At 39.4% G+C, this 72,089-nt stretch overlaps 1 protein-coding gene across 3 annotated transcripts; it reads left to right on the forward strand.

Moving 5' to 3' along the window:
- The first annotated feature begins 4,987 nt into the window (after nucleotides 1-4,987).
- RNF182 (ring finger protein 182) lies at nucleotides 4,988-60,518 on the forward strand. 3 transcript variants are annotated; one of them, XM_057700657.1, is made up of 2 exons: nucleotides 4,988-5,054; nucleotides 57,394-60,518. In XM_057700657.1, the coding sequence occupies exon 2, from the start codon at nucleotides 57,602-57,604 to the stop codon at nucleotides 58,343-58,345; it is 744 nt and encodes a 247-aa protein (XP_057556640.1). In that variant the 5' UTR covers nucleotides 4,988-5,054; nucleotides 57,394-57,601; the 3' UTR covers nucleotides 58,346-60,518. The 3 variants fall into 3 exon arrangements, with proteins under 3 accessions (XP_057556640.1, XP_057556638.1, XP_057556639.1); XM_057700655.1 differs by lacking the exon at nucleotides 4,988-5,054 and adding an exon at nucleotides 5,485-5,586; XM_057700656.1 differs by lacking the exon at nucleotides 4,988-5,054 and adding an exon at nucleotides 5,867-5,905.
- The last annotated feature ends 11,571 nt before the right edge of the window (nucleotides 60,519-72,089 follow it).

A 72,089-nucleotide genomic window follows, 5' to 3' on the forward strand; every position in this document is an offset into this window, starting at 1 on the left:
TATAGCACATGGTTTCGCTTTGATACCAATTCTCATCTCTTACTCCAAAAGTATTACAGCATTAGAGTTGCATAGAAACCTTTGATCAATGAGCTTTACTGAACGATCTAACTCAGACTTATGAAATCCTTTACTAGGAATAAGGGCAGCCTCCAATACCCTGGTTTCATAGATGAGGAAACTAGAAACAAATCATTTCCATTCTGCTAAGAGCTAATTTGCAGCTGTGTCGGGGATCAATAAGTAAATGAACTATGAATCTAAAACATAATGTTGGAACTGATTTATATTCGGACACATTTTTTTGCCACTAGAATGAAGTAGCTGTGAGTGGTCTGATGCCGGGGAGCCCTGAAAAGAGGCGTGAGCCTCTATTAATGACCCGAGAAAAGGAAGCAACATGTTTACATTGTCTCTCAATAGAACATTTTTGAATACAGCCCCAAATGAATTTATTTAAAACAAAACTTATTTAAACCAGATTAAAGCACATCAAAAGTTTAATGGGATCTGGTCGATATCAAATTATACTTTTGGCTGAGGTATCATGTCAGATCTCTCTGTAGGGAGCTCGGCAAAAAACTGTGATGTATTTGTTTAACTCCCTGTGTCCCTGCCATTTTCCCCACCAGCAAATAATATGTATATATTTTTAATTGGGCTGCACAATAAAAACCAGGGGCTAAGAAATGATAAATAGGACAGTGCTTCTCAATCTCATCTGCTTTTGCCTGTATTCTCCAGGATTCTTATAGGACACATTTCTCTAATTAGCAGCAAGTTTCTCGCACTGTTATTGATATGTCAGATAGCTTAGTGGTTAAATACATCACCACTTCCAATTACTGACAATATTTTTCGCAATACCTGGGTAAAGAGCAAGGTAATTTCAAAATTCATCTTCTCTTTGTGGAATGGATTGCAGTGAAAAGTTAGTCCTCCTTCAGCGCTTTCAGCAATTATGAGTCTGCTTTGGTGGGAAAGCTGGCTAGAGCCATTCGGAAATCCATAGTCTTTTGTCAACCAGCACATTATGCAAAGTGCTCATTTCAAGTTAGGTGATATTCTTGTCATTTGGCTGGATCTTTATTTCTCTAAGAGATTCACTCTGGTGAAGGAATTGAGAATGTGAATTGGACATCTCTTGGAGACTTTGAAACAGATGATTGACACTCTTCTGTATGGCCACAGGTTTTTTAGTCCAAGGGACCCATATACCTTCTTTGAGGAGGGATGTCCATACCACTTAGGGGCAGTGTGTAAAGGAATGTGTTTTTCTCTACTTTCAGGGATATGATAGTCAATATTTGTCTTTTAGAACAGATTTGCCTAGTGTCCTGGTTGGGAGGGGCGGTATTGGGAGGAGAGGAATTTGTGAGTTCTGAATTTTTAGCTTTTGTAGACTGCAGGGTGTGTATTTGTTGGTTTTGTTGTTTTTCCCCAAGCCTTCTGAATGGCCGAACTGGGCTTTTCCAATCAAATTTTGAAACTATCCAGGAAGAAAATTAATTTTAAAACAGACAACAGAAGTATTTTTTTCATGTGTTTCGAATGTGTTAATATTACCTCATTAAACAATGTCAGAACATGACTAGGAGGCAAGGGTCAAATGAAATATTACTTAATGAGGTCATAATTGGAGAATGCTGAAGTTCTTTTTTTTTCTCTGTTTATTCCCAAATTCATGGCTTAATGGGATAATATATATTTGAGCTCAAGCTCTCAAATAATTTAAGGAAATTTCTTAGTGTGTAGTGCTTAAGAATGTAGTAATTTGGCTACTAAATAACTGTGTGACCTTGGACAATCCAGATTAGCTATTATTATGATTTATAATTGAGAAAGAGATAAGGATTTGGGTAGACAAATTCCAAATTATAGAGCAGGAAAATTTTTATATAAATGCTTCAGTTGAGATATTTATTTTACATATTAGGGATTTGATGATAATATATAGAGTGCAAACCACTTGAGGATATTTGTTGCATTTTGTTAAACCTGGAAATTTTATCATTCATCAAAACGAAATTATTATGAATGCTGATGTAATTGAAAATTTCACTTATCTTGCTTTTTAAAAATGGATCAAAATATCTCTTTGATTTTGATGATAATTTTATAAGCAGCTCAGGGGTGAGGAGAATTAAAATTTGATGTCCGTGCCAATCAGTTTATTTAAAGGAAGATGAAAAGCTTTGTTATGACTAACCAGACAAATAACGACTAATCAGAATCGAAGGTTAATAGAATAAGTGACAGATCTGACAAAGTATAATAAAAATAGTAGTTAAAATGTACTCAGCATTGTATATGATCAGGCATCATAATTAGAGTTTTTCATACGTTTACCTCATTCTCAAAACAACTCAATGAGGTAAGTACCATTATGATGCCCATTTAACAGATGTGGAAACTGAGGGCCAGATGTATTAAACTGCTTGCCTGGTTCATGTAGCTAATAAACAGTAGAGCTGGGATTCAGGCCTAGGTAGTCTAACTTCAGTGTTTGTGGTAAAAACTTTTCTAAAATATAAGCAAATGAGCTACTATTTGTCTATGATATTTTTCTATACGTTTAACATTTTCAATAACTTGAAAACATTTGACAAATTGCTGGATTATGGCACATGTAGGAACTGGAAAGCATTAATGAAGTAATTATATTTTGTTTTAACAGAACGTTAACTTTGGGTTTCTTGATGATTTTTAGCATAAACACCAGTTCTAAAATGGAACAGTCCAATATGTCACATATGTAATCTGAAACTTTCTAGTAAGCATTGTTAAAGTCAAAAGAAACTGGAATGATTTTACTAATATATTTTATTTAACCCAATATATTAAAATATTCATTATGTGATCAATATATGGATTATTAATGAAATATTATAGTTTTGGGGGGTTACTGTTCGGAGACTTTGAAATCTGGTCTGTATTTTGCACTTACTGAACATGTCAGTTGGACTGGCTGCATTTCAAGTGCTAAACAGCCACACGGGGCTAGTGGCTACTAAACTGGATGGCGCATCTCTAGAAGATCTTTTAGGAAAGTAAATTCATTATTTTACATATTTCAAACACGGAGAGAAAAAGAAAGGCCAGTCAGGCATCAATGCAATACTTCTTTCAGCTGTACTACCTTCGTTTCCAACTTAACTCATAGGATTAATGGCTGCCACTTAACCTGTTAAAATGATACCCCTGGCAGGTAAGGTGACAAATTTTAAATGAATGGTTTCCTTACAATCTTGTAATTTTGTCTAAGAGCTAGAATGGGGCGGACCTTAAGATAAAACTTAATCTCCTTGGGAAAAGCGAATGTCTACAAGAATACCTCAGAATGAGGCAGAACTGGGCCACGAAGGAGTTCACTAAGTGTGGGCCCCATGTGGGCTTTCCCAAGCCTTCAGCATCCTGGGTCAGTGATGGCCAGCCCAACAGCCCTTCCCTGTTCTGTATTCAGTTCTCACCCAGGCGGCAATGTATAGGTCAACAAACAGTAAGGATCTTTTTGATTCTTCATCGAAAAATTACTAATACATGCTCACTGAACAAAAACTCAAATCAAGCTGAATTGCATATAATTCTTCAATTCCTAAACTACAGTTTCAGTGATAACCACTATTAACAATTAGGTGTGTATTTCCCCAGACCTTTATCTATATGTCTATGTCTGTGTTTCTATCTGTCTAGAAATTTCTTGTACCAGAAATGGGATCACTCCATTTATATTGTTCTGAAGCCCCCCTTTTTTATTTAATAAGAAATCAGTATCTTTTTATGTATTTTATATATTTTGTTCTTTTTAATGGGTGCATAGTGTTACATGGTATGCATGTGCCACATTTATTTAACCACATCACTACTGATGGACACACAAGTTCTTTCAAATTTTTGCTATCACATAATTGCTGCAAAGCACATCCATGTACATCTATCATTGTACACTTGCGTATTTCTGCATGACAAATTTCTGAGACTCGAGATAGCTAGGTGAAAGGGATGTACATTTAAAATTTTGACAGATACTATCAAACTTTGGGGGTGTAGCTTAGGGGTAGAGCATTTGACTGCAGATACTATCAAAATGCTTAACAGCCTGTGGAAAAGACCTTGTCTCTTGACTTCATCTGGAAGTACCAATGTTCCCAGTACAGGAAAATGGCCAACCGTTCTGAGGAACAAGCTGTTTCTATTCTCCACCGTAAAATGAATCTTCTATTTTCATTAATTAGTATGTGTAGTTTCAATTGGTAATCACTTTGCTCTGCTCTATGGCTTCTCAGCAAACCCACAAAACATCAGCTACCCTGTGGGGTTTTGTTATAAGTTACTGACATTCCTTCGGTGATGCACACGGGCCAGAAAACAAATGCCATGCTCCCTGGGGGTCTAAATGAAGATGCTGTAGGTTTTGGGTTCAGTGACGGATCTTTCAAGAAAACATAGTATGGGGTGATGACTCACCCCGTGGTAGCTGTCCTCCAGCTCTGTCCTTTGGAGGAAGCATTACTGTGGGTGTGCTAGTACTTTTCCCTCCCTCTCCAAGAATTTCCTTAGGAGAGGATGCCCGTCATGTGCCAAGGTGAGCCTCACCCTCGTCTTCTCCGGAGCGCCGGTGGCCTGCAGCGCATGGTCCGGGCTTGGCACAGAGAAAGCCGGCGCTCAGGGTGGACGCTTAGCTAAGTCACAGCCAGGAGCCGAGCAGTGGCAGCGGCCGAGATTCACGATGCAGCCTCAAAGTTGTGTGTTAGCGTGTGAGGTGACAAGTGTACCCTGTGTTTCCAACAAACACTAGAGCCCCCTGCCCCCTCTTTCCCACCCGAGCCTTCAACAAGACAGAGACCGATTTGGGTGGCGTGAGCTCAGGCCCGCCGAGGCGAAGCTGGGTGAGGGAGGGAGGAGGAGCCCGGCGCCCCTTGGCAGCGCCGGGGTTGCTGCGGCAGCGGCCACAGGAGCACCGGGACCAGTTGCTCCACACTTTACCAGTTTGCGCTGCTTTCTTCTCTCTGCGGTGAATGTCCATTTTGAGGGTGCAGCTCCAGAGAAGAAAGGTGTGGTGGGGGGCTTTGGCATGTCCGGTGTGGGAGGCCGCAGGGGGTGCCTACCAGGATGCAAACAGGAATTGGCTCTGGCCCCCCTTCCCCTCTGGCTGGGGCCAGACGGACGCTTTGGCGACCGAGCCTGAGAGAGGGGTGTGTGCGTGGTGGCGGCGGCGGCTCCCTGGGGGTCCTGGTCACCTCGGAGCCACCAGACTGCTGACGATAAGGGCGGGGGTCCCGGCGGCGGCGGCGGCGGCGGCCCGGCGGGTCCCGGACCCCGGCTGTCCGGGGGTCCCCACTGGGCCCGGGGTGGGGGGGGGCGGCGGTTGCCATGGTGACTCAGGGTCGGCGGCTCCGCGCAGTGGAAACAAAGCCGCCCGCCTGCCCGCCCGCCCGCTCCTCGCCCGAGCTCCTCCTCCGCCGGCGCCTCCCTCCCCTCCCAGGCGCCGCCGCCGCCGCCGCCGCCGCCGCCGGAGCGGCTCCCAGCCCCGCGCCCGCCGCCACGGCCACGGCCACGGCCACGGCCACCACCACCGCGGGCCAGGTAAGGCGAGCGCACCCGCCGCCCGGGGGGCTCGGGTCGGGCGCCGGGGGTGGGGGTCCGCCTGCGGCGGGGAGCGGGCGCCGGGGCCCGGCCGCACCCGAGCCCCCGAGGGGCGCGTCCCCCCCCCCCCCCCGAGACGGTCTCCCCGGCCGCCCCGCAACCGCGGACGGCGCCCAGGGCACGGCGGCGGCGGCGGGCGGCAAACTTCGCGGCCGGCGCGGGGCCCGAACCTCCTCCCGGCACGACGGCCCCGCAGGTCCCGGCTCCGCTCGACTGTGTGGGGGGCGCGGGGCTGCCCGGAGCCGGCCGGGTGCGCGGGGTGAGGCTCGGCGGAGAGGCGGCGTGGTACCTGCCTGCGTTATCCGTCCTTCTCTCTCTCTGTCTCTGTCTCTTCCTCTCCCTGTCTCTCTGTGTGTGTGTATGTGCGTGTGTGTGTGTGTCTAGGCGTGTTATCCAGGCTTTTAAGGGAAAAAAAAGATATGAAAATATTTACTCCTGGACTCTCAAGTTTCCTAGTTGATTCTCTTTGAGGACGGGATGATGCTAGGGGTCTCTAAGGGAACAAACGAGACTCTTTTTTTTTTTTTTTTTTTTTTACAATTTATGAAAAGTGAGCCCAGGCTTCCACGCCTGGGATGGGAGCGTTCTGAGATGCTTCTGAAGTTCTTTTTTGGATTTTGAACATAACCACCTTTATCGTTGGAAGGTGTGCTTGTACCTGCAACTGAATGGGAACGGTAGCCCCGGTTTCCCATCTAGCAATACCAGAGTTAATAGGACCAGTACTTTGTAGATTAGATACTTGGCACCGATGTCGTTGCTGTTGTTTCTGGAAGGTGTTGTGTTGGTGCTTTAAGGAACTGGAACATGCCTTGCGTTTCTATTTTGAGGAAGCAAACCGAGGCACCTCTGAGGACAGGTATCTGGGCGGTGTTGGCGTCTGTTTATGAGTGTGATGAGGGTTACGATGGCGTTGCCAGGGACATTCGGGTACTGGATGGGGAATTGCTCAAGTTACGAGTAACCTTCTCTTTTCTCAAGGGCCCCAAGCCTTGCCATCATTTCGTGGTATTTAGTTTGTTGCAGACACAAAGAATGGATTAAAAATAGGATTGTGAAGACTGTTTTGTGGCTATTTAGATTTCATCTTAGGTGTACTCATGTGAAAGACAGAAAACAGTTTCCGTTTTAGAAATATAGCTGATCAATTCAGAAAGAAATACTTTATATGTTAATATTTTTTAAATTGGGGAGAAAAGTCACTTTGATAACTGGAAAATAAATCAACTTATTAAACTGTGTATCCAACTTAGTATAATAATTTATAAGTTGGAAGAGGTCAGTTAGAGAATATTATATGGAAAGCAAGAAATTATATTTTTGCTAAAAAGTAGTTAATGAGAAGAAATCATTGGCATTGATTATTTTGGATTGCAGTTAAGTTGATTGGAATTATGGATATTAAAGCTACTTGAGGTGTCAGACATAAAGTGATTATCTAATATTCCTCTTCCTTCTTTTGGGATTTCAACACCTGTTGGCTGACTGATTACTAGATTTCTAAGTCTGTTCATATTTGCTACTGATTTTAAGTAATGTCACTTCATTGGAAGATTGTATTGGAAACTAAAGAATTGAGTTGCAGCAACAATTTGCAGATTATTTCACAATTGGGTTTGTTATTAAACTGGATTTTACCTGTAGAGTGATTCACAGATGCTCTGCTAAGTACTCTTTGATGATGGTAATGGAATGGGACATTGATTAAAATGAAGTCGATCTGTGTTCAGAAGATAACCAGGAGAGAAAAAGAAGTATTTTCTCATTTAAGCATGAAAGGCAAGCAGAACGTTGAAGCCTGGTCCTGTTATATAGACAGAATACAGTTTCATGTTTTATAATAAAAATAATCATTTTTGTGTTCTTTCTAAGGCACCGAGAGTACAGCTTGATTCAGATCTTTGTTAGCAAATATTCAAGTGCAAGGATTCTGGTCTTGCTTTTCAGCCACATGGGTCCCTCGCTATGAGTTCCAGCCTGTGGCCCTTAGTTTGTATTCTGAAGATTGGAGATAGCCAGTGTTAATGCAGCACAGTAAGGACTCATATTTTGCCTTTGCTGCTAGGTCACACAAGGCACAGGATTCAGTATAGTTTGGCATCTTTAAAGCTGTATCACTTTCTGCCAAAAAATGAAGTCAGTAAACATCAGAAATAAACAGGCATGTATTGCAGGCACTGCTTTGTTCTAGTGGTTTATTTACACAAGCTCTGAAGCAGGAAATGAAGCTTTTGTCAGTGAAGTGAGAAACAACAATTTGGCATACTTATATATGTTACTAGCAGCATGAGGTGTGTGTGTAACCAAATAATGAAACCAAAAATGCTGTGATACCTACAGTACCTCCTTAGGAAATGCACATAGGAGTGTGCTGTAGTCCATGGTTGAGATTGGCCACCTGGTGGAAGCAGGAAATGGCACAGAACATCCTCAGGTGTAAAATACCACTTATCACTCTCGTTCATTCACAGTAGCAGGAGTCTTCTGCAATTCTAGGCTTCAGAGTCTTAAAATTAGAAAAGTCTTAATTTTGTAATTTAGTAAAGCATAATTTTGTGAAGTCTTAATTTAATAATTACAAAAACCCTGGTCCTAATTTTTGGTATACGTTGTAAAATTTGGTCTGATAATTATAACCACGGCCATTGTTCTACCTGGAGAATTCTGTAACTTGACTTACCAAGCATGTCCAAAGAGATAAAAGGAGCCAGGACATGTTCTTGTTTAAGTAGGGTTAACATTGTACATGCGCCATTGAAAGTCATTTGTTTGTAACCGTATGAGCCTGCATGGACAGCGTTAGGCCATTGAAGCCTTTGTTGGTTGTTTCTGGGTCAGTGTTCTCTAGCAATGTCTAGCACTTTGATAAAGTGATGACTGGTTGGTAATTTAGCATCTCGTACAATGTGTTGTAGCATTTGTAAAGGCACATTTTGAAAAGATGATAGTTTTTTAAAGAATGATTTCTTCATTACCAGAACACTTAGGTTTGGATTTGTGACTGGGGAGAATAATGTTAGCCCCGAGACCTCGAGGAAAAAGTGCTATAAATGTAAGGTATTGTCAACTGACCTGCTGTGCGTAGTGAGTATTGATTGTAACCACTTGCTGAGAAAAGGCATGGAAAACCCATGCCGGTGGTGATAGGAAGGGATGTTTTATGTCGCGGATTATTAGTAGAGATTGATGGAGGTTGAAAAACTTTTGTGGGCACGTATTTCATTTTTTTGTGCTCTCAGTTAAAAGGAGGATAAGATCTCTTAAGCCATTTTGTAAACCACTTTACAAAATGGGAACTGCATCTACTTATACAGTCTGCACAGAACTGGAGTGTTATAAATGTAGTTGGAGGTCAGTGATTGATTTCCATGTGTGCCAGTTCTTTGTAGCAATTATATAGTGTGGTTTTGGACGTCAGTCAGCAAATGTTTATTAACTGTTTCCTTCTCTTTAATTCCATATTGTTTGATAAAGTCATCTGAGCTCTTGTGGTTGAGGGATTACTTGTTTTCCAACTATTATGATTATTCTTATTGTATGTGTACCTCATTACATACAGTACCCAAATATTCTCCGTTAGCCTAGTTTTCAGCCTTCCTTTTCTTATGGGGAAAAGTTACCAGTTAATTCTTCAATGCTTTTTCAGTAATTTTATATCCCCAGGGCTTTTATAAAATATGAGTTGGTTAATTTGGTACTCAACCAGAAGAATATTAGAAACTTGCTTATAATGATGTGTATTAAAAAAAAACCCACAACACATGTTATAATCCTTAATTTCACATTTTGGACATGTGCAGAGGTTGTATGGTGGATAGGAAAATTTGGGATCCTATTAGGTGATCAAGTGCTCATTTCCCTAAGAGCCGTGATCTAGATCTCTGCTTCTTTACCTCATAATCAGTGAAGTGAAAGCCAAAGAACCTCGAGGTGGAGGCTTCAGTGAGTTAAAAAGTGTTAGAAAGGGTGATTAACACATACAGAGACCCCACCGGGCTGGGGGTGAAGGGGAGGGGAGGAAAGAGATGGATGGCATTGAACATGTCTTCAACACCTTATGGTCGAGAATCCTGAAGCAATTCCCCACTGGCTGTTTATATGGTTTCCAGAGACTGGCCACTCCTCCAACAGAGATGATGTTCTGGTCACTTACCCCCATCTTTTCTCCCGACTGAATAAAAAGCGACTCCCTTGAACTGCGGTGTAAGTGCACTTTGAATATTATAAACCACAAATTAGGGCACAAGAATAAAGATTTTCCACATGGGTATATTATATAATCTAATTGGTCAGGGAGACCAGTTAGATAATGAAGACAGTAGTGGAGCTGTAAAATAAATCTACGTGTTTGTCCCGCATATTTGGTGTGTTTAAATGAAAAATTGTTTCTCTGAGTATCCGTCCATTATGAACCGTCTTCCCTCTGTTATAACCAAAGTTGTTCAAGGGAGACGTGGCATTTTACACAATTTTATCACTCCGTGATGTGTTGGGCATAGTTGTATTGAAGAATAGATGCTTACTCAAACTCTTGAATTGCAAATCTCTAATGAAAGGTTTCTGTGTGGTCTTATCTGGCATTTTGTCTTGTTTCATATACTTTCCTTTTTTTCTATCAATCAAACACTTGCTAGTGCTTCCTAATGGAAGCGCTGTTCTAAACACTTCACAAATTTATTTGCTCCTCTTAAGAACTCTATAAAGTAGCTTCTACTATGATTCCCCATTTTAAGAAGGAGGAAACTGATGTGATCTTTGTCTGTTATATTAACCTAAAGGTACACAAAATGTACTAGAATCCTGGCTTCTTTGTGTCAAGGAATGCAGCAAGCTTTGCTTTTTTTATTTCACTGAAATAAAGTGTAGAAATAAAGGCACTAATCATTATGGCACTTGGGCTTTTTTTCTTATTTTAATAAAAAGAAACAAAACCTAAAGTCATAAAACAAGAATCATTTCTGCATAGCATATTTTGACATGTGCCAGTATTTTCTATACTTAAAAACTAGAATACTAACTTATAGAAAAGATACTTTAAGGTAGTTGTTCTTTCACTTATTATTTGTATTCATATATTAAAAGAGTGTATCTTTTCTGTGGTGTTAGCCTCGCTATACGTATGTAAATATGTCTTTTATATGCATCTATTTTGCATCGCCTTATGTGGACTATCCTCAATCTAGGCTTACATTTTTAAAAAAATTGAAATGTGGTTGATTTACAGTATTATATTAGTTCCAAGTGGACAGCATAGTGATTCAGGATTTTTGCAGCTTATACTCCATTATGAGTTATTACAAAATAACGGCTATAATTCCCTGTGGTATAGGTTCATCTATTCTTTTCTCAGTAGCTCTAACCTGTCCTGAGGACCAGGTGATACTCCTTTTTCAAATCATTCTCTTCCAAGAGAACTCTGTGTATACCTTTTTAAAAAACAAAACAAAACAATTTAACATGTCTGAAAATACATGTATCTGGTTTTTTGTGCTGGACTGTAAACTTCTTAAGAACAAGAACTATGTCTTACTCATTTCCAAAGATAAGATAGGTACAAGTATGCTTTTCTTAATGGAATACCTAAAATTTTTTATGTGATATAAATTATTATTTTTAAATCTCATTCCAAAATCAGTATTGAGGGCCTTACAAATGTCAATTTTAGGGTCTTAGGAAAGTGACTCAAATTTCTTAGAGCAGTATTACTTCAGTTATCCAAGTTTCAAAATGTATCATTAGGGCACTATAAAATTACTTTGAGCTTTTAGTTATTTGAAGTACAACATTAGAAATCAGATACCACAATTTCATTTTCAATTTATTTGGATTCCTGAAGGTCATATCTTAAAAGGTTATATATAAAAAGCATAAAAAACACTAGCTAGCTTAATTTTATACTATCAGTTATGCATAAACTTTTGATTATTCTCATCAAAGAGAGCAAAAAATGGATCTTTAAAAATCATTTATATTTGTCTTTATAATGCTTTCAGTATTTTACCTTCTCGCTCCCCGCCCCTGCTTCTTTATAAACTCATGTTCTCACTGTCTCTATAGAAGAGTGATTAAGTGTTTTAATTTCAGGGGGCTTTTCTTATTTAAGCTGTATGAAAAGTAAGATTACATAAGAAACAGGTGTCCATAAAAGCAAGTCATGAAACATAGTTATCTAGGTTCTTTTAATAATAAATACTGTAATAGCTATCATTTGTTGATCCCTTACCTGGTACCAGGTAGTCTATTAAGTATGCTACACAAACTCTCTCTTTTGATCTTCACAATAACTCTTGTTTCCTCATGTATAAAATGCTAATAAATAGCTTATCCAGGATCACAGAGAGTCAGTAAATTTAAAAACATGATTTGTGTGATAAATCACAATCTGAAGTTGACTATGATTGCTTTGCTAATTACCAGCCAACAAAGAATGCCTTCCTGCCGCAGTGAAGATGCTTTTTGGTTATGTATGCTTTGGAAAGAGTGACTGTTGAGAACTGCCTGGTGGGGCAGATTCAGGGTGGTGGGTGTGGTCAGTTTCGAAGTGGGAGATGGTTCTCAGGAGGTAACCAAAACCATAAGTCCTTGTTTATGCTCATTGCTGCAGACTCCAGGTGGAGTTTTGGTGTAGAAGAAGGGGGAGAACTATTCCCCTCAAATCTGTTTTTAGAATTAGAAACAAAATTAAAAGGAATTATCTTCTCTCTCCTGAGTTTATTTTGTTTTATTCTGTACTGTGCCCTGGATTCAGAATTAACCTCCAAAAGGGCCATATGAGATGTTACAGGATGAAAAGAAATGCAGTGAAAAGTAACTCGATAAATGTCATATCCTTCAGGCTGGACTTCTTTGAGGGTCAGAGCAGTATGTTCTCTGTCACTGCGGGAGAGTTCCTTGTGTTAGGATGATGGAGGCCTGGAGTACAGGGGTCAGGGTGAAGTTAGAAGCCTTGAAAGCTGTCCTCATTTGGGTCATTCCCTCGTATATCATGGGTTTTTCCTGGAATTCCTATTTCTTGGTAGCTACTGGGAAAAAAGAGGAACAAGAGACTTTTAGTTAAAATCTTAGCATGTAAAAGCTCACTTTTTTGAACAGCTAGTTATTTTTGTCAATGTGAGCTTTTTTTCATGTTCGAGGGTAGTCTGAGAGTCAGTAAAGCACAATGGTTAAGAGCATGAATTTTGAAGCCGGACAGCCTGTATTTGAATGCTGGCTGTGCTACCATCTAGCTGTATGACCTTGGGGCAGCTACTTAATCGTGCTGTGCCTTCATTTCTTGACCTATAAAATGGGGAGAATAATGTTACTTACTTCATTGGGTTGTGAAGGTTAAGTGAATTAATATTTGTAGCATCTTAATTATTAGCTATTAAGAGTAAGTTTTGTCTGCAGAAAGGGCAACTAATATTTGATGTTTTTACAGGTAAAAATAAAAATCTAGTTTCCTTTAGGCCTTTAAATTCATCTTATCTTTTTTTTTTTATAAATTTATTTATTTTATTGGCTGTGTTGGGTCTTTGTTGCTGCTCACGGGCTATCTCTAGTTGCGGCAGGCGGGGGCTACTCTTTGTAGTGGTGCATGGGCTTCTCATTGTGGTGGCCTCTCTTGTTGCAGAGCACGGGCTCTAGGCGCATGGGCTTCAATAGTTGCGGCACATGGGCTCAATAGTTGTGGCTCATGGGCTCAATAGTTGTGGCTCATGGGCTCTAAAGCGCAGGCTCAATAGTTGTGGTGCATGGGCTTAGTTGCTCTGGGGCATGTGGTATCTTCCTGGGGCAGGGATCGAACCCATGTCCCCTGCATTGGCAGGCGGATTCTTACCCACTGCGCCACCTAGGAAGTCCCACTTATCTTCTTATTTTACTTATAAATCTGGTAAATGTGAGCAATCACCTTCACTTTTTCTTTGATGAAACTTTAATTTAAATTGAACAGATTGAGTTCCTTAAACTATCAGTCTCATTCATAAACTTAGTTAAATTTAAATATTTTCAATTGCATATATAAATTTAATATATTTGATTTTCTTTTTTAAACAAGTCAGATGCTTAGTGGGCAAATGTATGACTCAAATGAGTGAAACCTTTCCAAATACTTAGCTCAAGTTCCTTTGACTGTTCCATCACTTACAAAATTAATATTTTATAAACATAGCCAAATCCTCTTAAACATTTCAATCTAAATAAATCATATGTCTAAATATATCACACATTTTAAAGGAGAATCACAGGGCTAATCTGTCAGTTTATGTCAGATTCTTTTAAACATTAAAAACATAATAATTATGCATAAACTGTTCCAATTAATATAAAACATGTTTCTAAACTTTTCTAAAAAGTATTAACATGAGTCTGATTTTCTCCATCATCTCTATATTTAATTCTAAACCTTCTATAGATTGAAAAGGCACTTCCCCATTAGAAGCTTATTATCTCGAGTAAGCTGGAGGTACCATTTTAGGTGAACTTTCATTATCATACCATTTTACATTGATTTCAAGTTACTGCTTGACCATTTTTAATTAAAATATGGCTTTTTATTGATCACAGATTTAAGGCTCAGATGCTGTACCTGGCCTGCATACATCCTGGATAATTCTTCCTCTGATCTCTATGGAAAGGCTTCACCCTCTTTTATAGTCACCATGACAACAGGTGACTACAAACCATGCTCTTCAGATAGTACTGGTGTTTTAATTCTTAGACCAGTGCTGTCCAGTATGTAATTTTAAGTTTCAGGTAGCCGTATTTTAAAAGCCAAAAGCGATTTTAATAATAGATTTTATTTAACCCAAAGTATGCAAAATATCATCATAATTTCAACATGTAACAATATAAAAATTATTAACAAGATTTTTAACATTCTTCTTAATTTTTTCATGAAACCTTTGAAATCTGGCATGTATTTTACACTTACGGAATTTCTCAATTTAGATGCTAAATTTCCACTAGTTACAATGAAATGTCGTCCTGCCCGAATGGTAAAGTTATAGTTGATGCAAAAATATTTGACATCGCTTCTGTTTCTAAATTTAAATTAATTAAAATTAAATAAAATTAAACTTTCTTTTCCATAGCTGCACTAGCCGTATTTCACATGCTCATAGCCAAATGTGGCTTGTGGCTACCATACTGACTAGTGCAGCCCCAGACGATTCAGATTTGCTCCTCACCTAATTCTTGTATCAGCTCTAGACTAAGCCCCACTGCTGTTTCACATATCTTCTTCCGCTTAGTTGGATTCTTCATATCTCCAGCTCACAGTAATTTTAATAGCATCTGATTGTCTTGAAAGGCATTTTAGTGTCATTTCATTAAACCCCAATATTTCAACTCTTTTCTGTTTTTATGAGTGGTTTCTCAGACAGTTTTTTCAGATGTTTGTTTACAACACTAGCAGTAGTTTCAAAGGAGATGCAGTGTTTCATTATAGCATTTAGAGAGGAATGTTAAGACTTAACTGCAACCCATGTGTGAGTCCAAGTAGCTTATTCTGGCAACCCTCCTCCTTTTTCCTTGTCTGCTTAATATCCTGCCATCCTCAACAGCCATCTCTTAGCTTCTTCTCTCCCCTCAAACATGTGCCCCCTCTTTCCTCCTTGCCCTTTGCAGATGACTTTGCTTCTAGAGAACTTCCACAGGCTCCTACCACTGTCTTCAGTCTCACCTGCTTCTGAACCCACACCTACTACCTTCTCCCTGAGGGACCCCAAGTGGCTGAGCTCCTCTCTAAACCTCCTCCTGCACTTGTGCGTGGGGTCCCTTCCCCTCTTGCCCACTCACAGATAATGGTCTTTTTCTACCATCAGTTGTCCCCACTATTGGATAATTTCCATCAGGTTATTTACTGTAATATTATAAACTTTAATAATTTAAGCTTACCTTAAAGAAAAACCCACAAACACAACACAATGCTTCCTTAACCCCTACATTTTTCTTCACCTTCCAGAATGTCCTGTAAGAGTTGTCTACACTGCTCTTTGCTGTTTTTCTCCTCCCATCCTCGAATCTATCCCAGTCAGATGTGCACACCCACCATTCTGATAAAAGTGCTTCAGAGTGACCTCGCCCTGTCCAGGATCAGTTCCCAATCTTCATCTTACCCAGCCTTTCAGTAACGTATAAGAGTTGATCAATGCCTCCTTTTTTTTAAAAAAAGTTTTATTTATTTATTTTTTTATTTATTGGCTGTGTTGGGTCTTCATTGCTGCGTGCAGGCTTTCTCTAGTTGTGGTGAGTGGGGGCTACTCTTCGTTGTGGTGCGTGGGCTCCTCATTGCCGTGGCTTCTCTTGTTGCGGAGCATGAGCTCTAGGCGCGTGGGCTTCAGTAGTTGCGGCACATGGGCTCAATAGTTGTGGCTCACGGGCTCTAAAGCGCAAGCTCAGTAGTTGTGGCGCACGGGCTCAGTTGCTCCATGGCATGTGGGATCTTTCTGGAGCAGAAATCGAACCTGTGTCCCCTGCATTGGCAGGCGGATTCTCAACCACTGCACCACCTAGGAAGCCCCAGTGCCTTCTTCTTGAAAGACTTTCTTTACTTGGTGTACACAGTTGCTGGTGCTGTAGTCCTAGGTCGGCTGCATTTCAGTTGATCTAGGTGGGGCTGAGGTGGGTGACTCTGCTCCAGGCTGTGGATTGGGTTCAGATCTGCTCCTCATGCATTTGTTCTGGGACTTATGCTGAGGGGACTGGGCAGGGCCTGCTCTTGTTGTAGCCAGTCTTTGGGGTCCCCAAGGGTGAAGTCAGGCCACACAGGTGCACTGAAGGCCTTTTCTTTCCTCTTGTCCACTGATGTCCCCGGTGGGCAGGGACACCACTCCATCCACAGTTGGGGAAGAGAATGGAAGGGGAATGAATATTTGCTGAACAGGCATTCAGCACATCACATGCGGCCTCCTTGACACCTTTCTTTCTTGCTGCTCTGCCCATCTCACCGGCTTTCCAGCTCAGTGTCCTTTGATGGTTTCTGCAGATTTCTCCAAGCATTGCAGGGACTTCAGGTCCAGTCTCTGGGGTCCTTCCTTTCTTTGTCTACCCCAGTTTTCTAGGTGTCATTTTATCTCATGGCTTTAATATCATCTTACCTGCTCATGAGTCCCAAATTCTTATCTTCAGTAGAAAATTCTTCTCTTCATTTCACACTCATATATATATCCACTTTACATTTCGACTTGGATGTCTAAATAGGCAACTCAAACTCAGCAAGTCCAAAAATGTGCTCCTGAGTCCCTGTACCAATACTGCCCCAACCTGCTCCTCCCACAGCTTTTCCCAACTTAGTAAATGGCATCTTCATTCTTTCAGGTGCCTTGACCGTGACTTTGGAGTCATCCTTGACTTCTCCCTTTTCCCCTTCATACTTTAAATCTAATCCATTAGTATGTTTGTTGACTTTGTCTTCAGATTTGACCCTTTTTCACCACGTCCACCACTCCCACTACAGTACAATCTGCTACCGTTACTCTTTTGTTTTACTGCAGGTACTTTCCAACTGGTTTCTCAGCCTCTGCCCTTGATACCCTGCAGTCTGTTTTCCTTTGCAGCAGCAACAACAATCCTTTTGAACTTTAAATCAGCTCTTATCATTTCCTTGCTCAAAGGACTCTGATGCCAAGAGAAAACAAAAAAAACCCCCTCCACTGGTTCCCTCCTCACTTAGAATGAATGACAAAGCCAGGTCAGGGGCCTTTGAGGCCTGCCCACATGCTCTGGCCCCTGCCAGCCCCTGCCCCACCTCTCCCGGCTCAGTGCACCCCAGGCTTGCTCTTCTCTGAACGTTCCAAGCCTGCTCTGGCCTCCAGATCTTAGCACTGCTCTCCCCTTTGCTGGGACTCTCCTTTCTCCAGATATTTGTATGACTTACTTCCTTGTCTCTTTCAGGTCTGTACTTGAGTGTTATCAGAGTGACTTTCCCAAACACTCTATAAAAATGTTATCTTTTTGTCTCTCACACTCTCCATCTCCGTTACCTGTTCTTTTCCGTAGTAGCACTGTTACCACCTGGCACGTTGTGCAAACAAACAAGAAGTATATGTCTGTTTGTCCTCCTCTTTCTTCCATTGTATAAGACCCATAAAGACAGTGGCTCTGTTTTTTTTTCCTATTGTATTTTCAGCTTCAATGCCTGGAACATAGTAAGTGTTCAATAAATGTTCCTTGCCCAAATAAAAGAATTTTATCGGACGCCTGTTTCCAGCACAGGGGATCAATTTTAGGAAAACTCCAGAATGTTATAGGAGAGTTTTAGATTTCCATAGTCCAGCCTCTGTCTGCTTAGTGTTGTCAAGTAGCTTATTAAATGATTCCCGAGAAGAGCACAGAAGATGCCATCCTCTGTGCTGGTAAACAGATCAGAATGACTTATGTGGTAGAACTTGAGACATCTCTAATCACCGAGACATGAGCATTTCCATGGCAGAGGCTTTTTCTATTAGGTGAGAGTTTATACTAATTCCTTTATATGTTAACTGTTTTGTTGAAGTCTTAAAAAAAGATTTAGTTCTCCTCTCTTCTCAAGCCTTTGTCAAAATGGATAGAAACCAGTTGAAGATCATTTTTTGAACTCTTGCTAATGTTAATATGAATTAGAACTTCTTATGTGCAATTTTAGGGCTAAGAATTAAAAGGAAAACTCACTCTCTGTAAGCTTGAATTAGCAGTTTGACTTGCAGATATTCAAATATTAATGATAATAATAGGCACTTTAAAAAACATGGTGTCCCAAGAGCTGGAGGCTGCAAAATCAAGTAAGTCTAACAGGTTTTTCTGTTTTTCAAACTGAAGTAAATGTATTTTGGGGAGGAGAGGGATTGGAAAGTTGTGCTTTAGCAAAGCTTTTAACTCTCTCTTAATCACTGAAATGTGAACAGGGCTATAGAAAATACAAAATATGTCCCCACTCCCAACCTGTGAATTAAAAAACAATTCTGTTCTTTGTTGTAGCTGATGTGTGTGTGTCATTTATGAACTTTCTCCTTTTGAGCTTGTGTCCATGTGTCCTGAGAAAGTGAACAGACTTGTTGGGAATTATTAAGTTAGCTCCTAGGTACTAAAAGATGGAAGTTATTCATTGGTGCGTGGTCTGCCTTGCTGGTTCATGAAGCCCGTGAAGAGCATGGGCTTCCTGGTGGTCAGATCTGGTCTGAGTCCCAGCTTTGCCGCCTAGTGACCCGCGTGACTGAGAGCAAGTTCCCTTCCTCTCTGCAAAGTGGGGCGCTAATGGTACCTATCACGGTGAGTTGTCTGGAGAGTTAAAGGGTTAAATGCGGGAATTCCCTGGCTGTCCAGTGGTTAGGACTCCAGGCTTTCACTGCCAAGGGCCCAGGTTGGGTTCCTGGATGGGGAACTGAGATCCTGCAAGCTATGCGGCACGGCCAAAAAAAAAGAGTTAAATGCGGTAATATATGTTTTTATTGTTATTTATTATCAGCTTATTTATTATGTTTCATATTAGCTATACAATATTATTAATTTGGGGAGATTATATAGAAGTGGATATTAGTGATGACATTTTTATATGGAGATGTGGTATAACAATCGAACATAAACTTTTTACTACTGGGAATTGATTTGCGTTGATTTAAAGATGTTTTCGTCATTTAGCTCCTTTGTAAGTGATAGCAGTTTCATTGGAGTTACGATGCACCAGGGTTAGAGTGCATGTTCTTGTAACGGATATCTGTCTGTAGGTGGGAATTAGATTCAGCTCTTCCTCCGAGGAGAGGGCTGATGATGAATGATTTGGAGAATGTTGGGAACCAATAGATCTGTTAGAATGAGGTAGGAAGTTCTTCCTCCTGACGGATTTTAGAGAGCAGCGTAAACAACTCTTTTTGTTAAAGCTCTCATTATGTATAGTTCTGAAGGCATCAGTCCTACACCTAGCCCATGAATTTTTTGGTTTTATAAGAGAATATACTTGTTTACATAGTGCATTTACACAGGTAAGATAGATAACACATATACTATTAAGATGTCAGACATATTAAGATGTCAGACATACTCACGGTAGTATCAATAGCTCAATGAATAGAACCAGGGTTTCTTATTAAACTAGATCCACAAATAAATTTTCAATTGATATGTTTTACAAAACATTTTTCATAAAGGAGGGTTTTTTTTTTTTAGATGGAGCAATCAATTGAAATCAGGATAAAAAATAAGAATAGATATGGTTAAATTGTGGGATTTAGGTTAGATATATTGTAGTAACACCTTTTAAAAGAGAATTACTAATTGAATACATTTTAATCTTTTTTATATGCCAGATTTGGTTTTATTATTCTGAAATAATTATGTAGTGTTTTTTACATATAGCTCTTGTTTGTGCTCAAACTTGCCAGGTGTATTAATCTCATTCTGTGAGAATTGCCTTTATAGCCTTCAAACAGCTGACAGATCTCTGCTAACATTTTTCTCAGCTATACTTCTTTTTGGACTCTGACCTCTAGTCTTGTGCATCTTCTTTTAAGCCCTCATTTGTGCAGTTTCCTTCTGCCCCTGGGCCTTTGCACTGGCTGTTCCTTCTGTGTGGATGTCCTTCCCTTCCCTCTTCACTCAGTAACTCCTGCTCATTTTCCTGATTTCAGCTCAGTTGTTACTTCCTTAGGGAAATCTTCCTTTACACTCCTGACCAGGTCAGACACCACTGCTCATTCAACAAATATTTATTGAGTGGCTACCATGGGCCAGGCAGAGTTCTAAGAGTTTGAGACCTTTAAAAATGTTCACTCCAACAGTGGGACACATAATTAGGAGGAGCTTAAAGCATTTTAGAACTCAAAATTACATCTGGACTGAGATTCGTTTGTTTATTCTTTGGTCTGCAGTAAATTTAAACAGTTTGATTATTAACCTCTAGATTGTGTTCGATTGGTCTATAAATGATAGACTTTTCTGCCAGGGAAAGTCCACTTAAAAAAAGAGAAAATTTAGACGGCTAATGTAAACATCTTGCATTGTAGAAAGGAGAAACTTTCTCAGGTAAATGCATTTAAGGATTCTACTGACTTTATTACTTTATTTATTCAGTAAGTACTTATTGAATACACACTGTGTGCAAGGCACTGATGACCCAAAGACGAATGCCTTTCTGGAGCTGACAGTGTAGCTGGTCATTGCACTAGAGTGTGGTGTGTGGGGCATATGATACCTGTGGAAGCACATAGGAAGGGCATCCAAACAAGGTTTGGGAATAATTACTATCAATGCTGAATGAAGAGTGGTCCAGGCAAGGGGGCAGGTATGGGACTGGCTAGAGTGGTGGGAGTAGGCAAGAGCTAGAAAGAGGGAACTTTGCACCTGGAAAGCCTAGAATCTATTCTAAAGAGAATGTGGCTTCTTTAGGAAAATAGGTAGAGTTGGGAAGGGGATGGAATGAAGTGGAGGAGGATGAGGGATTGCTAAGAGATATGGTTGGTGAGGAAGCAGAGGCCAGATTAGACGTTAAAAAATTTTCAGCAGGGGCATAAATGATCAGATTTGAGTTCTAGAAAATCTCTCTGGGTGTTGTTTGTAGACTTTTCAGAATCACATTCTTTTACCTGTTTTGTGTTTTGTGTATCATGTAAAGACATAAGGAAGCATTGTTTTTATTTTTAAGTAAACTTTTGTTATTGAAGGCTAACATGCAGATGGAAAAATGCACAGATCATAGTGTTATAGCCCTGTGCATTTTCACAAAGTAAGCCACCTGTTTTACCACCTGTGTAACCACCTGTTTTACCTCTCACATTTAGATCTGTGACCCTCTTGGAATTGTTTTGTGTATGGTGTGAGGTAAGGGTCAAGGTGATTTTTATCTGTGTAAATATCCTGTTGACCCAGCATTATTTATTGTAAAGACCATCCTTTCCCCACTGAGTTGCAGTGGCACCTTTTTCATCAATGACGTAATCATATATACTTGTGAATCAGTTTCTGGATGCTCTGTATTCTGTCCTATTGGGCTATTTGTCTAATAAATTGCCTTAAATTATTGTAGTCCTGATATCAGGTAGCGTAAGTCTTTCATTTTTGTTTTTCTTCTTGTTTTTCTTTCTTTTTTAAAAAGTCTTTATTGAATTTGTTACAATATTGCTTCCGTTTTATGTTTTGGTTTTTCTTTTCTTTTTCTTTTTTTCTTTTTTCTTTTGGCTGCGAGGCATGTGGCATCCTAGCTCCCAGACCAGGAATCAAACCCGAACCCTCCCCCACACCCACACCCCCGACCCCTGCCCGCATTGGAAGGTGAAGTGTCAACCACTGGACCACCAGGGAAGTCCCTCTTCTTGTTTTTCTTTTGGCTTTTTCTTGGTGTTTAGCATTTACATAAAAATTCTAGAATCACTCTATCAATTTCCACACACATAAAACCTGGCTGAGATTTGGATTGGGATTGCATTGAATTTGTAGATCAATTTGAGGGAGTTAACGTCTTCATAATATTGAGTTCTCTAGTCAGTGAACCTCATATAGCTCTCTATATAGGTCGTCTTTAATTTCTCTAATGTTTTCAAGTTTTGTCTGTAGCATTCTTACATATCTTTCATTAAGTTGTATTCTTTTTGTTGTTGCAAATGACATCTTTTAACGTTTCACCTTCTCATTTTTGTTGCCTGTATAAACCTATTGCAATATGATAGATTTTGATGTATTGACCTTGATTCCAAGGGTTTTGCTAAATTCACTTCTTAGTCTTAATGGTTTATTTGTAGATTCATTTGGATTTTCTGTGTGTATGATCATTTTATGTGGTAAAGAGTTTTTAATATTTTTTGTCCAATTCTTATACTTTTCATTTATTTGTTTTTTTATTGCCTCATTGCACTAGCTAGGATGTCAGTTGTAATTTTGAATAGTAGTGATGATAGCATGTGTTTGTCTTATTCTCATTTTCAATTTCAGGGGAGAAACTTTTCAATATTTAAAGTAGGCATTTACTTAGTGTTGTTGAAACCTTTTTGTTAAATTAAGAAAATTATCCTATTTCTAATTTGATAGGCATTTAAATCATGAACATGTGTTGACTTTTATCAAAAGCTTTTTCTACATTTATTGAGATTATCATATAATTTGTTTTCCCCTTATTTTGTCAATGTGGTAATCATATTAAAAACATTAAAACAATCTTGTATTCCTGTCATAAACCCTACAGATGTGCTATTATTTTTGTGTTTTGTTGGATTCAGTTTGCTAATATTTTGCTTAAGAATTTTGTATCTACGTTTAGGGGAGAGATTAGCTCATAATTTCCATTTTGTGTAATGAACTTGCCTTGTTTTGGAATAAAGGATATGCTGGTCTTATAAAATCAATTGGGAAGTGTTTCCCTTTTTCATCCAGTTCTCTGGAAGAGATTGGTATTAGATCTTCCTTCAGTGTTTGGTAGAAAATTTATTAGTGAAGCCATCGGAGACTAGAGTTTTCTTTGTAGTAAAGTTTTAAATTGTGGATGCAATTATATTAAGTATACATGTACACATATTTGCAGATCTAGTGATCTGATCTATTCTTTGTTTTCCTTTTCTTTTTTTTTCTTGCATTTTTAAATTAATCAAGTATTTAACATTCAGTTTTCTTCTCTATTGTCTTGTTAATTATATATTCTATTGTTATTCTTTTAGCCATTATCCTAGAGATTACAACATCTGTCCTTCACTTACGAATTTACTCAAAATTGGTACTTTAACCACTTCCCTCACAACGCATGGTTCTGAGAATACTTTAACTCAAAAATCCCCTGCTCCCTTCTGTGCTGTTGCTGTCATTTATTTTAATTTCACATATGAATAAAACCTCATGACATATTATTATTGCTGTTTTATGCAGTTAGTATTCATTTACATTTACCATTTCTTTTTCATTCCTTCATGTGAGTCTTTGCTTCTCTCTGGGATTATTTTCCTTCTCTTGGAAGAACTCCCTTTAGTATTTCTTTGTATTTTTGTTTGTTTGAAACTTTATTTTTTCTTAATTCTTGAAGTATATTTTTGCTGCATGTAGAATTCTAGGTTGTCAGTTTCTTTCATGCTTTAAAGATGTAATTTCATTGTCCTCTGTCTTCTATTATTTTTGTTTAAGAAATCATCTGGCAGTCCCATTGTTGGTCCTTTGAAGATTATGTACTGTTTTTCTCCCTTTGCTTTAAATTTTTTTTTTTGTCTTTGATATTGAAGAGTTCTATTACAATTTGCCTAGGCACACTTTCCTTACTATTTATCCTGCTTGAGTGTTACCGAGCTTCTTTAATCGGTTTTAGAATATTGGGAATTATCTCATCAGATATTGCTTCTTCTGGTCCAGTCTTTCTTCTTTCCTCCTGAAAGTACAATTTTACATATGTTAGACCTTTTCACTGTGTCTTATTTGACTCTTAAATTCTTTTCTGTATTTTCCATTGTCTTTTTATCTCTTTGCTTTAGTTTGGAAATTTTCTAATGATCTATCTCTCAATGTACCAGTGCTCTCTTTTTAGTCTTTAATCTGCTCTTTTTTTTTTTTTTTTTTTTCCTGTTTGTACTCTGTCTTAGTTGCAGCTCACGGGCTCATTTGTGGCTTGTGGGCTTCTTAGTTGTGACATGTGAACTCTTAGTTGCGGCATGCATGTGGTATCTAGTTCCCTGACCAGGTATGGAATCCAGGCCTCCTGCATTGGGAATGCAGAGTCTTAACCACTGCACCACCAAGGAAATCCCTTTAATCTGCTCTTTTTTTTTTAAATTAGTTAATTATTTATTTTATTGGCTGCATTGGGTCTTTTGTTAGTGCATGCACGTGGGCCTTCTCTAGTTGTGGCAATCGGGGGCTGCTCTTTATTGTGGTGCATGGGCATCTCATTGCAGGGGCTTCTCTTGTTGCTGATCACGGGCTCTAGGCACGTGGGCTTCAGTACTTGTGGCTCCCAGGCTCTAGAGTGCAGGCTTAGTGGTTGTGGCACACAGGCTTAGTTGCATCGAGGCATGTGGGATCTTCCTGGACCAGGGGTCGAACCTGTGTCCCCTGCATTGGCAGGCGGATTCTTAACCACTGCACCACCAGGGAAGTCCCTTGCCCATTTTTAAATTTGTTTGTCTTCTTATTCATTTGTAAGAGTATTTTATATATTCTGGATACAGGCCCTTGATCGGATATATATGATTTGCAAATATTTCCCCCAAATCTGTGGCTAGTGTTGTCATTTTCTTAATGGTGTCTGCTTTTGAAGCACAAAAGATTTTAATTTTGATGAAGTTCAGTTTATTAATTTTGTCTTCTGTGCTATGCTTTTGTTATTGTACCTAAGAATTTATTGCCTAATCTGAGATTTTCTGTATTTTCATGAATTGTAGAGATTTTCTATATTTTCTTCTAGGAGATTTATGATTATAGGGGTTGTCTGTGGATTCTGTATTATATTCACAGTATCAGGTCACATAACCTGCAAGTAAAGAAAGTTCTGTTTTTTCCTTTCAAATCTAAATTCCTTCCTTCCTCCCTCCCTCCCTCTCTCTCTCTTTCTTTCCTCCCTCCTTTATTGTCTCCTCCCTTCTTCCCCTCCTTGTTTCTTTTTCTCCTTCTTTCCTTCCTTTCTTCTTATTGTAGTAGCCTGAAGAACTTCCACTACAGTGTTGTATAAAAGTGGCAAAAGTGGACAACCTTGCCTTATTTATTGGCTAAGCAGACATCCTTGCTTTATTCTTGAATTTAGGGGTAAAAAGCATTCAGTTTTTCAACATTATATATGACTTTGGCTGTAGTTTTTTTCATAGATGCCCTTTTGTTAGATTGCAGAAGACCCTTGTTATACGTAGTTTGAGAGTTTTTAAAAAGTATCAGTGGGTATTGGAGTTTGTTAAATATTTTTCTGCATATATTGAGATGTTTTGCCCTTGATTAGTATTTACTAATTTCTCCTTTACTAATGTTATAGTTATGAATATAATTTATTACATTAATTGATTTTTGAAGTTTCAACCAACCTTCTTTTCAAGGGTTAAATCTCACTTGTCCCAGCTGTAGAATCCTTTTCTTGTGTGCAAAATTCAGTCTGCTAGTACCTTTTAGAAGGATTTTTGTGTCTGTATTCATGAGGAGTATTGCTCTATAGTTTTCTCGTGATAGCTTGATCTGGCTTGGAATCAAGGTAATGCTGGCTTTATAGAATGAGTTGGGAACAGTTCCTTTATTTTTCTGAAAGAGTTTGGGAAGAGTGGGCTTTATTTCTTTTAAAAATTTTTGATAGAAGCCATCTTGTCTTGGGCTTTTCTTTGTGGGAAAATTTTTATTTACCAGTTCAATTGTTTTCCTTGTATATTTCTATTCAGAGTTTCTCTTTTGAGTCCATTTTGGTGGGGGTTTTTTTTTGGGGGGGGGGATTTGTTCACTTCATCTAAGTTGTCTAATTTGTGGACATAAAGTTGTTTATTCTTGTATAAGCCTTTTAATTTCTGTAGGGTCAGTAGTGATGTCCTCTGTGTATATAATTTGATAATCTGACAATTTATGTCTTCTGTTTTACTAACAGAATCTTAACTAAGTTAGTTTAAGTAACTTAGTTGGTTTGTCAGTTTTGTTGGTTTTTCCTTTACAATCCAACTTTTAGTTTCAGTGATTTTCTGGCTCATTGATTTTCTTTCTAATATTTATTTACATGATCAATCTTTCTCCTTTGACTTCTAGTCTATTTGTATCTTAGAACCTGAAATGTGTCATTTATAGATAGCAGCTAGTTCAGTTGTGCCTTTTTATCCAGTTGGACAATCCCTGTTTTTTGAGTGGAATATTTAGTCCATTCACATTTAATGTAATTATTGATATGGTTTTGTGCCTGCCATTCTGCTCTCTATTTCATACCGCTCTTCCTCCTTGACTTTTTTCTTTTGTGTTAGCTAGTTTTTAGTGGGACATTTTAATTTGTCTGTTGATTTTTAAATATACTTTTGTTGTTGTTAGTATAGTTATTTTCTTAGTGGTTGCTCTAGGGATTACAGTGTGTTTTAATTTATAGAAGTGTATTTCAGATTAACAGTACCTTAATTCCAATGAAATATACAAACTTTGTTAAAATATATATCCTTTTCCTCCCCCTTCCTTTGGGTTCTTATTATCATATATATCTACATATGTTAAAAAATAAACTTTGTATAAACTTCAGACTCAACAATGTATAATTATTGCTTTCTACAATTTTATGTATTTTAAAGAATACAAGAGAATAAGTAAAAAAAATATAGTTATTTACATAATATATTGTATTTACTACATATTTAGCATTTGGAACACTTTTCATTTCTCCTATCAGGAGAAATGTTAAGTTAATGTCTGATGTCATTTTCTTTCAGCTTGAAGGACTTTCTTTAGTATTTCTTGTAAGGCAGGTCTGCTAGGAACAAATTCTCTCAGTCTTTGTTTATCTAAGAATATCTGTTTTTCTACCTTGGCTTTTGAAGCATAGTTTTGCTCAGTTGATTGATAGTTTTGTTTGTTTGTTTGTTTTTCCCAAACTTTGTCATCCAATGACTGTTGGCCTCTGTTTTTCTATTGAGAAGTCAGTTGTTAATCTCCTTATTCCTTTGTATGTGTTGAATGGTTTTTCTCTTGCTTCTTTTAAGATTTAATCTTTCTCTTTGTCTTTCAAAAGTTTGTGGTATGTCTTTGTGTAGATCTCTTTGTTACATCAAATTTGAGATTTTTTTGGCCAGTATATTCTCAAATTTTTTTTTCTGCCCCTTTCTCTCTCTTTTCCATCTGAGCCTCCCATTACATGTATGTTGGTATACTTGATGTTATTCTACAGGTCTGTGGAGCTATTTTTTTTAAACAACTTTTACTGAGATACAACTTTTATTGACATACAATAAACTGCTTATATTTAAAGTGTACAATTTGATATATATTTTTTTATTAGTAATGTATATATGGCAACCCCAATCTCCCAATTCATTCTCCCCCAAACCCCCCGCTTTCTCCACTTGGTGTCCATATGTTTGTTCTCTATATCTGTGTCTCTCTTTCTGCCTTGCAAACTGGTTGATTTGTACCATTTTTCTATATTCCGCATATATGTGTTAATATACAATATTTATTTTTCTCTTTCTAACTCACTTCACTCTGTATGACAGTCTCTAGGTCCATCCACGTCTCTACAAATGTCCCAGTTTCGTTCCTTTTTATAGCTGAGTAATATTCCATTGTATATATGTATGTGGAGCTATTTATTATTCATTTATTCATGTTCTTTTTTCTCTGTTCTTCAGATGAGATATCTCCTTATCTATCTTAATATTACTTATTCTTTATTTTGCCATCTGAAATGTACCATTGAGCCCCTCTGCTGAATTTTTCTTTTCAGTTATTGCAATTTTCAACTCCTGAGTTTCTATTTGGTTTTTTAAAAGTGATATTTCTTTATTGAGGTTCTTTATTTGTTGAGTCATTATTGTCATACTTTCTTGTAATTCTTTCAAACTTTTTTTTCTCTCTAAAGTTCTGTAAATGTATTTGCAGTAGCAGCTTGAAGTCTACTACTGTTGCTAAACTCAACATCTAGGGGCACTCAGAGATAGTTTTTATTGACTCCTTCCCCCCCCCCCGACCCCCGAGTGAGGGTCACATTCTTGTTTCTTTGCATGTCTTAGCATTTTTTTGTGGAATACTGGACATTTTGAATAATATATCACAGCAACTGTAGATTGTGATTTATTCCCCCTGAAGGTGGTGGTTGTTTTATTTTGTTTGTGATTAATAATCGGCCTAAATTTGTGAAGTCTGTCTCTCCATGATGTGTAGCTGATGGCTCTGCTCAGGTTTTTTCCTCATCGTTTATCTTTAAAGCTTGGCTTCCTAGGGATCTTTTCTGTGTCTGCATAGCTGAAGGTTTAGCCAAAGATAGTCAGAGGTTGTGCTCAAATATCTCGAGCCAGTAAGGTTTCCACTGTCTATGGAGAGATCTGCGTGTGCCTGGGGAGTCCATTCACAGTTCAGGGCATTTTCGAGGCTGCCCTTATTTTTACTTCTGTGGGCACTCATATCTTCTCTTTGCATATATTCAGACTCTATTTTCTGTGAATGTGTTAGACATTAGTCTCTACCATGTAGCCTCTGGTTAACCCAGGCTATGTGGGAAATTTTTCAAGCCTCCCTTTGCTGTCTTAACTTCTGGAACACCATACCTGTGACTTGTCTCAAACAATTGTTTTCTAGGCTAGTGGAACTGCTGTCTCTATTAGCTTGTGACTGCGATCACCACTTTAAACAACACTGTTTCCTATCAAGTGAGCTTCCTTGACAATGGCAGTGAAGCTGCTGTTTCTCATTATTGGTTATGCCCTGGTGAACAGCATACTGAAGGGGGAGCATGGGGTGATGGGAGGAGCCCCAGGCAAGAGTACTACAACACATGTTTATCTCACCTAAAGTTTACCTTCTCAGCTTGTTGTATGTTGGAATTTCCAGAAGGCTGAAATGATTGTATTTGACAGTTCTGACTGGCTTTATAGTTGCTTTGTGGGGAGAGAGGATTTATCAACCTCTTCACTCTATCATGCCAAAGTGAATCTGTTGTAGTTATTGTATTTTTGAGATTTACAATCTTTGATTCTTCTCTTCCTTTTTTCTTTTTAAAATAGATTCCAGTTCTCTGGTGAAATTCTTCACTTGTCATCTTATTTTCTTGAACATATTAATCATAGTTCTTTTAATGTCCATGCCTGATAACTTCAGTATTTGGATCACCAGTGGGTCACTTTGTCTTATGTCCCCCACTGCCCCACCTACCCTGATTTTAGTCATTTGGTCTCATCCCCTAGCATGATATTTTTGATAGAATGTTAGACAGTGTATTTGAAAAGATTGTAGAAGCTCTGAGTGATGTTCTCTTTCTTCAGAGTGCAGTTAGTTTTCTTCTGGAAGACAGAGTTAGGGGCTGCCTGTTTTGATAATAGTCAAGAACTGAAAAGATTTGATTCTGAGTTTCATTCTTTTTGAGGACTATTTTACTTTGTATGTTTTTTTTTTTATTAGTAGGGCACAGCCTTTTAGCGATCCCAACTGAAGACCTGCGGTCTTTGCTGGGGTCTTCCTCCTTGGTGAGCCTGAGCTCCACTTTCTTTTTCCTCAGTCCTACAAATCTACTGAAAGCTCTGCTTAGTATTTTAACCTCATGTATGCCACTTGCTCTGGTTTTCTAGCTTTCTCATGTTAGGCACCTTAGGAATCTTGAAGGCAAATGTTATGTAGAGTGTTGGTCTTGCTTCTCTATACTTCTGTTTTCTTTGGGGTCTTGGCTTATCTAGTCCTACTCACTTTGGTAAACCTGAACTCTAATTTTTGAGCACATACCACAGTGAACCAAAATACTTGGGCTGCCACTTTCCTCTTGGCCTCCTGGCCCCCAGTTGTGCACAGAAATTGGCAAATGCCTTGACCGTTGAAGTAGCAGAGAATGTCAGGCCCCCTTTAGTGCATTTCCCTTCTCACCAGCAACTTGATCTCTCAAGTCCTGGTTGCTTTGGTTGTTGTTTAAGAACTTGAACAGTTTTTTGCATTTGTAAAAAATTATCCCCTCTTTCTTTATGGGATTGTTGGTCTCATACAAACTACTTCACCCTTTATGAAATTGGAACTCTGAAAGCATTCTTAGGGTCATTACTTTATTTGCTCTAACTTGACAAGGTGATGTGTGATCATGCAGTTTTTTCACCACATTAGTCTTTCTTGGAATAATCAGGGAGCCTCTTGAAGATATAATGACTAGATAGGAAAGGTTAAAAAATCATTATGCAAAATTTGAACTAGGGAAGTTTTATTCAATATATATCAATAACGCAGAGACTAAACTTTTTGTATAAAAGGATAAACTGCCCTGCAGTGTTATTATAATTTTGGTTTTTTGAATACTTTCTTTTGAATCAGTTCTTTATTATTTCTTACAGTAAAATCAATTATAAATATTTAAGGCAACTTACAAAAATTTGATAATTTTTACTGTAGATCTCTATTTGTAATTTGTGGAATATTAAGAACCACTTTATTTGAGTTTATTATTTAGAAAAGGCAAATATTTAACTTAGTGTCAGGTTTTTTTGTTTGTTTGTTTTAGTTTTTGTAGTGAAATGACACAGAATGCTTAATTGTTAATGCTAGTTTCTTTTGGATTTAATACTTTTCACTATATTTTAGAAAGTAAAAATCAGTTTTGAAAATAGATTTAAAAAATTTTTAGGTAAGATTCATCAGTTTTAACAAATGTACTGCTCAGATGATGATGTTGATAATGTGGAGGACTGTGCATGTGTAGGGGCAGTGGGTATATGGGAAATCTTTGTACCTTATTCTTAATTTTGTTGTGAATCTTAAGCTGCTCTAAAAAACTTAAGTCTTTGAAAAAATTGTTAGATACACAGAAATTACACTCACCTACTCTGATATATTGCTGGAGAAACCTTTTAATTATTAACCCTAACTTATTTTTATATATACCACTGTTGTAAACAGTCAATATTATGATGAACTATAATGTCCTGATGTGTGTGTTTTTGATAGGTATTGATTTTGAATTAACAGAAGCTCAAAAGTGGAGCCTATAACATTTTAAAATAAATTTATTTGTTCGAGGTATGAAGTTTAATGAATATTTATAGTACACTGATGAGCAAGAAAGAAGAAATCAGTGACTTTATAGAAACATATGAAAGAAAACCTTTCCCTGTTCTTTGTCTTTTTCTGAAATTTCTTTTTGTTAGATTAGTAGATACAGAATAAGCCTTGATAGAGTTATAGATACTTATGTACACAGAGGGGACACTAATGGCTACCTTATAGACATCTAGATAGTGAAAGTTGTTTCTAAATTGTAAAGTGCTGTATACTTTCCTTCATCCAAATAAGAAAGTATAACCAGTAACAGGACGTATATCAAAACCCTTGATGAAATTACAACATGCTTCGCAATGTTGGGTAATACTAGGCCCATGGAGCTTGTTCCTGCTTTGCAGTTCATGGCTTTTCAAAGGAAATACAGAAATAGGACTTTTTATAGCAAAGAAGCTGGACTGTGTGGTAAATGAATATTGAGATGCCACTGCTGCCTTGTAACTGCTGTGTTTGCAGTACATGCTGGTCCCTGTTACTAGATTGTAAGCTCCGTGAGGAGGGTGACAGCATCTTGCGCTTTATGAGGTGTATGGTGCTTGGAGGTACTCTATAAAGTTTGGGCGAGTAAATAATGTTAAAGAGAAATTTTACACTGGACACTTGTTAAAAATGGTGAGACAGATTTTATTCAGTACTTCTGTAGCAGGGGAGAGAGAGACTTCAGCGTGAACTGAGCCACGGAAACAAAGGACAGGAAGCCTGTTAAATCCTGGAGTGTGCTAACAGAAAGGCACTAGAGGTCTTTAAGGGGAGTTGGTCTAGATGGTTAGGTCATCTGGATTTGTTCATTGACTCTTAATCCAGAGCAGAAACAAACCTCTCCTATCTTTAGGACACGAAGTAGTTTTGCAAATTGGAGCAAGGTGCCCACTGAAGTTAGACTTCTACCCTCCTACAGGACTGGGAAGACAGGAGAGCATTTCAGAGAAGCATCTCCCAGCTCATTGAGGACATGTTTCTGGGTGGTAGAAGATTAACAACTCAAATGGGCAGGAAGTGTTTTATATTTGCAAGCTTTTTGAAGCTCTAAGAAAAGGGAGGTCAGGGGTCGGGTAGTCAGGTGTTGGCTGGAACAAAGAGTGAATTCTTTTGGCAGTTTTGAGCTTTCTAAGGCAGGCATTTTAGGGAGCTGGGGTCATCATTCTAGGAACATGGCCTTGAGCTGGTAGAAGCTATGCTAGTGTTTGCTTAAGTCTCTTAGTGTCGTGGGTGGATGAAACGTTATACTGAAAGTTGTAGGTGTCACGGGCCAAGGTGAGGCCTTGTTGAGTGGAGATTTCACAGGAGTCTGATTCAAGTTTGGTCAAGGGGAGAGGCTTTGTCAGTATCACAGGGTAAGCCAAGGGTATGTTTTGAGTGGAAGTCCAGGATGAAACCAAAAATGGCATAGAGATCAGGGATGCCTAGGATAATTTAATGTCCAGTAATTGCTGGGGGAGAGGGAACTAATGTTTGTTTAATTGGGCATGTTACATCTGTTAGTTTTATTTAATCTTTCTAATAGCCCTGTGAGGTCAGTACTATCTCCGTATTAAATCAAGAGACAGAGACTCAGACATTTTAAATAACATAATCAGAGTCATAGAGTTAATGACTGGTGGAGTTGGGACTCAAATCCAGATTTTTTTAATTCAAGTACCAATACATGAGCCATGCGTGATCATCAGCATGTATTTTAATATTGTTATACAGCAATTTGCTTTTCTTAGAAGTAATTTACCTTAGTAACAGTGAATATCTATAAGCTGCTTACTAAGTGTCAGATCCTCAGAGGAAAATTTAGTAAGGTCTAATAAACTGTGAATAGTGAGAAAGTAAGAGTGTTACTAGCGCCTTACGTTGTCCTGATATAAATGTTCTCAGCTGTCTTTTGAATGACTGCTGACGCCCCCGTACATAAGGAAAGGCCACTCCTAATCCTAGATCCCTGTAATGTTGGAGCAGGAAGCTCTTTAGCCATCAAGTCCAGAATCTTAATTTCTCAGATGAAAAAGCCACGACCCAGAAAGGTTAAGTGATTTCCTCAGGTGATATACTCAAGATCCCAGAGCCTGCTCATTAGAGAAAGCTGGGATTGGTTTAGCCAAAAATTTTTGTGGCCCAATTTGGGGATTTACCCTAAGATGTCCTTATCACAGAACGTATTTATCATATGTCACACTGCCACAGTGTTGCCACTGCATCCTTTTAGAAAGTAACCTTAAAAGGTGAAGTTGCCCATGGGGCAGATGGCAGTGACTCAGCAGGGTCCCCGGTAGCCCCGTCAGTGACTTAGCAGAGCTCTCTGTGTCAGACACGCCTGCCTGAATCTGCTAAGTCTCTTTTGAGTGCCCCTCCCCTTCACTATCCCCCCCACCAGCCCCAACACTATAGGCAGAAATAAAGGTAACAGCAGGTGACAACAATAACAAAGCAACCAATACAGATTAAAACAAACAACCAAAAACAAACCTAAAAATAACTTTTGCCTAAATGTGTCCATTAGACTGTTTTACAAATTTCAAAAGATTAAAATACACCATTTCTCTTACTTATGTCAAAACCTATTCATTTATGCTGTTATAGGTGTGAAACAGGAAGATGGTTTTCCCCTTCATTGTTTTCCCTCTATATTCCTATGCCTAAATTTCATCTTTGCCTCTGCATTTTTTCAGTACTAAAATGACCCATGTAAAAAAACGGTAGTAAGATGAGATCTAACCACTTAATGATTTTTAAGTGTATAGTGCATTGCTATTGACCACAGATTCAATGTTGTTCAGCAGATCTCTGAAACTTACTCATCTTGCTTAACTGAAACTTTTCACCAGTTGGTTAGGAATTTATTTCCCCCTCCCCTCAAACCCTGGCAACCTCCATTCCACTCTTTGGTTCTGTGAATTTGACTACTTTGGATACTTCATATAAATAGAATCATGCAGTGTTTGTCTTTCTGTGACTGGCTCATTTCACTTAACATAATGTCTTCAAGGTTCAATTCATGTTGCTGAAAATAGCAGGATTTCCTTCTTTTTTTATGGCTGAATAGTATTCCCTAGTATGCATACCACATTTTTTTTCCATCCATTTATCCAGTGATGGACATTTAGGTTGCTTCCACATATTGGCTGTTGTGAATAGTGCTGCAGTGAACACGGAGTGCTAATATCTCTTTGAAATCTTGATTTCCGTTCTTTTGGATAAATACCCAGAAGTGGGGTTGCTGGATCACACAGTGTTTCCTTCGTTATGTTTGCTGTAGTGGCAGCCCCATTTTGCATTTCCACCAGCAGTGTTCAGGGGTTCCAGTTTCTCCACATCCTCACCAACACTTGATGTTTTCTGATTTTTTGGTTGTAGCCATCCTGACAAGTATGAAGTGATGTCTCATTGTGATTTTGATGTGCATTTCCCTGATGATTAGTGACGTTGAACTTTTTTTTTTATTCTTTAGCCATTTGTATGTCTTCTTTGGAGAAATGTCTCTTCAAGTCCTCAGCCTATTTTTAAACCAGATTATTAGTTTTTTGCTATTGAGTTGAAGGAGTTCCTGAAATATTTTGGCCACTAACCCCTTAACAGATATATGGTTTGCTAATATTTTCTCCCATTCTGGAGGTTGCCCTTTCACTCTGTGGCTTATTTCCTTTGCTGTGCAGAAGCTTTTCAGCTCGATGTAGTCCCACTTCCCCCCTTTGCTTTCTGGACATCCTTTTCATTCCGGTTATCCCCATGGACCCCTGGGTGTGGAAACATCAAGTGGCTCTTCATTCCACTGGGTCACATGGGGGCAGGTGGAGTCACTAGCAAAGCTGTAGAACAAGGGGTTAGCGCTGGGGGGACGAGAATGAGTGGGGGGTTGTTAATGACCTGTGAGCATGAGTAAGCAGGAGAGCAGGGGGTGAGGATGGGAGTTGGGGGGCTGTCAGATTAAGTCACCGCAAAAGTAAAAGGCCCATGGGGAACAGAGTGGAGGCAGAAACTAGTGGGGTTTTTTTGTTTTGTTTTATTAATTAATTAATTTATTGGTTGTGTTGGGTCTTCGTTGCCGCAAGTGGGCTTTCTCTAGTTGCAGGAGCAGGGGCTACCCTTCTTTGAGGTGTGCGGGCTTCTCATTGCGATGGCTTCTCTTTCTGTGGAGCACAGGCTCTAGGTGTGCGGGCTTCAGTAATTGTGGCATGCGGGCTCAATAGTTGTGGCTCGCGGGCTCTAGAGCGCAGGCTTAGTAGTTGTGGCACACGGCGGGCTTAGTTGTGCTGCAGCATGTGGGATCTTTCCCCTGGACCAGGGCTCGAACCCGTGTCCCCTGCATTGGCAGGCGGATTCTTAACCACTGCGCCACCAGGGAAGTCCCTGGAGACCCGTGTTTCACTTTCATGGAGTCATGGAAGAGGCAATGGGAAACCCGGGCTATAAGATGGGGTCAGTCAGGGCCACTTAGAGAAAGGAAATCTACTCCTTAAGAGAGAAAAGTAGAAAATCAGGGTATGTTAACTATAATATAAAAGAATATTAAGGGGTGGCAACGAGGAAGGCAGGAAGCTGTAGCTCCCCCTTGCCTGCATCCCCTCAGCATCCGTTGGCTCCTCCTCTCTCAGCGTTTATCATCAGGTGCTGTCATCGCCGAGCTACCTGGGCTCCACCACACATTGTACATTCCTAGAAGGTAAGCTCATCGTCAGCACCAAGCACACGGTCCAGTAAATATTTGGTTTATGAACAGATACGTGTGGTGGATGGGCAGCAGGAGAAACTCAACATCCCCGAACACAAACGTTGGAAAGTAGAGACAGAAAGCTTTGCTCATGGTTTTTATTTTTGTCTTTTTATTATGGAAAAACTGTAAACATATTCAAAAGTAGAGAAAATGGTGGAATGAATCCCTTTTTTACTAATCACAAAGCCTTAACAATGGTCAACATGTGGCCAATCTAGCTTCATTTATCCGCCCCCTCCCCACTGGATTATTTTAAACAAAGCCCAGATGTCGTATTATTTCATCTGTGAACACTCCTGGGTGTATCTTTAAAACAGTAAAGAGACTTGGCTTTTTTAGAAAATATAACCACAATGCTATTAGCACACCAGAAAACAGCATTCTTCGCTGTCATCAAATATCTGATCAGTATTCACATTTCCTTGATTGTCTTGTAAATGTTTTCCCAGTTGGTGTGTTAGAATCAGAATCCAAATAAGGACTACACGTGCACTTAGTTGGTAAATGTCTTAGGACTCTTTCAATCTATAGGTTCACCCTTTTTTCCGCCTTGCAGTTTGTTGAAGAAACCAGATCCTTTGCCTGTAGAACTTCCCACAGTGTGAATTTTTGCTAATTATATCTCCCTGGTATAGCTTAATTTTTCTGTACCTTATATTTCCTGTAATATAACTGGTAATTAGAACCAGGGCTTTGACAGATTTTCCATTTTTTGGCAAGACGACTTCAGGAGGGGGCGGTGTATACTTTCTACTGCAGGGCATCAGGGGGCATATACTACCTGGTCCCCCTGCTTGTGAGGTTAAGTTTGACCTGTCAACAGGTGTCAGCTGATCCATCCATCCTAAACTTCCGCATCTGCTCTTTGCCCGGCGATTTTAGCAACCATTGAAAACTGTTGTCTAGGTTGGGGGGCTCACAAACTTTTTCTGTAAAGGGCCAGATAGTGAGTATTTTGGGCTTGGAGAGCCATATGGTCTCTGTCACTGCAGACAGCAGCCGTAGGCAATATGTAAATGAGTGCGCATAGCTGTGTTCCTATACAGCTTTATTGACCAGATTAGCTCTGGCCCATTGGCCATTTTTTGTCAACTCCTGACCTACATCTATTATTTCATTAGGGGTTGCAAAATAATATTATGATTCTATCATTCTTTGTTTAATTCATTGAAATGCTTCTATAAAGAAGAATTTTGCCTCATCAATTCTTTGGTTACAATAAGGAACTGTTTGCAAAGGAAAGGCAGGGTAAATGCTTGAGTCTTTCCATTTGTTTATTATCCATCTTCAGAATAACGTGTTGCCTTCCTAGAATCTTCCAAAGGTGGTCATTTTGTTTTTTGAAATATCATCATGAAATTATGGATTTTTGACATAGTTGATGTTTTACTCCTGCAACACATGGGCCCTGTGGATGCACAGGAGAGCCTCGTGGCTGGCGTCTAATAGTCACACTGCAGCCACGTGGCACTTCCCAGGCGTTTTTAGCCGTCTGGCAGAATGTCTTTGATGTACACTGTTTTATAACAGTTATTATAAAATAAATCAGTGGCCTCTGTTTGCAGCTGTAGAATCCATGATGCTCTAGTTTTCAGTTTTAGTACGTAAGAAAAACAATGTTTTTCAAATTCAGCAATTAGATTCTTTCTCACAGTTTTACATAGTGTTTAATCTATGTTAAAACACTTGTTTTTAACCATGACTAGGTCGCTGCTATTAAGCAAAATTGACATTTAAATGTTCATAATGCAATATTATTTAGTTAGCATACAGTCTGAAATTTGATTTAATACCCCTGGTTTTTTATTAGTGCCAAGTGGGAAAAAAAAAGGACACTTTTAAAAAGCTCAGATTTAACATTGTTGTACATATGGAAATGCTCTCTCCTGATTTATCATCCATATTTCACTTAAATCAGTGGACTGCTCTGATGCTCCTCCTTGCTTCCTTTCTCTGTTATTTTAGCTGTTGAGATTCATTGTCTGCATTTTCTCTCTGCTTTGGCCAAACTTTCACCCTAAACGCATGGTGGTGTGTCTTCCCCTTAGATGTTTGTGGTTCTGTGAGGTCTCCATTAAGTGTTTGTATCATATCACTCACCTGCTGCTGCTTTCAACACTTCCTTGTCACCTTCTCTTTCCTTGGATTTAGGGATGACCTTTATTTTTTCTTCTCATCCTCTTCTTGCTTCATTCCCCCTCCTCTCTTTTCCCAACCCATTAGCAATGTTCCCAAGTCTTTTTTATCTCTCCTCAGCTTTTCTTTCTTTCTCTCTGAGCCTCTCTACCTTGCTTGGGAAGCTCATAGTTCACCAGTCTTGCTTTCATGATTTCAGCTATTCCCCATATGCACATGATTCTAGAACTCTGTCTCAACTGCTGAGTGCTGATGTTTATTGTCAAGGATGAGATGTTTAAACTTTGACTTTTTTTTTTAACAACTGAAAATAAAATCTAAGAGAAGAGAGTACATCAGGTTCCCAAGGTACCTTTTAAATGTATTCACATCCCTCTTGGAGCTCCCAGTGGCTGGTTGATCAATGAAACGATTTTGCAGACAGGTTTAAAACCTTCTCAAAGTTGTCTCCCGATACCTCTCTGTTTCCATCTTCTGCTACAGCCTGTCTCTGCTCTGGCGCGTTGTCTGCTGGCTGTCCTTGCTTTAGACTACTCCATGACATTTCACCATTTAATGTGTCTTGTCACACTACAAGCTTCCCTCCTTTCCAGGAAGATTTTCCAGACGAATTCTGACCATCCTCAGGGATACCAGCAGCTGAGCCCTTTTTTCTCTCAACCATAAAATTAGGAGGAATTTTTTTTTCACGACTTAAAAACTTCCCCAAATTCATTATTTTCTGGGCGGATAAGAAACAATGTTTGCCTTTTGAGGATGTGTTTGGCATGTCTGACGTGCAAAATCACTTAAACTTAATGTGTAATAAATGTAAAACTATCTTTCCTAACAGTGTGCTTCTTTTCTTATACAAATATCATTTTTATCTCATTAAAGAAACATTGCAGCTCTTTGCTGTATCCTAATCTTCACAGTTGAGTATATGTCGATCAATAAAGCCACTTTATGTAGCTGTGTTGCAAAGTGACACATTCATTAAGATTGAGGCTGAAAGGCCTTTTGAGAAAAGCCATTCAGGGCAAATAAATTCAATAACATTTAATTTAACATTTCTGTTTCTCCTTGCCAAGCTTGGATTAAGGCATATAGTAAATGGTAGACTTTAGAAAGTGATTTTTTTTCCTTTAAAAATCTTTTTGCCTGTTATTAATTGAAGTATTACATTAATTGGATTGGTCACATTTTACTGAGTCAGAGCACAGTTGGACTTTGGTAAATATAAATGTGGTCCATTTCAGAACATGTTGTAGCCATTTTTATTAATGATGAAGAAGAGATGACATATTCTTCAGAATTATGGGAAGTGAGCAAAACACTTGGGAGAGATGAAAAGGAAAAATATTTTTGTTTGTGACTTTGTTTTTACTTTAGATAATATTATAACAAGAACATCTTTCTAGCTTTTACTGTGTTTATAATTTTGAGAAAGCTGTGAGTTCTGAGAATAGAAGTGATGACTTTTGCTTAGTATATAAGGAAACATTTAGAGAAAATCTAAAAGCTTTAAGGACAAAGTATGCCTTCTCAGACTGATGGCTGAACGTTTACAGACCAACAGTCCCGTAGAAGTTGTATTCCATGACTTTTATTAGTGGGTATCTAGGAGCTTAAACCTGAAGTTGACAGTGGATAAATATTTATGATAACTGGGGATTTTCAATGATGAAGATAAAAGAATTCATTCATTTGTTCAATATATATTGAGGGCTTTCTAGATGCTATGACTTATGAATCTCTTTACATACTTAAAAATTTATTTTTGTTGAAGTATAGTTGATTAAGAATGTTGTGTTAATTTCTGCTGCATAGCAAAGTGATTCAGTTATATATATATATGCATCCTTTTTCACATTGTTTTCCATTATAGTTTATTACAAATACTGAATGTTGTTCCCTGTGCTATACCGTAGGACGTTGTTGTTTACCCATATAATAGTTTGCATCTACTAACCCCAAACTCCTAGTCCATCCCTCCCCCACCTCCCGCTTGGCAACCACAAGTCTGTTCTCTACATCTGTGAGTCTGTTTCGGTTTTGTAGATAAGTTCGTTTGTGTCATATTTTAGATTCCACATATAAGTGATATCATATGGTATTTGTCTTTCTCTTTCTGACTTACTTAAAAACGTAGCATGATAATCTCTAGGTCCTTCCATGTTGCTGCAAATGGCAATATTTCATTCTTTTTCTTTTTTACATACTTTATGGTTAAAGATTTCTTGGGGAGTTTGGACAATGAGACTCAATATTTCCTTATGGAAATTGTAGGGTATTCGATTTATAATTTAAAAATCTAGATTAAAAATGTAGAGTATTCAGGAATATTTATCAAGACAATGTGCTGACCTCCCCACACTTAGAAGAGTGTATGGTTGTGCTGTACCGTCACACATTGGTGGAGGTAGGAGGAGTCTCGGAGACGATGCTGTCTGTTTATTCATGTGGCAAGTATTTAAGGAGTATTCACTCTGTGCTGGCTTCTCATAGGTGCTTGTGCTACAGTGGTAAACAGTGGCTCGACGGCTCTTGTGTTCTTAGAGTTGACGTTTAAGTTGTGGACATCAAGAGTAGACAAAGGAATTATTAGTCAAACGGCTTGTAGCAGTTTGTTGGAGAAGGTAAATGGGGTACTGTAATAGAAGATAAAGTGTAAGGAATTTTAAAAATAAGATACAGGTTTTCCTCACTACCTGAAGGTAGAGCGTTCCTATTAAAACCTTTCGTTAAGCCGAAATGGTGTAAAGCAAAGAAGCAATGACCTTAGGACACATCGTGCTAACAGCTGCACAAAATAAATTGCAGTAAAGCACCGGTGCTCACAGACGCAGTTCACAGCTATGGTGGCTGGATGCTGAGATGCTGAGATGCTGAGTGTGGTCCCTGGGAAGGAGCTTGGCGGGGCTGCTCTCACTGCTGGGGTGCGTGCTTCCTCTGTAATGGCGCCTGCAACCAGCACTGAACACAGCTTTCACTTGTCACCTTCTTTCACAAAATTGAAAATTCTTTGTAGATTTCTTTCGATTAGCAAAAACTGCTACTAATGTAGGTCTTCTGTAAGTGGGAAATGACATAAAATGAACTTCCGAAAAGTGGGGGATACCATTAATCAGGGAGGCCTTCTTTGAGGACTTTATATTGAAGTTGAGATCTGTAAAAAGGAATGAGCTTGGCAAGGATGTTTCACATCAGCCTAAAGCAGGAAAGAGTTCGGACTGTTCCCGGAACATAACAAAGGCGGGTGTGATGGGAAAGCGATACAGGCAGTGGCTCAAGATGAGACTGGAGGGAAGTCAGGGGCCAGATTGTACAGTGAGCGCCTTGCTGAATAGAGTCTGGATTCTAACCTCTATGCAATGGGAAACTGTTGAGCAGTGGTGACTGTTCTGCTTAGTATATAAGGAAACATTTAGAGAAAATTTAAAAGCCTTAATGACAAAGTATACCTCCTCAGCTTGATGTCTATAAAAATATAATCTAATTTACATTTTTAGAAGCTCATATTTGGCTGCTGCAAAGAAAATAGTTTGCCCTGTGGCAAGATAGAAGCAGGAAGATCAGTTAGGAGGCCGTATCGTAATGGATAAGGTTCAACATTGGGTGAAGTTGGAAGCTTGGAGACACACCTTGGAGGTAGAATGGACTCATCTCGCTAGTAGGTTGGATGTGAGGAGTGAGATGCAGCGTGCAGTCAACATGACTCCTAGATTGTGGCCTTGAAATACAGAGAATTGGTGCCATTTGTTATGAGGAGGAAACTGTTGCGTATGGTTAGAAGTGAAGATCAAGGGCTTGCCTGGTGGCACAATGGTTAAGAATCCGTCTGCTAATGCATGGGACACGGGTTCAAATCCTGGTCTGGAAAGTTCCCACATGCCGCGGAGCAACTAAGCCCATGCGCCACAACTACTGAGCCTATGCTCTAGACCTTGCGAGCCACAACTACTGAGCCTGCGTGTTGCAGCTACTGAAGCCTGCTCGCTTGGAGCCCATACTCCGCTACAAGAAAAGCCTGCACACCACAACAAAGCGTAGACCCCACTCATAGCAACTAGAGAAAGCCTGCATGTAGCAACAAAGACCCAACACAGCCAATAAAGTTAAAAAAATTTTTTAAAAAAAGTGAAGATCAAAACTTGTCTTAGGTTAACTTACATTTGAAATCTTGGTAAGAATACAAAGGGAGGGGTCCAGTAGGTGGTCTGGAACTCAGAGGAAAGGTATGAGTTGCAGACACAGAATCGGCGGAGCTGTCAGGTGGTATTTAAAGCTGTGGAAGCAGATGAGATGACCCGAGGGAAAGACTGCAAATGAGAAGAAACAGTGGCTCAAGACCAAGTGCTCGGGTGCTCCGACATTCAGAGATTTGGTAGAAGAGATGATGGCAGAGAACACCGGGAAAGAGTGGTCAGGAAGAGAACTGGGAAAGTGTAGCATCCTGGCAGGGATGAGAAGAGAGGATTTCTGGAGGAAGGGCGTGGGCAGTGGGTGGAAAGCTCTTGAGAGGTGAAACGAGATGAAGGCAGAAAAGGATCCATTTATCTTTATAATCGTCTTCTGCCTTCAGAAATCTCGTCTTATCTGCCTCTGTATCCCCAGCATCTAGCACATAGCTTGACACACACTAGGCATTAAGTAAACACTTGTTGATTGATTAAATGAAAGAGGTAGTATCAAAAGAGTTCTATCAGAATTAAAACCCAACTGTTGCTCTTTCAAGTGAGTTTCTATAGAAGTTGAGGATGACTTTGCTATTAATTACTAATATATTGATTAAAATGTTTTGGAAGTCTGTGATTTTAGCTATGACTTCAGAAGTATGATCGTGTAGATTTTTGACCAGTAGGTATATCACCTCTGTCTTCCAAAAGAGGCAGTTGCATTGGTTTGGAAGAAGAGGCAACATTTAAGTGTGTGTGAGTGCCTGTGTGGTAGTAGTTTCATTTAGTGAAATCAACATTAAAATAATTAACTTACTTCTTCCTAAGTTTGAAATTGTAGAAATGGTGCAAAACACCTATGTTAGTTTCTTTGATCATTTAATTCTTTCTTGATACAGTTAGAGAGTATTATTAAATTTTGGGCAAGGGAAATTATGGGGGAAGGATTTACTAGAAAAGAGATGTGTCTAATGGGGAAGGACTCAGTTGCTTTTAATAATGTAATTTTCAGCTTATATTCCTGTTAACCCTTGATCTTCTTATGTTATATCTTTGCCTCTTCCAAGTGAAGAGGAAGGTACCAAGCAAGCAATCTAAACTTCTAAGACATATATTATCTGTTCATGCCCCATATAGATAGAATAAACCAGAAAATTTCCCTTTCAACTCATCAGGTAGTGGGTTATTAGGACCTGTAAATTTGGTAGGTTATGTTTTTCTTGCTGTGTGTTTTATCTACAGATAGAAAACCTGGGTACCTTTTGATACTGTGTTTAGTTCATGTTCTTATATCTACTACCAGCTTAGAATGCTGAAGTACTTAAGAATACCAATGGATACATTATTTCTAAATTTCTAATAGCATCCATAGAGTGCTTATTTATGTAAAATATTTCTACGCATATGATTTCGTTAAATCTTTCCCATAACCCATGAGGCAGATGTTTCCTCTTAGTCCAAGATCATATCAACGATCCCAACCAATGTCAGTGTCACAGCCACGCCCCACATCTAGGTCTCCCGACTCATTTCAGACTGCCTGCAAGTAATGGTCATGCTTCTGGCTGCACAGGTCCTGAGGCTGTGAGTGTGGATATGCATAGGGTGAGGAGTACCTGATTTTTCTCCCTCTTCGCTGGACATTCACTGGTTTAAAACTGCTGGCACATGATGCATCGTAAATCCCTCCTCCATCTGTATAAATAGTGACCTCTCACCCAGAATTACAGCCTGGAGCTCTAGGTCATTAACTTGGCTGTATTCTAACAAATGGATTATGATTCTCCATCAAATTAAATTGCTTGGTCTTGGAGGAGGGCAAAGGAAGAGTTTCAGTCTTTGAGGGGAGTTTTCTGGAAGTGCTCAGAATGCTGCCAAGCAACCCTTAAGGGTTACTGGTGTTGGAGGTTAAGTTCAGAGTCAGCTGTTGATCCTTCAAGAATGAGTGCTCAGGGACTTCCCCAGTGGTCCAGTGGTAAAGAATCTGCCTTGCAAGGCAGGGGACACTGGTTCGATCCCTGGTCAGGGAACTAAGATCCCACATGCTGTGGGGCAACTAAGCCCATGCGCCACAACTACTAAGCTTGAGCACCTCAACGAGAGAGCCCATGTGCTGCAAACTACAGAGCCCACGTGCCCTGGAGCCCGCGCACCACAGCTAGAGAGAAGCTCACATGCCCCAGTGAAGAGGCTACGCACCGCAAGGGAAGATCCTGCGTGCTGCAACTAAGACCTGATGCAGCCAAAAAAATAAAAATAAAATAAATATTTAAAAAATATATATAAAAAAGAATGAGCGCTCAGCACCTGCTGAGCCCTTTCTTCCAGGGTTTTCCAAGTTAGAGCCTTTTATTGTAACGAGGATTGTTCTTAATGAAAAGGCATAACAAAACCCCAAATCTGAGCCTATCACGCTATATAGAAGCTTAAATATTGTTAAGGTTCCCTAGGGGAGAAATATGATAATTGGGACTGAGGCCAGTGTATATTATTGGTGGTTTGTAATTATTAACAGTAATGTGAGTCTTTCAAACTCTAACTGGAAGCCAACTTAATGAATCTCTAGATGGAAAAACTGGACTTTCCTGAAGGTAGATGCCACATGTATGGCTTAAGCTTAATTTGAGACTCAAGTGCCATAAATACTAAGATTTGGAGCATAGGGTTTTATGAATGAGAGATTTGGCATCAGATGGCAAGTATATGTCATTTATCAGTAGCTGAGCTTAAAACCAATGTCCTGCCTTGGTATTCACAAAGAAGGGTGGTGCTACAAGTGCCAGAATCGCTCCTATATTTGGGGATGGGGGTAGAGCCCTAGTCAGAGAATTTGGGATGTCATAAAGACTGGTGATCAAAACCAGAAAATGTTTGAAGAATGATGTTCCATTTTGCACAAAAAGAAATGAAAGCTAGACGCAAGTCTCTAGTGCCATCTCTGAAACCAGGAACCTTCAATAATGAAAATTACAGTTGCTTAATTTGTATCAGTTTTTTGGTTAGAGAGCCCTAACCAGTGTATTGTCTCCCATGTAGGGAATAATGTGTATTTTTTTAAAATAAATTTATTTATTGGCTGTGTTGGGTGTTCATTGCTGCACTCGGGCTTTCTCTAGTTGCAGAGAGCAGGGGCTACTCTTCATTGTGGAGCATGGGCTCTAGGTGCTCAGGCTTCAGTAGTTGCGGCACGTGGGCTCACTAGTTGTGGTGCACAGGCTTAGTTGCTCCGCGGCATGTGGGATCTTCCTGAACCAGGGCTTGAACCCCTGTCCCCTGCGTTGGCAGGCAGATTCTTAACCATTGCGCCACCAGGGAAGTCCTGGGAGCAATGTTAATACTGTTTATTTTCCAGGATGGGAGGAGGATCCAGGAAATGAGAGTTGAAACTTGGCGGTATTGCTCCTTCATAAATGGGAAAATATGACCTGTCCTGTTAATGCCAAATTAAAGTGGTTGATGGACTCTGTGAGTTTGATTCAGACTAAATGAAACCTGTGTGAGAAATACTTGGAAGAAACTAAACTCACCCTGAGATGTATAAATATAATTTATATGGACAGTGGAATGACACACAGGCTAGAGTCCTGGACAGGCAAAAAAATAGGATCGCAGTGATGGCTTATTTTTTGAGCTCCTTTTGTCCTGACTTCTTATGTAACCTTGGAAAAAATGCTTACCTTTTAAGGGCATTTACACGTCTGTTAAATGGGAATTATGGTGTCCTTCACTATTGTGAAGGTTATAAGATGTTTCTAAAATTTTTGAGCTTCTTAGAGGAACTCTCTTAATTATCAGAAGTCATTATAGTAAAAATTATAAAAGTTTATATACAGAAGAATATACCAGCACTTTACTTTGACCAAGAATTTTCTAACACAAATTGCAAGTACTACAGGCTTAAGCAGTTTCAAAGTATGTAAGAAAGTCTTGTAGGTAGGATGCTAGCCATAGATAAATGGAGAAAATTTCCTTGGGACAGAGATTAGCTTTGGATCAGTTTGGAAAGGGATTAGTTTGGAAAGGGATAGTTTAGCATGATGTGTTGGTTATCTGTTGTGACAAAACAAACCACCTCAAAGCTTCATTGCCTTAAAACAGCAGCCGTTTTATTTGCTTGTGAGCGTTTTCTACTGGGATAATGTTTTTGCTGGTCTTTCTCTGGTCACTCTTTCATATGGCCGTAGTCACTAGTGGTTCATCCCAGGCCGGTTGGCCTGTGATGGTCTCACTCACATGCCTGGTGTTGGTCCGGCTTTGGTCTGGGCTTACCTTCCCCGCCACCCCCTCCCCACCCCCGGCTTTCTGGTCTCTCATCTTCAGGGATCTTAACCTGGGCTTCTTCACATAGTGGCCCAAAGTCCCGAGAGGCCAGGAGCAGAAGCTGCAAGGCACCCTGCGGCCAGGGTTCAGAACTCTAACAAAGTTGCTTCAACTTTATTTTGTTAGTCAAAGCCAAGTTACAAGGCCAGCCTAGATTTAAGGGGTGGGGAAATAGGTTCCTCCAGCCATTGATGGGCTGAACAGAAAGTCACATTGCAAAGGCTTTACAGGGCTATGGAGAATTACCGTAGCCGTATTACTACTCCTATGCATGATGGGAGAAGGCCAAAGGATATTTAGGTGACATGGTCTACTGATAAATTTAATACTGAAATAGAAGAGTTACATCATGAAACGCTGAGGAAGAAAACCCCAAACAGCAAAACCCTGAACAGTCTTAAGTTTTTAAAAGTAGCTATTAATGTTTTTGAAATAGAAAAATATGAAGAATTCTTATCTAGTGGCTTTTTAATATAACTAGTATGTGCTAACTTAACTCTCTGAAATAAAATGTGGAACTGGAGAGGTATTATTTAGGAGAGATATCCAAGGGAAAAGTAAAAGAATTCTTATACTCTTGGGTGTCAAGTTTTTGGATTCTTGGGGTTAGACAGTTTGCTATAGAAGAATGAAAACAAAAGAATGTGCAGAAGGGAATATTAGAAAAAATAGTTATGAACTTAAGGATTAAAATAAAGTTTGATACATATCTTTATGTAATAGTCACTAAACGTGATTAGGACTGCCAGTGTTCTCCTCAAAGTAAACTTTTATCACAAATTCCCACATTTCCCATCTGGATAAATATTTGGAAAAAAAAATCCAGGGCTTATAGTTGGCAAGGATTCTGGGAAGATAGCAAGGTACAGTGGCTCACTAGCCAGCCAGTCTCAATTCTACTGTTTCTGGCTCTCCTGACTCAAACTGTTCCTGGAGCCAAAAGAGCCCTGGGTTTAGGTGAAGCCCTGAGCTCTGTGGAAGCTGGAGATGAGTAGGGACAGGTGGGGGCCTTCCTCCTGGGCTGGGCTGGGCTGGCAGTGAAGACAAACATCTGATGAGTCCTTGGGGAGGACCATAATGCACTGGATGCTATAAAGAGCTTGACCTACAGAGGCTGGGGGACTCCTGGGAGGAACACTGAAAATCGCCCTTACCTCACTGTATGTGTGTGAGTGTGTGTTTTTGTGTGTGTGTGTGTGTTCCGCAAGAGAGCAAGGAGAAGGTGAACACTTGGGCTGAGTGAGTCCTCCCAGTCTTGTGGGCTGGGAGGGTGCGAGGAAAATTTGGAAGACACTTCCCTCCCAGTGACTTGGCAGGACCCTAGTGCCTGCCTGCTGTCACTCTGCGAGGTCGCAGGATAGAGACCACTGCAGTCCCTCCTGTCACGGAAGTGTAGTCATGTGGGTCCTCCGACAATCAAACCAGAACCCCAGTGATGTAACAGAAATAATGGCTCCATGAACACATGGTTTGCGCAGTAGAGTGGCAGCTGGAGACAGACGTCGACCTGACAAAAAATAGTAAGAGCACATAAGGAGACTTAAATGCAGCACAAGAAGACTTCCTAGAGACGAAAGGCACGCTTTTCCAATCAGACATTTCAGGACATGAATTGAAGAAGATGATCATCCCTGAGACTTGAATGAGGAGCCAGGCCAGTGAAGTGGGAGAATCTGAAAGCTTACAACAAAAATACAAAGGGATGGAAAGCACAAGAGAAAATAGATCTAGGAATACAACATGTGAGTAACAGGAGAGCCAGAAGGAGAAAAAGGGACAGATGGAGGAAAGGCAATAATTAAATAAGTATGAGAAAAAAATTTTCTGAGCCTAAAAATCAAGACTTAAGTTCCAGGCAAGATTTATCAGTTCTCTGTATGTACTGGAAAAGTTCTTGAACTCTTTAAGAATACAAAGCAAAATCTTGAAAGCTTCCAGAAAGAGAGAACAAATTACCCGATATTAAGGAGTATCAGACTAAGCAGCAGATCTCTCGTCTGTGACATCATAAGCTAGAGATAGTGGAGTGACTTCTGTAGACCATGGAGGCAAAAAAGCCAGCAGCCTGAAAATCACATACATAGCCAAGCCGCCATCTCTCTGTCAGGGTAAAAGGCATTTACTGTTATGTAGGAATTCAGAGATGTCATCACCCATTTTCTAACAGAAATACTCAAGAAAAGAGCATCAAACAAAAAGCATCCAAATAAAAGGTTAATCAGAAATACCTCAAGGTGAGCAGAGATAATAGCAGAGGAAATTTTTCTCTTCTTTCCTTTTTTTGGTGAAAATTTCTAAATTAACCATTTAACTCAAGTGGGAAGGAAAGAATAAGTTCAAATATAACAGTCTTTACATTAAATGTGAATGAACTGAATTTTCCCACTAAAAATTTGATACTGTTAGACTAAGTTAAAAAGCAAAACCCTGTTATATGGGATTTTAAAGAAACATTTAAAACAAAGTGATAGAAGTTGAAAAAAAAAAAGATAGACAAAGATCTCAGGCCAATATAGAGAGTCAGAAGAACTAACAATATTAGGTTTAGTATTTAAGTTATAGTTAAGTTAAAGGCATAAATAGGATAAGGAAAGAAATTATATAATGATTCTAAAAAAGCACAGTTTATGAAGAAGATAAATAAACCTGTATATATAAAATAACATAGCCACTAAATCTGTAAAGCAAAGTATTAGAAATGCAAATGCAGTTATGGTGAGACACTGTAACAAACCTCTCTCATTTGTCTCAACCCGTCTTAACTTTCTTAACAGTGGAGAAATTAAATAAATAAAAAAGTTAGATTTGATAGATATGCTAGAACCTTTTATCCCTTGAATACAGAATATTCTTTGCTGGATTACTTACAAGACTTGATTATATACTTGACCACAAAGAAGACCTTAACAAAGCCAAAGGAAAAGAGACTTTTATATAGACCTTGTTCTCTGATCATAAGCCTGTAAGATTAGAAATAAGTAAGAAAAGGTAATAAAAAAGAAACTTTAACTACTTGGAAATTAAAATCACTCTTATAAAGAGTATCAAAGGAGGAGACAAAAGTCTATTTACATGGTATCTAGAAATCAATAAAAGCATGATTTATTCCAAAAGCTATAGGGCAGAATGAAAACTGTAGCCAGTGGAAATTTTATGGCCTTCGAATGTGCTCGTTATTTAAGATTAAAGACAAAGTGTACCTCATGATGAAATGAGAAAAAAGAATGACAAAGCAAATTAAAATAAATTAGAAAGAGGTAATAATAAAGATAAAAGCTGAAGTTAATGAAATAAAAAATTAGAAGGGTTAAACGCATATGATAAAAGCTGGTTCTTTGAAACAGTAAAATAGATATAAAGATTTATGTGTCTAATTAGGAAATTAATAAAGTGTAAAGAAATTATGAGACTAAAAATGAGAAAAAGAATATAACCAGAGCTACAGGAGCAATTCAAAGAAGATAAAGATAACTGCATCCAACTCTATGGCAGTGAATTTGAAAAACCAGGAGAAATGGATTATTTCCTTGCCAAATGTAAATGTCTAAGTTTGACTCAGGAAAAAGTGGAAAATTTGAATAAGACAATGCCATAAAAGGGACTGGAAAAGTGATTAAAGATCTTCCATTTAAAAACGCAGTGGGATCATATGAAGTTACAGCTGAGTTTTATGTAACCTTTAAAAAACAAATAATTTTATCATTATTTGAACTGTTCCAGAAGATGATGAAAAGCTCCAAATTCATTTGTAAAATAAGCATACGTATAATTACAAAACCTGACAGGGTACAAAACTAGTCTAGAGACCAATTAATTTAATGTTGAATATGGCTGTAAAAATTCTAAATAAAATATTAGCAGATAGAACCCATCAGTGTATTTGAGGGCCCAACTATATATGACTAGGTAGGGTTTATTCCAAGAACACAAGAGTGGAAATCTATCAGTGAAATCCCTCACATGATCAAATTCAGGGCTAGAAAACCATATGGTCACATCAATAGATGGTGAAAAGTGTTTAATAAAATGTATAGACACAACTAATAAAAAGTATAAATTAAGAATGAAAAGAAACTACATTAACATAATAGACCCTTTACCAAAACCAACAGTATCATCCTAAACAGCAAAACACAAAAAAAATTACAGTTAGCATTAGAAACTAACAACCTTGCTATCACTTTATTCCTTTAACGAATGTTTTTTCAGCACCTACTTTGGGCCAGGGTATTGGTCTGTGTTCTCAGGAATGAATAGAAGAGAAAAGGCTATGACTCATAGGGCTTACATTCTTGTAGGAATTATTAACGTTGTCTTAGAGTTTCTGGTAAGTTTATTAAAACAAGAAAAGTGAACTAACCGGAATAAATACTGGAAAAGACAAGATAAAACTGTCTTTTTTTCCCTAATGATGTGATTGTATACCTTGTAGATCTGAGACAGTCCAAGTAAATCCTGTAAGAATCAATAAGAGAATTTGGTAAGTGGCTGGATTCAAAATAAATAAACAAAATCGAAAGCCTCCTTCTCGCCCCATAATAGCAACAGGCTCTTAGAAATGAAAGAGTAGGGACAAATTAGAATAGTGACAAAACTTTAGAAATACTAAAGAATAAGTTTAAAAGAAAGGCATGAAACACGGAGAAAATGAAAATATCTTATTGAAGAACATAGATCAAGATGAACAAATGAGAGACCATGTTCTTGGACTGGAAGTCTTAATACTGAAATATATATTTGATGTAATTCCAATCCCAACAGTTTTGTGTTTTTTTTCAATTTGATCAAATGATCTGAAAGTTTAGAACAGAAGTTAAGTGCCATCAATAGCCAAGAAGATAATTCTTCCATTGCCTCCCTCTAGACCACTGGAGTGTAAGCTCATGAGGGAAGGGATTTTGCTCACTGTTGAATCTTCAGCACCTATAACTGTGTCTGGAACATAGGAGACACTTAATAAATAGTTGAATGAATTAGTAAAAAAGACTCCTAGACCTTCCCTGGTGGCACGGTGATTAAGAATCTGCCTGCCAATGCAGGGGACACGGGTTCGATCCCTGGTCCAGGAAGGTCTGAATACCGCAGAGCAGCTAAGCCCATGCGCCGCAACTACTGAGCCTGTGCTCTAGAGCCCACAAGCCACAACTATTGAGCCTGCATGCCACAACTGCTGAAGCCCCCTAGAGCCCATGCTCTGCAACAAGAGAAGCCACCACAATGAGAAGCTTGCACACCACAACAAAGAGTATAGCCCTCACTTGCTGCAACTAGAGAAAGCCCGTGCACAGCAACGAAGACCCAATGCAGCCAATTAAAAAAAAAAAAAAAAAAAAGAGTCCCTAGAGGAAACATAACTTACCAGCTATCAGAATATACTAAAAAGCCATGGTATTCAAATTATTATGGTCAAGACAGATGGCTAGACAAATAGATCAATGGAATACAATAGAAAATCAGAAATAGATCTTGGCATGCATGAGAATTTAATATATGACAAAGACTGTATTTCAGTTAATCAGAAAATAATGGATTATTTAACAGATGGGATTGACACTGGTGGCTGTTGACCTGGAAGAAAAGAAAATTAGTACCCTGCCTTATACCATATATAAAAATAAAAAATAAAACTTAGAAGTAAGGCAAGAAAAATTTTGTAAGAAAATAACTACATGTGCAATATTAGGAACTACATATAGACTATTAGTATTAAACTATGATCAGAGACTCAGAAGCTGCAAGAGGAAAGATAAACATATGACTGTTCAAAAAGTTAAATATTTTGTATTTCAAAGGATATGAAGCAAAGCCAATCAACGGTAAATTTGGGGAAGTGTTTCTAATACAGAGGATAGAATTTAATACTTTTTAAAAAAGAGCATTTATAAATTGAAAGGGCCAACAACCCAATAGAAAAATAAGTAAAAAATATGAAGACATAGGAGCAAATGCAGAAGGCCAACAACTGAGAAGACAGTCCCACTCAAATAATGATATATCACCCCTCAGATTGGCAAAAATTATAAAGCTCAATAACATCTATTGCTGTTAGGGAAAAAGAGCACTGATATTACTGATGGTGCGGGTTGCAGTCTTTTTGGAAAGCAGTCTGGCAACATGTGCTGAGTAATATCTCTCTGACCCAAGAATTCCACTCCTTGTTCTCTTAGAAAGAAAACAAACAACAAATGAAACACCTGTATGCATGGATGTGTATTACAAGATTGTGTTCTGCAGTAATGTTAGTGTTGGGGGAAAAAGATGGAGATACATGAATGCTTACCAGGGGCGGAATGGTGGGCTGTATTACATACATTCGAAAGGTGAAATATTATACAGCTGTTAAAAAAGGAATTCGAGGCTGTATTGGTTGAATTGAGAGATTTTCTGAGCCATCATTGAGTGATAAAAACGAGATGCAGAAAACGGGCTATAGTATCGTCGTTAGAAAAAAACAATGGGAAAAATTGTGCGTATGGTGTCTTTCCAATTTTATGTACATGGATAGATACATGCAAGTGGAAACATATATGGAAGAAAACATAGCAGGTAGTTAGTATGTGTTACTGGGGGCAAGGGGGTGGCATTCAGGCTGATATGGGTAGAGGGAGGTGAAGAGGAGAAGTTAACCAAATAAAGCATGTGCGCGTGTGCGCGTGCGCGCGCGCGCACACACACACACACACACACACACACACACACACACACACACAGACCACTAATAGACAATATGTGTGATGACTTTTACATATGTATATAGATCTGTGTGTCTGTGTACACACACATGCATGTACACACACACATGTGCAAATGAAAATTTGAAAGTAAAGAATTTCTGTTGGCTTTGGGTTGTTTTATTCAGTTATTTTTTTATAATTTCTGTAGTACTAAGCAGGAACCTAGATCTAAAAACACAGTAAGTTCTCAAAGTCAAATGCAGCATGGTAATTGTATCCTGACCCTTTGTGTTGTGAGTCGTAGAAAGCAACCAAAAAAGAAAAACTAGCGTGAGCAAAACCGGGGATTTATAGGCTCATGGGAGCCTCACTCACGATTAAGTCAGAGGCTCAGTTCAGCTCTCATCAAAAGTCTTCTGCCTTTGCCTGTATCTCTGCCTCCTGCCTTCCTTTACCTCTCTTTTTGTTTCTGGCTGTATTCTCTCTTAGTCTCCCTCTTGATGGCATGACAGTTCCTTGATAACATCTTTTTCTGGTCTGTGCTCCTTCTCCTGACCCCTGCCATGTTTCATCTTCCTCCAAGCTGCAAATTTAAAAAGTCCTAGGAAGGAGCTTTGACAAGGGCTGGTTTGAGTTGCATGTCCACCCAGCCTGGCCCTTGTGAACAGGGGGTTAGTGGAGTCCTGTGAGGAGCCAGGCCTGGGTCACAGGTCCACACCGTGGGAAACAGGGAGGCACAGCGATTAGTGCACAAAGCCCAACCACAACCACAGAACTGGGGTGAGGGGAAGACTTCCCCAAAGAAACCGTGGCCATCGGGAAGGGAGCAGTGTGGTCGAAAGGAGGGAAAAAGATCCTAGGTAGGCCGACAACAGGTGTCCACTGGAGGGACTTTGCTTTGAAATACAAGCCAAGTTTGCATCTTGAATATCCAAGGAATTGAATAGCGTACAAAGTGGATTTGAGTCAAATACTAAGTAGGGCAGTGAAAATAGTCATTTGCCCAAAAGCTCAAATTGATTTATAGGAATTAGAGTAGGTCATTATCTCTTTGTGTATTCTTACCCCAGATGATTTATAAAGTGCTTAATGAGGAATATCAGTTTCAGATATTTGAATAGGTGTTTTTCTAGGAAAAGAAAATCTTTTGGGGAGATATAATTGATACACAGCTTTATGTAAGTTTAAGGTTCACAACGTGATGATTTGATATGTGTACATATTACAGAATGATTACCACAATAAGATTAATTACCACATCCCTCACCTCATATAACTAAGTGTATTTTTTTAAAATAAATTTATTTATTTATTGGCTGTGTTGAGTCTTTGTTGCTGCACACGGGCTTTCTCTAGTTGCGGCTAGTGGGAGCCTGCTCTTCATTGTGGTGTGCAGGCTTCTCATTGCCGGTGGCTTCTCTTGTTGCAGAGCACAGGCTGTAGGTGCACGGGCTTCAGTAGTTGTGGCATGTGGGCTCAATAGTTGTGGCTTGAGAGCTCTAGAGCACAGGCTCAGTAGTTGTGGCACACGGGCTTAGTTCCTCTGCAGCATGTGGGATCTTCCTGGACCAAGGATCGAACCCATGTCCCCTGCATTGGCAGGTGGATTCTTAACCACGGTGCCATCAGGGAAGCCCTGCCCAATTTTAAATTGGATTATTTGTCTTTTTGCTATTAAGTTGTACGAGTTCTTTATGTATTTTGGATATTAACCACTTATAGGATATATGGTTTGAAAATGCTTCTTTCCCATCCCATAGGTTATCTTGTCATTTTGTTGAAAGTTTCCTTTATTGTACAAAGCTTTTTAGTTTGACATAGTCCCACTTGTTTATTTTTTATTTTGTTGCTTGTGCTTTAGGTGTCATATTCAAAATGAAGTCATTGCTAAGACTCATGTCAAGGAGCTTTGTCCCTATATTTTCTCCTAGGAGTTTTATGGTTTCCAGTCTTATATTTAAGTCTTTAACCCATTTCGAGTTAATTTTTGTGATTGATGTAAGATAGGGGTCTAGTTTCATTACACATAAGCCTTTTTTTGGTGTTTCTAGTTGTATACTCTGGCTTTCTATACCCATAGATGCAATTGTGCTTATTTATCCTCACTAAATGCTTTACTCTCTCTTTTCCTGATGACTTTATGTATATATGTTTACGTACTTTCTTTTCCTTATTCACACAACTTCACATACATCAGTCCTTTTGACGTTAATGGAGGCAGTTGCTGCTGTGAGTTCTACTGTTGCCATCGGCTCCATCAAGGCTGAGTGGGAAGGTAGCTGCAGAGAGAATATAACATGTTCACTTGGGATGGGCCTTGGGTCTGTGTGGCTACCAGGAGGGCTGATGGAATGGGAGCCGTCCAGGAAGTGGATCACCAGTGACCTGCCCAGGACTAGGGACCATCCTGTGCAGGCAGCTAGGACTGGGAGTGGTGACAGGGATAGAGCTCCTTCTTGTCCCTTGACCGTTGTCCTGGAGATGTTCATCCCATAGGAGAATAAAAAGCCAGCTTTGTAGAATTGTGGCAAGATATAGTCATTTATTTTGCAAAGACTTGGCACGTGTATCCTGAACAGGATCAGGATCAGGAATGAAGAAAATATTTAGGGCACATGGAAGGAAAAGGGAGGGAGGAGCTGATGTCTGTGTCTATATATTCTTTTTTGCATGTGTGGATACACAGAAATTAGCTTATGGTAGCAATTTTGAAACACATGCATTCATATACAGTAAATTCTCTTAAAAGAAAAAACTCTACCTACATTTTTTGGCTGAGGCCAGAGATTCTGTTTCTTGACTGACTTCCTTTTCCCACGAAGAGTATCTTGCCACACTAGCCATTTTACTAGACATTCTTGCATTATATGACGTCAATTTAAAAATTAGTCATAATGAAAAAGGAAGATAATCTGCATTCACAAACCAGTTATTCATGATTCCAAAAATCATCCAAGTTTCCCTACCCACTGCCTCTTCGCTGTTAACTAAGGCAGTGGGATCCAGGGCAAACTTAAAATTCTAGCACAGTTGCATCCTCCCCCTCGGAACTGTTATGACAGCCTTCTGCTGTTATTGCTTGGGGGCATGCTCAGAAATTCAAATACATTTTGATATTTTTCCAAGCAAAGCATAATTTAAGACAAAGCTACTACCCTCCCCCCATCACATACATTAAAGCAAAATAAAAATTATTTAGAGAATTTCCATATTGCGGCTCCCTTCCGCTAGTGCTAATAATTGAGAGGGAAGTGTGCACATGAAGTCAGCCTCCAGCCATTTGTCCAAAGCCAGTAGTAATAGCAACTAGCGGCCAATGTTAAGGACTGTTGGTTGTATCATGGTTTCTGTAGGCAAGTGGGTGTAGTTTGAATACTCCTTGATAGCCAGACATGCATGGTTCTTCATGTTTGGAGACATAACCGCACATGTGTTCTGTATTTACTTCTCCGTCTTGAGAATTAGACTTGACTCGGTTATAATGCTTTTGTCAGGTGTCATATGCTTCACTCTTCCTTGAGTGAATGTATGTGTACAGCCATGGTTTGCAGGACTAATATTGAAACAAAAAGTTTGAATAGTCAAATAAGGAAGGCATTTATAACAGATTTCTTTACACTGGGAAGGTGAGAACAGTCTGCTGTATTTAAATACGCTCTCATCTTTATAAAGCACTTTCTCAAAACACATTTTAAACCTTTATCCTTAAGGTTTCCCTTCTTTTGTGTGTTCCTATGCACTGTTGAGGGTACTTAGACAATTGGAGTTTATAGCAATGATCTGCTGAATGAGTTAGTCTATATTGAATGGAGTTTAATTGCAAATGTATCCATTTATGACGTGTCCCATTCTGTCTTCATAGAGGCCAAAATCTGTTACGCGTTTCAGAGAGAAAAATCTTTGTATCCAGCCATACCCACAGTGCTCTGGAGTGTACCTTACACCACTAAGATTCCTTCTTTACTGTCATATTTGTGGACTGAAAGAGCTAAGCATGGAGATAACACTTTCCTATCCTGGAGGCAGAAACGTGTGAAAAGGTGAAAGGGATTTAACCTTTCACGTCTACCTGCTTCTAATCGTTGAAGCTCAGAAAATTCCATAAAGTGCTTTTCAGTGAACTGTTCACAATATTAGAATCTCTTTTCCTTTGCAGACCCTTCATGTGGCCTTTGTAAATATGGTTTGAGACAGAGAGTGATATGTAGAAGCTGAAAAAATGGCTAGAAGATTTCTGTCCCTCCTTTTCCCGCCCATTTGCATCTCTGCCTGATTCGGATGATGTGACATTCAGAGAGACAGCTTCCTCGAAGTCGTCCTTCAAGAAGACCCGTCGGCCCAAGACTGGACGTACAGAATTCAGGATGGCCAGTCAGCCACCAGAAGATGCCGCGGAGTCTCAGGTCTCGGACGAGCTCGAGTGTAAGATCTGTTACAACCGGTACAACCTGAAACAGAGGAAACCCAAAGTGCTGGAGTGCTGTCACAGGGTGTGTGCCAAATGCCTCTACAAGATCATAGACTTCGGGGACTCCCCGCACGGCGTCATCGTCTGCCCTTTCTGCAGGTTCGAGACCTGCCTGCCGGATGATGAAGTCGGCAGCCTGCCCGACGACAACAACATCCTGGTGAACTTGACGTGCGGCGGCAGAGGCAAGAAGTGCCTGCCCGAGAACCCCACCGAGCTGCTGCTGACCCCCAAGCGGCTGGCCTCGCTGGTCAGCCCTTCCCACGCGTCCTCCAACTGCCTGGTCATCACGATCATGGAGGTGCAGAGGGAGAGCTCGCCGTCGCTCAGCTCCACGCCCGTGGTCGAGTTCTACAGGCCCTCCAGCTTCGACTCCGTGACCTCCGTGTCGCACAACTGGACCGTGTGGAACTGCACGTCCCTGCTCTTTCAGACGTCCATCCGGGTGTTGGTGTGGCTGCTGGGCTTGCTGTACTTCAGCTCCTTGCCCTTGGGCATCTACTTACTGGTGTCCAAGAAGGTCACCCTCGGGGTGGTCTTCGTCAGCCTCGTCCCCTCCAGCCTCGTCATCCTGATGGTGTACGGCTTCTGCCAGTGTGTCTGTCACGAATTCCTAGACTGTTTGGCACCGTCCTCTTAGTCCAGACCCACGCTCAGAAATCTCACACACATCTCCGTGTTTCAAGTTAGGTCATGTAGCCTTTCCTTTCTCGCAGATTCTCTGTGATCGGTGCCCATGGTGCGAACAAAGCCACTGGGCATATGTTTGTGGTCCTTTTTCCATCAAAATCTTGACTCGGTTGGTTTTCCGGTGTGCTGGAGGTAAAAATGTTCGTTTCTACTTACGTGTTAGCCAAAAAGAAAAAGGGATCAGCTTAAGCCTTCCTAGAGCTCTTCTCCCGAGTCTTTCCAGAGAAAGGGCAGGTTCCGCTCAGAGCTGCTAGACAGACACCAGGGCCAGGCGTGTTGTGCTGCCGTAGGGGGTCTTTGTGGACGATTAGGTATGAACGGATTCCTCTTCTCATAAGCTTAGCCTGGGATGGAGGGTGGACGCAAGAGGAGAGTAGCCCCAAGACACGTCCGTTTGTGCGGTGCGCAGCCCCGGCCCCCGCCCCCGCCCCCGCCCCCGCCCAGCTGTTGGCACTTCCGGGGATGCTCTTCAGCAGGGATGCTGGTTCCCTCTGCGCATGCTCCTTGCCAAGAGGAACCTCTGCTCTCCTGTGGTTTTAATTATATACCTGTTTTGCCACGTTACTAAAGAAAATTAAAAACATTGAGGAATTTGCATCAACTTCCAGGTAGAATGTGGCCACTTGTTTGTGAGACACGCCCTTTCCTCCACGTTTATTTTCCACTCTCCAGCCTTCTCTGAAATTCTCACAGAGCAGTTATTGTTCGTGGAGATGTGATTTGAGCTTTTCCTTAAAGCATTTTCACTTAGTTTCATTTTTTTTTTAAACCATCTTGTTCAGTCAGCCCCATCCCTTACCCTGAGTGAGGTTCCATTTAAATTAGTTGCTATAACTTTATGTGGATTTTGTTTTTTTCCCATTGTATTTTAAGTTCTGTTATGGAGTCAACTTAATCCCATAACAATTTGGGGTAAATTGCAACAGTGGAAACCCAGAAACAGTTCAGGAGCCGTTCGAGCTCGTGGTTTGATGTGCTGAGAACCGAAGTATTTTGCTGTGCTTTACTGAGCTGTACCAAAATATAATGGTTTAGGTTTATGTGCCCCTGTGTTGCAGTAGGTCAGGCAAAAGAATGGGCAACAAACACGCCAAGCTGACGCCCTGAATGGAAAAGACCCTTCAAGGAAGTAATGTGGAGGGGAGGAGTGCAATCTAACATATTGCCATCCCTGCTAAGTCCCTTTTAGAATGGATTCAAGCTCTTATGCAGTTTGTTTCAAATAAAAGCATAAGCTATGTGACTTGAGTTAATGAACTTTTCATGATGTAGGGGAAGTTGAATGTGTGTATTTATGAGAAGACATTGGTTAGCAGATTTTAGGTCTGAGGGAATAGAATGTCCACAGAAAGTAGGCAAAAAAAAAAAAAGCATTTTAGTCTAAAACGCATTACAGATGATAAACATTTAAATATTCATAACTCTTAGAAAGGGGCATTACTAAATCTGCTTTAGCTTGTTTGTGGTGAAACATTTGTTGCGTGAAATACAGTGGACCAGTTCCAATCTCTTTATTCAGGAAAAATTGACACATTTATAGATTAGTAGTTTGACTTTAATTCTGTAACTATTAACTTTGAGAACATGTATGCCCAGGGTAAATATTACAGGAAAGTGTATGTGGGATGTGGCCTGATGAATTTAAGCCCCGATACAGCTAAGTACATTTCACGAAATCTAGTTTAGATAGCATTGTGAATGCAATTTCCAAATATCCATTTGTACCTAGAGTAAATATAATGTTTAGATGTTTTGTGGTTTGGATTTATATATTTATAAGATTTTTTAAAAATGTTCATTTTGCCTGAAATGTAGCATCAAATAAATTGGTGAGTTATCATAGGATGACATTTCTAGAAAGCTCTGGATTTGGGTAGTATGTATTTTGCTTATTTGTATAATGTCTGCAGTGCTCAATTTGTGTCTCTCTTTGTATTGTGATAGTCTTTTCTTCCTTTCCTTTCTTTTTTTTAGTTGCCAGTAAGTTAATTTGGTGTTAAAGAGTTTTAAATGTATGACAACAAAAAAGTTTTCATGCTGTTGAATGAAAAAAGGACAGTGCTTCAATCTTCTATTTATTGTGGTGATGTTTTGTTTGTCCATTAAATTGTTATTATTTCCAAGCCAGAAGTTTGATTTCTCTGACTGATGGTTGAAATTCAGTTATTATTTTGGACTTCTTTTAACATTAGATAACTGCAAACATGAGCTTTCAAAAACATTGAGTAAGCTAACGCCTTTCTCATACGAATGAAGATTCCAGAACTTTCCGACAAAGCTGATCTGCTCCATCCCACTTCTGAAAGGCCTTCATACTTTTTTTTAAAAAAGAGAAAAGGGAAAAAAATAGGGAAGATGAAATACAGACATTGTCTTTATAATAAAAATTTTTGGTTTTAATTTGTTTGACTTGTTCTCCAGATTTTGTCGAGCTGCTCAGCAAGACAGAGTCCATTTTGGTTAGGGATTCACTAACCTTGTGTGATAATTTACCTGATAATTAAATATGAGCAGTGTTAGGCAAAGTAGAAATAATTTGGAAATATGTAGCAGTTTTATGCTTATGATAATTAGTGAATTGGTACCACATGTTTAATCAAGAGTAATGGTTTCATTCACTTCCGAAATCTACATAAATGAGGAAAAACAGTTAAGGAAAACAGTTACCTGTGCTGGTCATAACTTCAGGTGTGAACTCATGCTTAGCTGCTGAGACACCCTCAAGTGATTTGCATTTGCCTGATTGTGAAGAGGTACTAGGCTTCAACGACACCCTGAATTTGAAGAAATTTCTTAATCTGCCAATCCGGTAGATGTAGAAACCAAAGGAATCCTTTATTGATAGGCAAACTGGTAGCCGTTATAAGTACAAGCTCTGTGAGTCCTGGGGTTCAGAAGAGATGGAAATTAGTTAACTTGGAAGAGTATATTGGAGGCAAATCATGGTTGTACATGTTTGTGCATTTTTGGGGAATGGTTCTCTTTTCAGTCATCTTGGTAAAGACAAATACTTGCCCTAATTCTTTTGAAACACTGCAGAAACACCACAGATTATTCCAGAACCTTCCTCAAAACCAATGAGCAGTTTGGTTAAAAGTAAGATCCCTGAAAAAGTTTATTTGCTCTTGAACTTGAGTCTTGCGTGTTTTCCGCCTCTTTACTCCTATGTTAGATGTTTACTTCTCTTTGCCTCAAATATTTTACGAATTTTTGCTCCTCTGTGAGATACTAGACTATTGGATCTTCCCTTACAAATTTAGGTTTGTGTGAAAAAGAAGAAAGAGAAAGAGAAGAACAATAATAGTAATAATAATAGTGCAGGTAACTAAATGTTAAAATTTGAGTAAATTCCAGCTGAGTCCTGGAGACAATACAGATTCAGCTCAATTGCTTATATCATTCAAATCTGTGTTTTAATCCAAATCTAAGTATACTCAGTGTACAGATATCTATGGTTCTGACATGAAGGTGCTTTAAATTTGGAAATAAAACCAAAACTTAAATTATATCCTGAATATTTTGTATACGAAGTAGGAATAGGTGCTAATATATTTGTAAAAGTGGTTGAACCTTGATTTAATTAAACATTCAATTACATGAAACAATTTTTCCATATAAGCATTCTAATTAATCAGAAGTTTACTAGATTTGCAACATATTAACATTTTCCCTCTAAATTAAGATGGTTGGAATTTCATAAGAGAAAAGAATATGCTCTGACTTAGTAAGTCATTTTAGATCTTGGTTTGCCCGTGAAGTGTGATGGTTTAGGCACGAAAGTTTCTTTCAATGTTCAGATCCATTTGCCCCAGGTCAGCGGTGTGGCCTGCAGACGTACACTTGGGAGTCTCTGGCACTTCAATAGCAACCGAAGCGAAGGGAACAGAGAACTGGAGAGTGAGAGCAAGCAAGGGGCCAAGGCTGAGCTCAAAGCTGTAACTTTGAAGGATCAGCAGAGGGTCCCGCAGTGGGACTGCCTGGGAGCAGTCAGAGCGAGGGGGTGGGAGAGGCGTGGAAATAGAAGCACGTGTGGTCACTGGAGCCAAGAGAATATTGTAGAATTAGGATTCCTAGGTGAACACAGACAGCAGGTTTCAGATTAGTATGTTAAAGGATTTTTCAAGCTTTTCTTATGAAGTTTTAAAATTATCTAGAAAAGTTGAGAGAATTCTATAGTGATCACTAGTACACTAACCACTTAGAGTCATCAGCAGTCAACCTTTTGTTATGTTTGTTTTTTCTCTTTCTCCCTTAAGAATAAGGGACCTACTCTAATTTAACTAAAATATCATTACTGTACCTAAGACAATTAAAAATACTTTTATGATATCATTTAATATGCAGTCTAAACAAATTTTCCTATTTGTTCCCAAAATATCTTTTATAGTTTAAAACACAAAGCACAAATCGGGATCTAATCAAGCTTCACCCGCTGCATTTGGTGGCTGTGTATTCTCTTTTGTTTCGGAACAATCACCCCACTTTGTTTTCCCTGTGACATTGACTCGAAAAAGCAGGCCAGTTACCTTGGACAACATCCCACATTCTACCACTTGTATCTCCTGTAAACTGAAAGTTAGGCTTACAAGTGTGATTGGATTCAGATTTGGGACAAGAGGTTGTCTTAGATGATGCCATGTGCTTGGAATTGCATCACATCTGGAGACATGATGGGAAGGTTGCCCCACTGCTAGAAATGCTGACCCAGCACTCAGTTAAGTGGGTGCCCTCCAGGTCTCACCATTTCCCCTGTGCAATTAGCAAGTAATCCGTGGGGTGATACTTTGGCACCATACAAATATCATCTTCCCTAAAAATTTTTGCCCCATGGCCTTAGCATCCAGAGATAATCCTTGCCTGAGTCAATTACTTCATTTTTCCAAAGATATGAAATCTAGTCTAATCTAGGTTTTCAAGAGATAATGTTCCAGTGCCTCTCGGCAGATGTATTGTGGAGGAAAGAGAACCTCAGGCACCTACACCTGTCTAATGCTTTGGTAAATCTTAAGGTTGGAACACACTGTTACAGTCATCCCGTTATTGAAGGATGAAGCTGAAGTGTTTCATAATCTTTTATCTTCTGAGGTATTTTCTATAAGCTCAGAGAAGAAGAAACCCAAATCTTCTGTGAAATAACATTTTTTAAAACCTGTAAATGCTGCCCTTGACTCTAGCCTCAAACTTTCAATGTATCACTTGGGTTTCTTAACCACCCCCCTGAGACATGTCATTACTCTCTTACTTAAGTTGCTTAATAAGCTCTCTGGTTATCTTCCAAATCATGTTTGGACGATGTATGACATTTCTTAAGACTCCTTTGCCTCAATGTTTATCAGATCTTCTTGAACTCTTTGCTTCAGACAGCTCTGTTTTCTTGTTATCCTAGTAATTAGTTCACTCCTTAGTTTATTCTTCAACGTGATCTTGTTTGGTCAGAATAACTCTTGTTTATTGTCTGACCATTCCCTCCCTTCCTAAGACCCCTCTAGGGGTTGGGTTCATTCATAAAGGTCACTGTATGTTCCCAGCCGTGATACTGTTCTTGAACTTTCCTACCTGCACTCCTGTTTTTAGATTTGTCCATCCCTGGGTGGTAGATGCAATGCACGTAGAGACATTGCCAGCTCACATAATAATGTTTTAAAATGTGTAGTAAGTATTATCTGTAGGTAAGATGTATGCTGTGTAATCCTAAACTTAATGTCTCCCTCTCACTCTTGCCAATACAGTTCTAATTTGGTTGAGCCAACCATGAATCATCTCTTGGCTAATAAATGTGTACTAGACTAGGGTCAGATCATTCTGAGATTTGGCCTAACGTCTCAAATTCCTTCTCAATAGTTCAGAGTAAATTAAGCTCTTTATTGTTTCATCTCTCTAGATAAGAAAGCTTCGCTTCTAACGTAGAATTTGAAATGACTTAAAATAACCCTTTTGCTTGGAAATGTTACTTTTAATACTAAATAACATTATTAGCCAATAAATGAACATCTGTTTTTGTTACATGCTGAGCCAAAACCTCCCACACTTTTCCTTTTTCCCCATTTCCTCTGTTTTTTTAATGCCATGTATGGCGGAACCTACAGCTCCTCACTGCCACCTCCTTCCACATTTCCTGCACACGTACGCGCGCGCGCACACACACACACACACGCTCATGCACACCAAGTCTTCACATTGTATGACATTTGAAGGAACCACATTAGTCTCTCACCAGTTGGTAATCATCCATTTAAGTACCATTTAAAAATGTTGTGACCTCTGAAACCTACATTTCTGACTTCTCATAGAATGATGAATTCAGCTCCTTGTCTCGGGGGTGATGCTTTCCTCTCCCACAGTATCCGCCATCGCTAAGCAGTGGAGGTTACCCTGAGCCACACGGTGGGCTGCCTGGTGACATTGCTTCCATGTGATGTGATTTTTCAAGATTATTCCAGCTGGAATTAGGTACTTCTATAGCTAAATTTATTGTCATCACAGATTTATTTTTGCTAAGAGTTTTAAAAATTATAACGTTATTCTCAGCTCATAATTTGACCACGTCTCATCACTCGTTGAAAGGGAGCAAAAACGTAGCATGATTTTGTGGAATTTTTCTGCTACTGCAGTGGAGGATGGAGTGACATGCACCAGGGGACCGGTTCTTACACTGCTGATTATTTAATCCTCTTCCGTACCTGTAGCTTTATATCGCAAACGGGAACCTTGTCAGAGTTTTTGATAAAACGACAAAAATTTTCATTCTTTAACTCATATTATTGACTCCCTATCCTGCATAATATACAAATATTCCTTGACTCTTTGACTATCAGTGCTATCCATACATGTCACACTTTATTGAACAAATATAAAGACAATCATGGTGTTTAAAAGGAGTATCTTATTAAAGCAGTTGTTCCAAAACATATGACATGAATAATATCCAGGTGGTCCAAGAAAAGAGGACTTCCTGGTTGTGCATGTTTGAGTAGCTGTGTGCACTGTATCGTCTTCTCGCTGAGCATCAGCCCAGTAAAATGTCTAAGACATTCAGTTAAAGAAACGTGCTTAGCAATTTAATTCAGTGTTTTCTCAAACTTATGAAACCATGAAACTTTTTCTCAAAACATCTATTGATATTGTGTGGCATGAGTGCTATGTGGAGCTTATTTTGTGAAATTTTCACTAGAGAAGTGATGAAACGGTCATAATGTGGAATCTGACTACAGATGTAAACCACAGAGCAGTACATGAATTAAGAAGACAGTCTAGAAGAAAGTCATAATTAGGCAGTAGGTTCAAGTAGGACGGCGAAATGCAAAGGAGGACAGGAACAGGCTGACAGTAGCAAGGGCAGTAAAATGTTGATAATTTCACTTGTTTCCAAATTAAACAATTTACATTCATGTCAAAGTTTTATGGAGTGACACACTCGAAGTATGCCTCTAACCCAGAATCAGACTGCACCTTACATGTAGGGAAGTAGCTAAATACATGCAGAAGGAGGGTGTGCAAGCAGAATAACTACTGGCTATTTTTTGAGCCTATGAATCTTCCCCAGTTAATTCTCAAAGAATGGAAACCAAGGTTCCAAATTTTGAAAAACACATAGTACCAGATTTAAAATTTTGATCATCAAATATTTGGGCTGGAAAGCTTTCCAAGATCACAGTCCACCTGCTTTATTTCACCAACTGTAAAAGTCTGAGGAGAGGTTGACGGAGTCATGTGAGACATTCTAGAGCCAAGCTCTAACCAAGGCCTTTGAAGTCCAAGTCTGCTTTTTATCTTACACGTCCCTGTTGCTGAGTCAGCGTCAGCCAACTTCTCTTTTCCACGTGGATTATCAAGTCATGGACAACAAATATGCAGCTGGACAGACATTATTTTATTCCTGGAAGTCATATCTAGCTGTAAAAATATGTAATGAAGACAAGAAGTAATCATCAGAATTTCTCAACTTCCTTCTTGTCTTGGAGAAAAGCATTTGAGTACCAAAAGTTTATCCATTAAACAAACAGGCAGAGCTTTATCACACACAAGCAAGCAGAAAGCTGTGGTCATCAGGAGAAGGAAAAGGGCATTGAGGTGAGAGGTTAGTACACATGTAACAAATTACGAGGATCTAGAGATTCTCACATCTCTCTCTTCTTTCCCTATTGGTAAAGAACAATATTATTCTCACTGTTAAGGAAAAGATTATTCAGTGACACTTGTTGAAGAGTAAAGCAGACTTTATTTAAGGGGGAGCCATTGAGATGGGTGGAGGGACCACTGTCATGGGGTCTTGCAACGGGGGAGAGAGATTGGGCTCATCTCCAACTCCAACAAGATGGAGAGAAAATTTACAACCAAGGAACAAAGTGGAGGTCAGTGGCTAGAAAATTACTAAGAGGAGACATCAGGGGTCAGGGGGATTCTTGTTAGACTGGACTCAACAGAGTTCTTGCTGAAGGCAGGCCAGAGTGATAAGATATCAAGGCTGGCCCCATGCCAAGGGTAGGGGATCTTCGCTAAACTAATTTAGCAGAATTCTTGTTCAAAATGGATTCCTGGAGGTCAGAGAAGGAAGCCCAAAGTCAGGCTTAGTTGAGCAGCAGGGCACAGAGGAGCCTGGTTAGGCCATGGAGAGAGTCTGTCAACATGTACTAGCCTAATTTAGACCCTTCCCGAGACAGTCACAATAGTCTTTGAGGCAATCTTCCTGCATGGTGAATAGGATGCCATTGTGCCTCCTCAGCATCTGGAATGACTCTCACATCCGGGAAGATGCTCCTCTGATGCCTGGTCCCTCAGTGCCTGGACCTCAGCTCCAGTGATTGGTCCTCCTTCCCTGCTCCCCACCCCCTCACATTTTCACCATCCATTCATACTCTTGAAGGGCTCACGATTGGCTTTTAGTACTACAGCTGTAATGAAGCTGCTTTCTCAAAGGGACTGATAACCTTTTTAAGAAATAACTTCTGTTTTCACCAAAGTCATACATGTTCATGGTGTTAAAAGTAGACATATAAGGACATATAATGAAAAACACGTGCCTCTGACCCATCCCTCTCTGTCATCTAAGGGCAATCACTTTCTTCTCTAAAATTGTTTTTTTCCCTCTTTACGTCCAGATTTCTGAAAACTATACTTATGTGATAATTATTTAAATTTTTAAAAAAATTCTAGTCATTATCTACCTTCTGTTGTGGAAAATGAGGATTTAGTTGCCCTGTACTACACACACACACACACACACACACACACACACACACACTGCACTTCTTTACATCTTCTCAATATACTTTTATCACATCTTTTGGTAAAATCAATATTCAGTGCTTAGATTGTTAATGACTATGTAATATTGTTCATAGGTGAGATAATAGTGTATTGTGAATATATTTCCTTTCTTTTAAAAACAGCTTTTTTGAGGTATAACCTATATACAAAAATACCTGGGCATCTTAATGTGTACAGTGTGATGAGTTTGGGGATACGTATATACCTGTGAAACCATCACCACACTCAAGGTAATAAATAAATCCATCACCTCCAAAAGTTTCCTTGTGTCCCCCATACTTTTTTGTGGTAAGAACACTTAATGTGAGACCTACTCTTTTTTTAAAAAAAGTAAATTTATTTACTTATTTATTTATTTTTATTTATTGGCTGCATTAGGTCTTCATTGCTGTGCACGGGCTTTCTCTAGTTGCAGAGAGCAGGGTGGGGGGGGTGGGGGGCTACTCTTCATTGTGGTGCACGGGCTTCTCATTGCGGTGGCTTCTCTTGTTGTGGAGCACAGGCTCTAGGTGCTGGGCTTCAGTAGTTGTGGCATGCAGGCTCAGTAGTTGTGGCGCACGGGCTTAGTTGCTCCGTGGCATGTGGGATCTTCCTGGAGCAGGGGCGAACCTGTGTCCCCTGCATTGGCAGGCGGACTCTTAACCACTGCCATCTAGGATGTCCAAAATCTACTCCTAATAATACTGCATTGTTAACCATAGGTGCCGTGTTGTAGGGCAGGTCCCTAGCACTTACTCATCTTGGACATGGAAGAATAACTGCCTGTTTCCCCAACCTCTCAGTCCCTGGCAACCACCACCATTTTCTTTCTTATACAACTTTTAGTTTTCCCTGTAATTAATTGCCTCATTAAAAAATTTACTTCACTTTCTCTGCACTTACAACTGAATCATCCTCAGAGACTCCGACTACTGAAAGATCTTTCCTTCCTGTCAGGCAGGATAGATAATCTGCCCGTTTACCCTCCTGGAGCCCTGCATGTTTTCATCTCATCTAGATTAGTTGCTTTCTGCACAGCTGTCACCCAGGGACTTCCTTTCATCCTGGGAATCCTCTTTTCTTGAATCGCATGCTATCTTTTTCTTGGTTTATTCATTTTTTGGTGAAGCACATTCTCTACCACCTTGCATGGGGAAAAAAGCATAAGAGATAAACTTTTTAAAACTTTGTATGTCTGAAAATATCCTTATTCTAGCCTTAGGCTTGATTGATATTTTGGGAATCATCCTCTCTCGTTGCCTCTTTGCCTTGCAACCCCAGTTTGCTATGGAGAAGTTCTACAGTATTCTAATCTTCGAGCCTTTGCATGTGATCTTTTTTTTTTTTTTTTCCCATTGTGGAAACTGTTAGCATCTTTTTTTTTCCCCCTTTGGTCCATGTTGTTCTGAAATTTCATGGTGAAAAACTGTTATACATTCTTTTTCTCCCCCATTTATTGTGCTAGGTGCTCAGTAGGCCCTTTCCATGTAGAAATTTTCTAATGTTTGCCATCATTTTAAATTTCTTAGAGTGCTTTCTTGTTCTCCGAATGTTTCTTTTCTTTTTTTCAATGGTAGTCTCTTCTCATTTCATGAACACAGTGTCTTTTAACCTTAGAGAGAATACTGTATTCATTGTAGAGTTTTTATGTGTTCTTTTGTTCCTTGCATCGTCTGTTTCCTCCGAGTTAATTTTATCTGTTTCCTTTGGTCTCTGTCTTGCACGGAGAACTATCCCTCATCTGTCTAATCCTTGGCTGTCTTTTCAGTTTAGTGAGGAGCTAAACACGCTGGTTGGAAACTGTATACATGGCTGGGGCTTGTCAACTGGTGGGCCTCTGGGGACAGTCCTCCTGTTTCATTAGCGGTTGCTCAGTTCTCACTCCATCTAGGTCTTTCTTTTAAGTTGATGAGTTTCTCATAGAGGAAATGCTGGCTGCCAGTGTTTTGGAAGCTGAGTGGGGGGAGGAAGCTGTCAGATTCCCTTTTCAGTATGTAGCCTGTCATTTAATACCTCTGTTCTCAATAGGACTCCTCGCCTCCACCCCCAGGTGCTCCTGGTGCCTCTGGAGACAGGCCTTCTCTGATGCAACCCTTCTAGTAAGAAAGCATTGGTTTTCAGCAGGCCAGGAGAGGAGACAAGAGGACCGGGGAGGCTAATTTCCTCTGTGCCAACTCTCAACAGCTCTGTAGTCCCACCTTCACAGATGGTGCCTCTGTTCTTGAGCTTTTCCAAGGTTCTGGTTCATGCATCGACCTGCTTCTTTTTGACATCCTTATCCCTGCTGCCACAGCCATTTGCTCCTACTGCAGGCTCAGGGGCAGCTTCTACTAAAATGTGCGCTTGCTGTATTTATTAGCTGTGGTGATTCCAAATGAGCTTCCACGGGTTCTGGAAATTTTAGGATTTTTTTCTTATAATGCAGTTGAAGTATATAGACAACACAATGAGGGTTAAACATTTTCAAAAAGCACGTGCACTGCCATGTACTGATCCCCCCTGAAACATGGATGGGGTCCCTTGGAGTTCAGAATTACAAGAGACACCCATCCTTGGTAGCAATCTCACCAAAGAGAAAGATTTTTTTTTTTTATCAGTGGGCCTTATTATCGTCTCACTGTATTAGTGGGTGAAAAATTGTGCAGGGCAGCCTGGTAGGTTTTTAAAAAGCTTACTCTTTCCTATATATAATGGAGAAATGGGAAAATGGTTGCTGCTTTGGAAGTTATTTTTAATAGAATTTGAATAGCCATGAGCAGAAACCATTTTCTTGTTTAAGTCTAATAAACATTCCATGGCCCTAAGGGTAGAAAATAACTCTCTAGCAGAAATGAGACATAACGCTTGCCATGATTAATGACCTCATAAACTGAAAATCTCAGATCATCAAAGTCAGTATTTTTCTTTTAAAAGGTTTACTGCAGCCAAGCTATTCATCAAAATCTATTTTGCAAGATACTGACATTGTTCTAATATGAAATTCAGAAATAATTAAGCATTGGTCAGGCATCATTTGTTTTCAATTACGCAGGTAAATGTGAGGCTGGAGTTTGTTGCCTGTAAAAGTATTTGACACATTGGTACATTAGCCAATTACTGCCTAACATTGGGTTGCCAAATGATAACATGCTATACATTAAGCAGTACTAAAGCGGAAGTGATATCTTCTGTGGAGCAATTAAATCGTTTCCTGCACTTTTTAAGTTACTTTGTGCTTATGAATTAAGACCCCAGAGGAATCTGAGGCCCTGTTCCCTCTTCCCGTAGCACATGTTTATGGAGGCCTGCAATGACAGTCCTGGCTGGGATTTACTGGACACTTACCATGTGTCACACTCGGGGTGAACTGCCTTAAGTGCCTTAGCTCAGTCAATCGTCACAGCCATTATCTTAATATCTTCATCTGGCAGCTAAATTCAGGATGCTACTAGGTGAAAATGAAAGTTTTCTTCTCCCAAATCTACCTGCACTTCCTAGAAGTATTCTCTTTTAACCATTATTTTTTTTTTTTTAAAAAACACATCTCTTGTACACAATACTTCTTGATTCCCCTAAGAGGGGAAATATTTAACTCACATGCCTTGCTTCTTTCTCTTCTCTCCAGTTTTGTTAGTTATGCTATTGTAGTCCTTCTGTTGATTTTGTTGATAACTTAATATATTTCAACCCCTAGGCTTATTTCTCCATGACTGGCTGCCTTTCCCAGTTCCCTAAACTCTTAGGTCCCAGCTCATTGTTGATTTGGGATGGACACTCTGAGGAAGGCTTAATGCCAAGTATCTGAGCAACATTAATTATTTCCTCAATAAACTTACTTTTCCATTTAGAAAAATGTAGACAATTGTAGAGACAGTTCCCATATATTCTATGCCCAATTTCCTCTTATTAATATCTACTATTATATGGTACACTTGTCACAGTTAATGACCAATATTGCTATATTATTATTAACTACAGTCTATACTTCATTTGGATTTCCTTGGTTTTGCCTTAATGTCCTTTTTCTGTTCCAGGCTCCCACCCCGGACACCACATTACATTTAGTTGTCGTGTCTCCTTAGGTGCCTGTTGGCTGTGGCAGTTTCTCAGACTTTCCTTGTTTTTGATGACCTTGAAAGCTTTAGGGAGACTGACAAGTAGTTCTAAGGAGTCCTTGACAGTTCTAAGAGTTTTAGGTGTTGTGTACAATGTCCCTCAAGTAAGATTTCTCTGAAGTTTTTCTCATGATTAGAACGGGGTTTGGGGTTTGGGAGAGGAAGGTTGCAGAGATAAAGTGCCATTTCCATCACATCATATCATGGTCCATACTGTCAACATGACTTTCTATGGTTGGTATGGGCCTTGATCACATGGCTGAGGTAGTGTTAGATTTCTCCGCTTTAAATTTACTCTTCTTTTTTCATGGATGCTGATTTTGGTGTTGTATCTAAAAAGTCATCACCAAATCC

Source organism: Hippopotamus amphibius, chromosome 11 (genome assembly GCF_030028045.1).
Source record: "Hippopotamus amphibius kiboko isolate mHipAmp2 chromosome 11, mHipAmp2.hap2, whole genome shotgun sequence".
In the NCBI taxonomy this organism is placed as follows: domain Eukaryota; kingdom Metazoa; phylum Chordata; class Mammalia; order Artiodactyla; family Hippopotamidae; genus Hippopotamus; species Hippopotamus amphibius.

Bases quoted from the DNA above. Each gene is read 5' to 3' on its own strand.
- RNF182 (XM_057700657.1), top strand. From the start codon at position 57,602: ATGGCCAGTCAGCCACCAGAAGATGCCGCGGAGTCTCAGGTCTCGGAC.